General features: G+C 43.5%; 3 protein-coding genes across 4 annotated transcripts in view; 1 reads left to right on the forward strand and 2 right to left on the reverse strand.

The window, feature by feature from the left end:
* Positions 1-28,599: 28,599 nt before the first annotated feature.
* Positions 28,600-37,869, reverse strand: cUnh3orf38 (chromosome Un C3orf38 homolog). 2 transcript variants are annotated; one of them, XM_083638377.1, is made up of 4 exons: positions 37,708-37,869; positions 35,986-36,161; positions 34,338-34,558; positions 28,600-30,793 (listed from the first exon to the last, which is right to left on the reverse strand). In XM_083638377.1, the coding sequence occupies exons 1-4, from the start codon at positions 37,832-37,834 to the stop codon at positions 30,439-30,441; spliced, it is 879 nt and encodes a 292-aa protein (XP_083494503.1). In that variant the 5' UTR covers positions 37,835-37,869; the 3' UTR covers positions 28,600-30,438. The 2 variants fall into 2 exon arrangements, with proteins under 2 accessions (XP_083494503.1, XP_083494502.1); XM_083638376.1 differs by having other exon boundaries at positions 28,600-30,796.
* Positions 37,870-40,193: 2,324 nt separating this feature from the next.
* Positions 40,194-60,431, forward strand: LOC310778243 (uncharacterized protein). Its single transcript, XM_083638618.1, has 11 exons — positions 40,194-40,331; positions 42,500-42,747; positions 45,683-45,797; positions 48,349-48,501; positions 51,262-51,450; positions 52,143-52,216; positions 54,923-55,120; positions 57,559-57,696; positions 57,791-57,880; positions 59,138-59,281; positions 60,263-60,431. Exons 2-11 carry the CDS (start codon positions 42,508-42,510, stop codon positions 60,389-60,391), a joined length of 1,470 nt encoding a protein of 489 aa, XP_083494744.1. The 5' UTR covers positions 40,194-40,331; positions 42,500-42,507; the 3' UTR covers positions 60,392-60,431.
* Positions 60,432-70,573: 10,142 nt separating this feature from the next.
* The window catches only part of dgkh (diacylglycerol kinase, eta), a gene marked incomplete at its 5' end in the record, with an annotated part of 43,197 nt that continues 41,681 nt past the window's right edge, over positions 70,574-72,089 (reverse strand). The window contains one exon of the mRNA XM_083639136.1: positions 70,574-70,718. Coding sequence (XP_083495262.1) covers positions 70,666-70,718 — 53 coding nt within the window. The 3' untranslated portion in view covers positions 70,574-70,665. The remainder of the gene's footprint in view (positions 70,719-72,089) is intronic.

Here is a 72,089-nt window from a genome sequence, read left to right on the forward strand (position 1 = left end):
CATGCCTAAACTCAACCCAAGAAGAAGACACCGGTGCCACCTTGAACTGTTGTTTAGAAAGAATCGACCCCGGTCGACCCGTTTTAGCTAGACTTCTCATTACATCACTTCAATCAGGAAAGAATTATTTTATTGACAACCTGTATAATAGAGATGGGAGATGTGAAAAGTCTAGGAGGTGTCCAAAGCAAATTCTGTGATCGCCTGTGATTAGGGACACCTATGGGGGACAATGATGCAAGCTGAAACTGCAAAAAGAGGATAGTTGTGTGTTGAGATGCAGCCCTTTCAGTAGCCCTTAATAACACAGAGAGAACTGCGTGTCCCAGAAGCCCTCAGATCCCTATCACTGAACCACATCCTGCTCCCCTAATCACTGACGATGTGATAACCCAATTATCCGTCTCTTCTGATCTTCCCATCTGATAGAAACTACGCTTCCCTCTCTCCAGGGCACCGTTCAACTTCACTGACCTGCCACCGTTTCCCATGAGCCTCATGTCTGTCTGAACCCCTCCGTCCAGTTCTGATGGTATCTCGGGCAGTTGGTCAGGAAGCAGAGGGGAGATCACACAGAGTTAATTGCCCGTCACGAGATATTGGCTAAGAGGCAGTCGCGAAGAGCGGCACGCGGCGATCATGTCTTTCACAGTTCATGAGCGGCACACATCTGAATCAGAGCGCAGCAACAGTACAGGGTCAGCAGCAGTGAAGAAGAAAGGCATAAACATCCTGTAAAGCAACAACAGTACAGTGTCAGCAGCAGTGAACAAGCTGAATAATCGCTGGGTCCGGGGTCCTAAATTAATAAATTTTACTCAACATAATGTGCTGGTTTTCTTTCCATGGTCACGTTTCAATAAACAGTGTTAAACGCATTGCACGGACCTGCTGCCTGGTGCTCTCGCATCTGCTGTTCTCAGAGCAGGGAAGCGAACACCCATATCGCTATGTTAAAATAGTCGCAAATAACCAACTCAAAAGTAACTTACAAACGTGTGAATATCTTCTAGATAGAAAGAATCCATGGATCAGAGAAACACGCATTTCACAACTCGCTATTTTGCAAAGATCGCTATGTGTTTCTACCTGGGTTCCCCGGTCGCGCTGCACCAGGACAGCCACAACCAGACAGCCAGCCTCGGCTAGTCACGCCGGGACCGGGGAGATCCTCTGGATGTCTCCGGCGCAAATAGCAATGCTGTACTGGCCTCGCTAGCAGTCCCTCTGCCTAGCTATCCAGTCAGCTTAGACATCCACTCAAATAGGGGATTTTGGCCTCACGAAAAAACTTTATTTTGTTTTTAGGACTTCCTTTTGGAGCCAGCCTCAAGTGGCCATTCAAGGAACTACATCTTTCAGTATCACTTCAGTGGCTTCCGAGCTAGCCCACTGGTGTGCACACACAACATTAACACTACAACAAGACAATGTACAGTGACTGAGCTCTGAAACTTTCTCCCACCTCTCTCGCTGTCTCTCTCTCTCTGGCTCTCTGTCCCTCTCTCGCTCGCCGTCTCGGCCTCTCTTCTCCCTCCTTTGATCAGGAGTCTAAACGGAGGCAGACTTAACATGACAAGCTGCTCTCTTACTGCACTCTAAGCTCTCTCCCAGCGAGCACAAAACGTTTTTTCAACGTTGATTTTTAGTTGAAATCTGGGTGATATTGGGTTTGAACGTCTAAGACCTAATTTCACCCTCTTTTCAACCGGCTAAAATGCGGTTACAACGTCAACGTGTAAAAAAACACAATTTGGTTCATCATATTGTTAAAACATTTGTTGTAGCTTGGAATAGAGGCAATATTGATAGTGTGTGGATTGGCATTTGTCCATTTTATTGTGTAACTGAGAGTTGAAATCTGGTCTATACGAAAACTACATTTCAACGCATTTTATGTCACATGAAATATCATAAATATGGGACTATATAGGCTATGTGGTGCCAGCAAAAAGCTTCCAGGACACAACTATGGTTAATAGTTTAGCGCAATACTATAAAATAATGAATTCAGTTCCTGCCGCAACGTGCATGCGCAAGTACTTAATTGCTAGCTATACTAACCGTGACTGACTAGACTAGACCAAAGGAGGTCTGCACCGGTCTGCACCAAGTGCGGAAGGAGGTGCTCTATACGAGGCTCTGTGTACCTCCTCAGTCTCTGGTGTTAAATGAAGTAACCTCTGAAGCCATAGGCTACAGCCTATAGACAACACACACACAACATAATTTTAGTCTGTTACATTAATATAATAGTCTCGTACACATCACATAAAATAACTTAACTCCCGATCGTCACAATCATGTAGTCTACAAGTTGTGTGCGAGATAGAGTATATATGTGCCCAGCTCTCTAAAGAGTATAAGAAAATGTATAGCTCAGCGGTTAAGCGGACTGGCTTGAATGTGGGAAAGCGGGGTTCGAATCCCGTGTGCGCTGCTGAATTTTTAATTTAAGAACCTGGTGAAATATGGTCTAAATCTGAACGTTCAATAAACGTCTGCAAATAGTGGGTGAAAAAACTTTCACTTTCAAACCTTCCTTGCACGTTTTTTCAACGTTGACCCTAAACGTTTTTTAAACGTCTTTTCAACCGAAAAATGCTCGCTGGGCTCTATCAGCAGAGCTTTAGGCATGCAGCATTCAGGAGCATGACATCAGCTGGACTGACTGTCTCAGAGAGCAGCAGGATCCTCAGCTGCTCCTTATCTTATTTACATTAATATAACAGCTTTTTATTCGTTTTGATGGTACAGTCAGTGACTTGGATTGGCGGCTCGGTCATTCACACACCGCCCTCTGAAGGCCTGTTCCTGCACTATGGATTTTTGGCGTCTGCGTCCTGCAGCGGCTTGACAGTGTCTAGTTGCCTGGAACTTTCAAGTCAATTTCCTGCACAGCTCCTTCAAATTAAAAGTTTTCCACTGACAAACTAACGGAATGCGTTTATTGTGAAGTACGTATAGGAAGTGAAACGTGTTTCGCTTGCTAGGATGATTAGCGGTGTGATTTGCTACTTCTCTCACTGAAACAAGTCGAGACAAAAACATTTGGAGAAATTTGGAGCTATTTCTTTCAGCGAACCAGTGATAAGCACTGCAGATGGGGTAAGCAAAGTAGGGACAAGTAGAAATAAGGCTGATATCTGAACGTACAGGGAAGTGTGTCAGTTAGGCGGGGTACAGTTTCCCCAAATAGAAAAACTGTGTCTCTGTCCAGAGTATCTGTACGTTAGTATTTATTTTTAGGTCAACTTTCACTTTTACACCACTACATTTCCCCTAAGCATCTTAGTTACTCAGATCAGAAGAAATTTGGTAGCCTGCAAGCAAGCAGGTGACATTATGTCCTGCAGGATGTTCAAATCCATGTGAAGAGCAGGTGCAAGGTTTAGACTGAGTATGTAAAACAGAATTGTAATGAAGGGAATAAGCCCCCTAAAAATCGCCCCAAAACGTTGAGAAATTTCATGGAGAGAAAAAAAAAGATCAGGATCAGCTGATGATTGAGTGTTAAGCTATTGCAATGATTTGAATAATAGCCTCAAAGCACTGTGTGGGCGTGCAGTCCATTGATGTACAGGTGGCAACCAGAGACTTTTGCATAATGGGGGTCGCCTAATACAAATGAACTAGCAGTGCTACACCAGGAACGCTCAGAATGTGTTTTTGAGAGGAGCAGATGGTAGCAATTGTGCCAGCGCTATAGCGCAGAGCCATTATGTGTGATGATATGTTGCTTTCAGTTGAAAGTCTATCATTAGGGCCTTAATTAAAGCAGTAGCCAGGGTGGGTGCCGCTGTCTGCCAGTTTGATAACGGATTTCTTATACCCATGGCTGGTGTGTGTGTGTGTGTGGGTCACAACCATGTGGTTCATGTGTGTGCCACATGCGTCTATTTTTCCTTCCGTGTAAGTAGCAGCAGCAGCAGCACTCATAGACACATACAGTTGACACACACAAGCACGCACACGCACGCATGCACACAAACACACACACACACACAGATGGCAGGTATATGACTGGAGGCAGGCAGTGTCGCGTTGTGTGGTCGAGTGTCTAGACTAAGTGTGGCCCAATGGTGGCACTTACTGTACATAGGGGGGCGTCTGGGGAGAGAGCAATGGAGAGAGATCCTATGAGTTTCACCGTGTTTTGGACACAAGAGCCAGTCAACCTCACGGCCAAACTCACTACTGCGTCTGCATCTGCTCGCCTGAATAACATGACAGTTTAGATAGATAGATAACTTTATTTATCCCAGGAGGGAAATTCTTGCGTTAGAGCAGCAGTAACACCAATGACAGTAACACAACATACTTATATCAAAAACACACAGAGAAAAAACACACAAAGGTAGGTGTCGGTGAAACAAATATAAATATGCATACTATAAATATATAATACGAGATACATACTTAAAAAACAAACAATATAAACAGTACATATTTTACACAACTACTAGTAACTGTCCACTGTGGCTCATATATAATATAATATAATTATTACTATTATTACAAAGTCCAAGTGTGCTATGTGGACAAAAGGTGTACAGTGTGCAATGTGCATAAGCAATGTGAGTCAGAGGCTATTTGCACCCGGGTGTAAATAGACAATGAGACTATTTACGCCCGGGTGTAAATATCTCATGTTACTATTTGTACCCAGGTCTAAATAGCATGTGTGGCTATTTACACCCCAATTCACAGGACCTAAAAATGCAAATTGTGTGTATGCGAATTGTGTGTGGGGGGGATTCCCCCATTATATGCTTAATTCACATGGGGGGTGGGGGGGTGTTAGACTTTGGGGAAAGAGATCAGGGGGTCCAGTCTCTTGTCAGTGTGCAGACAAAAAGTAAGAATTTGAAATATAAAGTTATTGGAGTGCTGTCCTGGAGTAATTCCTTTCTGTGACATTTTTTGGAGGGTTCAGCACAGAAAGTATTGAGGGTTGAGTGCATTTTTCTGGTATTTTGATTGTCCTCAGTGAAAATATATCAATTGATGCACATCTGATCAATGTGCATCAATGTTTCTCATGGGATGATTACCGTTCATCAATTATAAATGTCACGCAGCTCTTTATTTTCTGTGGAGCAGTGCTAGTGGTCAAAAAAAGTGGGTAGCCTAAACTATGAGAACTAAGTAAACTTCAGTCGCCCATATGCAAGACTATATGAGACTAGAACTACTATCATCATTTTATTCTTATTATAATCATTGTTTATTTTGTGGTGTGCTCTTTGTTGTTTATTTGGTGTACTGGTGTGGTCTTATAGAGAAACTTTTGAGTTCCAAATATGTACCAAGCTATTCCAGCAAGCAAAATTACATCATGATGAAGTTCATGTAACAACTTTATAAATAAAATATGTCCAGATTAACAATTATGCAACATTAAAAAAAAAAAGTGAATGGATTAATAAAACATGGCTCCTAGATGGATGTAGTTTAGACCTGATTTAGACCTGATCACACAGGTCCTGATTGGACCTGTGTGGTTGAAGGTTAAGAGCTTCATGGCTACCAGTACCAGCACAAATGTGATGGGGTTAAGGGGTTTTTGTTTTTTGAAAAATGTGTGACAATTTACCCCACATAGTGTGACAACCTGCCCCATGATGGGGTAAATTGTCACAAATGCACATTATGTAGGCTACTTAACCATTTATAACTGTGAGGAGTAAAAATCTAAAGATTGTACATTTGTGAACAATAATTTATTAGTTAATTTAATGTGGAAAATGAGTGACTGTGATGTACTGAGACCAAGAAAGTGAAAGCAAAAGGTGTGACAAGATGCCCTGGTCTGCCCTACAGTAGTAGTTGTATCTGCATACTTTCTCTTGTGAACATGAGGAAGAGAATGTGGCAGCATAACTACCTTACAGCAAAGGTGTGTTTCTCTCCAGCCTCGTGAAGGAGCCAGTATCTCAGATGCATTGCTGTTGAGAAAGTTCTGACCTTCTCTGTGTCTCCTCCGTCTCTCTGTGTGTCTCACGGTCTTCCTTAACAGCCCTTTGAAAGCTCCGGGCATCTGGCAGTAGGCTTATTAAAACAATATACTCATAACACTAAATTGCCAACGCTGTATAAAACGTCCATCAGAAGCTGTTGAGAGGCTGGTCATTGACTGCTGCTGGACCCAACCCATGTGTTCAATAACCCCTCCACTTTGTTAATGTCTCCAGATTTATGGGCGCGGGAAAGACAGTTGACTTTATATCAGACAAATGATTTAGAGCACTAAGAGTAATGGCTGCTCTGCTCAGCGTGCTGTCGTTTGTTTCAGAACACCCACTGCCGGCAAGCTCACCTTGATGCTTTTGTTATCTGTAGCAAACACAGACTCAGACAAAATCCTCAAGAAAAGTTTGACGCCTGTAAAACTAGAATGACCGCAGCGCGGACATATGCCTCCGCCAACAAGTGAGCAGTCGACATGCATCTCTGTCCAGACTTTGACGTTTGAGCCAAATGTGAAGAAATTTCATTAAAGGTGTTACTGATATGGCGTCCGAGCTTGAAAATGGTGTTTGTGAGGTCACAGTGACGTTGACCTTTGACCACCAAAATGTAATCAGTTCATCCTTGAGTCCAAGTGGACGTTTGAGGGGACGTAAACTTGGCTGTGTGGTGTATGATGATCAGATGACGGCTAATGCTCAGCCCGATCGCAACTCTTCTCGTCCCTGGCACCACAATGGTGGAACGAGCTCCCCCCTTCGGTCAAGACGGCCCAATCACTGCCCCTCCTTCGGTGAAGACTAAAAACACACCTTTTCAGGCTCCACCTGGGCCCATCCTAAACTAACATCTCTCTCTTTCTACAAAAAATCTCAATCTACTTTCTACAGGTGCTACTCTATTCCTTCAAAAGTTATAGCTGTCTTAGATTGTGTTGCAAAGTTGATTTGTCTACTGTTGACAAAATGTGATAAGTCGCTTTGGATAAAAGCGTCTGCCAAATGATGTAATGTAATGTAATGTAATGCTTTAGCACGTGATCCTTGTGTGGCTATTAATAACAATATGGCACACCTGAGAACTGATCCAGTCTCGCCTTATTTTTGGATGCAGGTTTCTGCAGTGCCGACATTTCCCTGTTCTTTCTGGATTCATCTGAAACCTCTAAAATATCATTCCCTGAGAGAACTGTCCAAATTTAAAGTGCTCGAAGAATGATCCCAGCTAGCAGCTCCCATGAAGCGATGGCATTGAGAGCCACCTGATCCCTTATTGAAACGATGTTTGACTGATGCACATCCTTTCAGAGAGCTCGGGTGTGTTCACTGTTCAGGCACATCATTTCAGACAGCTCGGGTGTGTTCAGGACACAGCCTGATCTCATGAAATGCGTATATACTGTATGACATGCGGGTGTTTTCTCATGGAATAGATACGCAGAAACGCGATTTGGCGTGCAGTTTAGACGCACGCCGAACAATGGCGGCAAACTATGATAACATACTCGCAACCACTAATCCTAACCCTCATCTCAGGTGTGTTCAGGACAGGCGCATCATTTCAGACAGCTCGGGTATGTTCAGGCACATCATTTCAGACAGCTCGGGTGTGTTCAGGCACAGCCCAGGTGTGTTTGGGAGTGCACTATCTAAACACCTGCACCGCACAGTAACCAGTCTGGGGTAAATGAAGATGGATGACCCTGCCTATGGAAAACATTCCCCGCTCGCTCAAAAGCCTTACAAAAGAAGTCCGATTACATGGAAGTGAATGAGAAAATGACCCTTCTCACTTGATTTATGACCTCAGTAAACACTTTACTAATGAGTTTATGGCCTCAATCGGCAATTGTCTTCTTCAGCATGATGTTCATCCTATAATAAAATTGCCTAGGTGGACGGGCGGGCGGGCAGTGTCTGTTAGGCACGATTTGCGTCGGCCCAATGTCACTTTCGTGACGTTGGCCGGGGCCAACCAATACCACGCCACCTCCACCCCCACAGACAACCCCCCACCCCCCAAATTAAACCCAAATTTAACCCCCTTGTTTCAAGGAAAATAAACCATAAAACTGACTTTGGTGCGTGATTGACAGGTCACCTGTCCAGTGTGTCCAGTGATCGCGCAGCTCGCCGATCACCGGACCAATTAGCAGGCAGTTGCAGCTCTTCTTGTTCAAATTCAAGTCACTTCTGGCTCCCAAGATGGTGACGGTGAAAATGCCAATCTGCAGGCTTTAAATGGGGGTCCAAAAACCAATACATCAGATTGCCAATATGGTCCATAGAAAAAGAACAGAATTAATTTTGTTTGTTATTGACCCAAAGACACCATGACATGACAATATATTACAACTCATCTGGCCATAGGCAAGATACACCGGAAATATTACTTTGACCCATCTAAAATCATGTGACAAAGTTGTAATATATTGTCATGTCATGGTGTCTTTGAGTCATTAATAAACTAGATTAATTCTGTTATTTTTACATATATTTCTTGCTACTGCTATTTTACATTGAAGTCAACGGCTTGTGTTTTCTCCCTAAAAGGGGGCGGGACCATAACGCCTCCTACAAAATGACATATTGCTGATCTAATGTATGGGTGACGTCACGTTCATATATTTTATACATATTCACCGCACCTGTATCTCTATAGCTCCTTCAATGCGCCAAAGAAAAAGGATGAGCTTTATTCATTGCTGTGTCAGGGGAGGCAAACAAAATATCACAAATGATTCAAATCCAATTGTCCGTAATGCAAAACCACCATCATCATCTGTGCCATTACCGCTGTTGTTCATGAAATTAAATCCCACAGTCATTTTGTTCTCTATTAGCTGTGCATTATTTTACAGCCTGAGGAAGGTCAAGGCAACATGTGTGACTGCCTTCCACACACACACACACACACACACACACACACACACACACACACACACACACACACACACACACACACACACACACACACACACACACACACACAATTAATTCATGGCAAGAGCTGCAAAGTTGCAATTTCCTGTCATTTGGTTGGCAGGGACTTGCTGCTGGAGACTAGGGAGTGGGCAGCCTCTGTTCTCTCTCTCTGCTAAATGCAGGAGAGAGGGATTTCCAGTCTCTCAGCTTCCGTTTACTTTTTAGTTTTATTTATTTGCACACATGCAATACAGAAACGGATAAAAAAAATGCAAACAAAAAATAATGTGCAGGTAGAGACAGGAAATCCTGGATGGGCTTATTCTGGTCTATACCCCAGAAAACCAAATAACAACAAACCGTACAAAGCATACAATACCACAGAAACAAGAAGGAAACAAGAAAACAAATAGACCAAGAAAGGAAAGTCAAGTCAACAGTAAAAAAGAAAAAAGAACAGAAAAGGAAAAACAAAAAGCAATCAAAATGAGTGAGCAGACAGTTAAAAATGCAATGTGAGGTGTGTGTGTGTGTGTGTGTGCACATGTGTGTGTGCATGAGCACGCGTGCGTGTGTGTGTGTGTGTGTGTGTGTGTGTGTGTGTGTGTGTGTGCATGAGCACGCGTGCGTGCGTGTGTGTGTGTGTGTGCCCGCGTGCGTGTGTGTGTGTGTGTGTGTGTGTGTGCCCGCGTGCGTGTGTGTTATGTATGAGGGCTATGTGTGACTCATCAGAGAGGTTCTAAGCCCAGCCCAACGATACTTAGACCATAGTCCGGAGCCGTTTCCACCGCTTCTGGACATGGGGGCGTAAACCAGGGAAACGGAAACAGTTTAGCGGATACATGTGCGCCAAAAAAGCTTTTGTATTTTGCAGCAGCACACTGCCACTGCTGAAATTTGCCCGCCACTCCTTCAAAAATAAGAGTTATGTCATGAAAAATGTCATTAAGTTACTGTAAAATAACACGAATCACTCTGCATAAGCTTTTACTTTGAAAATCTATTCTGGACACACACCGGCTCTGCACACCGGTCGTCCGAAGCCAACGCCTACTATGCCTCACTGTCACTGATTGGCTTAGCCTGATAGTCTTATCCAATCAGAACCAGCATTGCTACAAAAGATACGTGTACTGTCCAATCAGTGTAGGAGTCGGAGAAAGGCAATGCGTCGCTGAAAAAAAAACATGCAAGCGGGGCGTATGGCTGTATACAGTGGGATCCATCCGATTCGGGCCACACTTTACCATAACGTTACAGAGAAAACAAACAAAAGAACACAGAGAAGCGAAAAGGAATGACAGGTAGACTAAACTTGGCAAAGTATTAAGACAGATTTTTACATTCCCAACAATGCCTATTTGTTAAAATATCCCTGGTTGCATTTTTAGCGGGTGGAGAAGCTGTTTAACACACAGCCTACCGCACCGTAGCTAACGATAAGCAGCCAAAGTCAGCCGACTTTGTACTTTTCGTTTTAACGAACGTCTTATCCCGGCCTCCAACACTGTATGAGACGAGATTCGGCACTTCTGACACCATGTAACAGGTTACCAAGGTACTGTATGTATCAAACGGGAGACAGGTGTAGCCTTTATCAAGTTTATTTAACAACTGTTTACGTCCGGGAGTCCGCCTGTTCCCCACATCATACTTGCAAACATACTCCTAGTACGTATCTATCATTACACAGTGGACTTAGAATCCCAATATATCACCGATGTGGCATGTCACAGTAAGTTTACATTCTAGGGTTGTGCGATGTCAACCAAATAGCCATCGTGATGGACGATGGCATCATCGTTGAACACAATTAAATAATTAATGATTAATTAATGATTTATGCAGTCGTTGCTTGAACAGCGCAAAACTAATAACGTTAACGTTACAGATTGTGCCAGACCCCACCGCCCGTTACAGATCGTGCCAGACCCCACCGCCACTGCTGGAAAGAATCCTAGCGGAAACACTGCCATAAATGCATGATGCACAAGTAGGATTCTGTTTTCCACACATGATGTGATCTTACTGTGTGTCCCTGGCTCTCAGTCACTGAGTGAATATTGTTGTTGTCAAGATGACATTACTGTTTTGGTTCCTGGACAATTACCGTGCATCGCCAGAGATTAAAAAAAAAAAGAAGAAGAAAACAAAACAAAAAAACATCACCAGCACATTCAGACCATAGTTCAAAGACACATTGTTCTCCGTTTAGAAGCTTTTGGGCTGGGCGTCATTGGCTGCTTAATAGCCAGGCTTTCTTAAAGGCCATGTTCACAAGACTCATGTCCGCACTGCCACAAATCTGATTTTCAAGTTGGATCTGTGTGTCCAGACCAAGCCCCCAGGAATAGTGCTGGGCTGTGAAGCCATTTGAACATGGTGGCGAAGCTCTGTATTGCAAGTCAGGTGATGCCATGCAGCCCAGAAAGGAAAATTCCCATCCACTTGCATGGGGACCCCGGCAGCTGTTAAACCCAGGGGAATTTTTTCCGGGTGTCACTGAAAGTATAAAACGACTCTTAATTATCAACAAATTTTTTATGGGGCATTTTTTCTTCAGAAGCCACTAAGAGCCGTATACGGGGGTATTTTCTTCTTGTAATACAATCCATGGGTGGGAGGCGTGGGAGACGTCATGGAACACGTCATGGCACACATGCGCACTTCGCCTTAGGCTGCATTGGCAGGAAGTAAAACCAGGAAGAAAAAGCCTCCATGATGGCTTCATGCGCCAGTGAGCAACCTCCGTCCGAATGCATGGGTGGGCGTGGCACGTCCCCTATCCAGTTCTTTTAATACATCCATGGTCCAGACCTAAACAGCCTATCTGCATGGGTTGCTATGGTAATGACGTGGTCGTCAGTAAATACGTACGTTGGTGATGTGGTTTTCCTGCGCAGAAGCATTTGATGATGAGTTGCGAGTGACGTTCAAATCAGATTTGGTGGATCTGTGCGTCCGCACTGAAGACACATCAGTCAAAAGCACATTTGAAGCAGATTGGAAACTACCTTCTATGTGGTTTGGGACAAGTGACACAAATCAGACTTGGAGCATCCAGACTCATAAAACCAATCTGGATTAAGTCATTAATAGGTTACTAAAGTTCACAAATCTGATTTGACCTCCTAGCCTGAAAGTATCTTCTTTCGGAAGCCAGCGCAGAGCCCAAGCCCCACCCACATTCTCCCCTTGTAGCCCCACCCACATTCTCCCGTGTAGCTCCACACACAAAGACCCAGCTAAATAATTCATACCCTACATTTGTATTGAAGCTGTGTGATCCGACAAGTCTCTCCGAGCTGGCTGAAATAGTGTTGTCAGCACAGGACCAGAAGTGCTTAGGTCTGCAGTACCATGCGACTCCACCCAGCTAGTCCGACAGCCCCCCCCCAACACAAAACAAATGCTCCCCTACATGTCTGTTCGTTATCCCAAAACACCCCTCCATCACCGGAATGGGAGTCGCATCATGGGCTGCTTCAGTTATGACCATGCGAAGACGGGGAAGACTCTGTGTCCTGGAGTGGCTGTTCAGTGGGGGGAAACATAACAATAATCAAACTAAAGTCATTTTGCTGACACATCTGCAGCGGGCGTCCCTGCTGCCAACTGGCAGATATGACCATGATGACATATTGACTCCAGCTCCGCGGGGACGCTCCCGGCTCCGTGGCTTTGCATGGCCCAAGGCGAGGGGGGTTGGTCGGGGGAAATCTAGATGCCCACGGGCCTCCTGGATGAGGATGGATGAGGACGTTTTGGCTGTCAGCAGCCAGGAGATCTATCTGGCTCTGTCAGAGGTCCACAGGGGAGGGGTCAGCAGCCAGGAGACCTATCTGGCTGTTAGAGGTCCCCAGTGGAGGGGGGTCTCAACCAGAGATGGGGACATGGACTTGAGACCTGGACTCAAGTCGCACTTAAAGGGAGGCTTTTCTGATTTTCAACCCGCTTTGTATCATTACAATGTGAATAATTATGCAGATGGGCAGTCTTTACCTTGTCTTCATGTTTTCCTACACCGAGAAATTGAACAAGATGTTACCTTTCTGAAACACAAGACGACAGTATTTGTGCTGTGTCAAAACAGCAACAGTTAAGCCAGGCTAGCAACAGAAATACCACGATTTACTTTCAGAATAAAAGGCTTCTCACCTTTGGAGAAAAAAATTAAGTATTTCAACGAATTAAATGGAAAATCTAAATACTTCTTGTTGTACTCAGAGTTGTTGAGTCAGTCCTTGGTGAAGCATTAAAGCCGATGGCACGACTCAGAGTTGTTGAGTCACTCCTTGGTGAGGCATTAAAGTCAAATGGATTTAATAAATGGATACGGTCCTCTCGGGAAATCGACTCCGGAACGTTTTCATTTTCTCTGTCTGAGGACTTGTCCACTAATTGGGCTACGTGGGCTCGGCCAGGAAGTTGTCAGGCTTCAGGTGTTTTTATTTGTGCCTTGCAGGCTGGGCCGGTGACCCCCGGGTGGCGCCCCCGAGAGGCCCTTTATTAAGGTGCAGCTGCCTGATGAATCAGTCCAGAAGCCTGCTTTTCCCAGGAAGCCACGGGTTGGGAGGTGATAGGGTGAGAGGAGGCAAAAGGCCACACAGCTATGGATGAGGGGAGACTTTTACGGCACCTGTCGGTTTAGACTGTGACACACACACGTATGTATGTCACTCCTTTAACTCTTAACTAGTCTCGCTGGCCAGCCTCCCCTCCCTTCCGTGAGGAGTCTGGCAGCGCAGGTCTCCATTGTGGAATTGCGATGGGCGGCGCTTAGCGCCAGTGCCCTTGGAAAATAGTTTCCAACAATCCAACTTGCCATTTTCAGCGTGTAGCAACGAGCTAGCGTGTAGGTTTGTGCCGTTAGCTTGGTAGCTAGTTAGCGTTGTTGTTTTCACTGAGGCGGCAGGGCACTATTTACAGCGACACACAGGGAGGAGGGAGTGGAAGCCGCTCTGAGTGACATGGTCGGAGCCAATGACAGAGCTTGTAATAAGCCGGGAGCGGACATCCGGCAGCGACTGAAACAGTCGCTCCAATGGGGAGCAGCTGTAGAGCAAGGGAGGGTTTATCCCAGTTGCCTGTTTCCGTGCAGCCAGACGACTCTCACGGAAGGGTGGGGAGGCTGGCCAGCGAGGCTAACTCTTAACTTGAAAGGAGCAAAGAACACAGTTTGTGGGAACGAAAACTGATGACAGTGCTGCTGCAGATGTTATATAGTGCAAAGATACATGGGCGTGCATGTACACACACACACACACACACACACACACTGGGGGGGGGGGGGTTGAGGTTGCATTGTGCACCAGCTCGACTCCAGAACATCTCAATGTGATGGGCGTTTCCACTCTCTCCATGTTGTCTTGATTGAAACAGCCTTGGCTGCATAGCATTAACATGTTTCTCCAAGCACACACTGCTCTGCCGTAAATAAACACGCAACATGCCACGCAACACCCCCCCCCCCCCCCACACCCCATCCTACTCAGAGTTTTCTTTAATTGACGCTAAATGAGGGTGTCATCGCCTGGGCTCTTTTCACTCAGCCCTGGTCCGCTGATCCCGGGTGGGTCGGTCCCCCGGCAGGTCTGGCATTTATGTGAAATAATGATGCAGTGTGTGTGTGTGTGTGTGTGTGTGTGTGTGTGTGTGTGCGCGCGCGTGTGTGTGATAATGATGACAGCACCTCGACCTGTGACGGCCGACTCGGCGCGCCAAACCAATTTGTGTTGAAATGGAACTATGATGTCAGCTCCGCCTGTTGGGGATAAAAGGCTCAGAGATGCTGAACGGTGCGATCCACCATCCACACAGACAAGAACAGGAGCAGCCTGCCCCCATCTCCCCGCAGAAAGTCGGAGAATTGCGGATTGCGGCTTTAAAGAGCATAGTGCAGGTACATTTTTTTGATGAATTTATATTTTGGGCTCATGATTAGTATGAAAATAGCCCAAAAAGAAAAATATATTTTTTATAGCCCCCCAGGGCAGAAATATGGAGAAAAAGGTGGCATTCTAAATTGGCATTCTCCTCTTGTGACGCCCTCTTGAACTCTCTCTTCAATGAATGAAGTCTGACATCACAGGAACAATGCGTGACTCAGTAGCCAATGAATAGCCAGGTAGGGGGCTCGTGCTATGTTTGAATTCTAAAATAAAGCTGATAATTTACAAATTGATTCTTTAAATGTCTGACCCTTTCAAAGTACATCACAAATGGTCCATTTTGCGGCAACTCAACAACGCTGCTTAATCCAGAATCTTACTTTACGGGAACTCGAGAGTAAAAAGAATTGTCCATTGGAGTGAATAGAGATGTCGCAACTGTTCTATATACACGGCTCTGGTAATGGTAAAATGGACTGCATTTATATAGCGCTTTTATCCAAAGCACTTTACAATGTGCCTACATTCACCCATTCACACACCGAAGGCGGCAAGCTGCCACGCAGGGTGCTGGTACAGCCATCGGGAGCAATTTGGGGTTCAGTGTCTTGCCCAAGGACACTTCGACATGCGGACTGGAGGAGCCGGGGATCGAACCGCCAACCTATTGATTAGTGGACGACGTCCTGCTCTAGTGTATGGGATTTTAGTATGGGGATTTCGATTAAATGCATGAAATAAGGTCTGTGTTTACACAAGTTTATGAAACAGCGAGGTTTGTGTTCAAGATAATCTTTATGAGTTTTGAACATGATTTTCAGAAAACGCTTCAAAAGTCATAAAAGTAGTCCTCCTTTGTGAAGATTATTTTGCTGAACACAAACTTTGCTGTTTCATAAACTTTTGTTAACCACAGACCATGCATTTAACTGAAATCTCCATACTAAAATCTCATTCACTTTTCTGCTTAGGAACCAGCATGGCGGCGATTTCTGGCTAAGCCTACAAAAATACGTCATGATCCCTTACTCTATTATATACAAAAATGGGGGGGAGCAAACAGACACTCAACATAAAACGTCTCATAAACAGCTGTGTCAAAGTATGCAAACCACATTTTGAAAATAAGAGAGTGATACATTGAAATCACAATAAATAACTGTATCATGCTGGCAGCATTGTGGCCTTGTGTATTAGGATTTGCATGGACCAAAACTAAAAGGAAAGAAAAAACAATTTAGATTGTTTTTTAAGTTTTGGTCTCAGTGAAATGTTCTTTGGTCTCTCCTGATTCTCAATATAGCTAAATTGCATGGTTTGACCAAGTACACCTATTTGTATAAGCATTTGATGAAACGTCTGTGGAAAAATGAAAAATGAATGAAGAGGGCTATGAAGTATCTTTGCTAAAGCATAAGGGTTAGGGTAGAGAATGGTGGATTGTGGCTTTAACATCAAATGTCCTCCCTCCCTCCTCTGGTTATGATGAGGTTGTTTCTGTGTGGAGTCACATAGGCTGCTTTATGAAACACTGCTGGGTCTGAGGGCAAGTCAACTCAAACTTTGATTGATTTCTCCTCCGACATATGTTGTCATCAGGAGAAATATCATCGCCTATTGATTGATTCTCCTCCCATTCATAAATCACCCTTTTCTTCTGGTCTGACTGCAGAGAGTATAGCCTTAAAACTGTCTGACACCGTCACAGGCATCTGTAAATTACTGCCACTTCAATAAGTCCTGAAATACGTGCTGTTGCTCCTATGAAAGGCAACAGTTTAATGCGTCTCTCTTTTAGAACCCTATTACTTTAATGGACTGCAATTCAAACTCTACAATTTACTGTTTTGTTCATGGCCGGCAAGAAACTGCCCGGTAACATCAACTCACTCAGGTTGTACTTAGAAATTGATGAGTTTCCTCATGTAATAGTGTTAGCCTAAATGTTTTATTTCTTTATTTTTTTGGCCAAGCATGACAGTGTGTCTTCTCTGGTGAAGCTCGTCTGCCCTCTGCTGGTGTCTTGACAGAAGCAACATAATCACTGACTAAAGTCATGCTGAGTATTACTGTCAGAAAAATAAAAACTAAATCATTCATCAATTCATTCATCATCAATTAACTTTATTGACACATTATAGCATCTTATTTTGTATAAATATGTAATTTGTTGCAGTTGGTATCGGTCTGTGTATGTGTGTGTATATACTGAGCATATGGAGTGTGTGTGTGTGTGTGTGTGTGTGTGTGTGTGTGTGTGTGTGTGTGTGTGTGTGTGTGTGTGTGTGTGTGTGTGTGTGTGTGTGTGTGTGTGTCTGTCTGTCTGTCTATGTGCATAATCTGTTTCTGTGTATGGTGATATGGTGTGTATTATAATGGTATAGATAGACATGCAGTATTTTACACAGAGTAGCCAGAAATGTATGCATGTATATGTATTACATATATATATATATATATATATATATATATATATATATATATATATATATATATATATATATATAGACTTAGACTTATTTTTATTTGTCCCGGAAGGGAAATTCATTTTCACTGTCCTGTACATTACAAGGAAAAAATTCTTACGCCAGTGTGCAGAGAGGACATAACAAAAACAGCAACATACATGACTTCAACAGAGACAATAACAATGTGGCAAGACAGACACTACATCAGCGGGGCCTGCTGTTCAGAGCAGCTATGGCTGCCGGGATCAGGCTTTTCCCGAGGCGAGCTCTTCTAAATTTGTAATTTGATTGTCCTGTACCTGCGCCCTGAGGGCAGTGGGATGAGGTGTTGGTTGAGTGGGTGTGTGATGTCCTGTTCTATTGAGTGTGCGAAGCGTGTGATGGACCGGTTATTTAACTCTGTGAGGTTGGGTGTGGGGAGACCAATGATCTTGGAAGCTGTGTTTGTGATGCGTGTTAGTTTGGTCCGGTTGGTGACAGAAAGCATGGTGTAGAAACATGTGGAACAGTACAGAATGATTGGTTGGATAATACACTGTATAGGAAAATTCAACTATTCCTCATTTTGCTGGGACCCCTGGAAAGCCCCCCAGGGACGGCTGCGTGTCCCCCAGACCCCGGGGGACACTCAAGCGGTTTGCTGCTATAAACCGCTTGAAAAATATATTCTGGCATCAATAGAACAGATCTGTAAAGAGAGTGTGAAACAGCTAATAGTGTTCCATGAAGTCATCTTTGACAACGAGGCTGATCCATTCCATCTCTGTCTCATTCAAATGAAATGACAACGGGGGGGGGGGGGGGGGGGGGGCAGTTATGACAATCAAAGCATCACTTTCCACAGTTCACCACCCGGAGGTTATTTCTAAGAGGCATAGATCCAAGGCTTAGCATGTTCCTTTATGGGAAACACACTACCCTATTAGATGAGTACGTCGGGGAAGGATTGAAGACCAGACGCCACTGCAGCACTGGCGTTGTGGAAGCCGTGCATCAGACGCCACTGCAGCCGTGGCGTTGTGGAAGGCGTGCGTCAGCACTGCGCCCGCGGCCAAACCGCTTATTAAAAAGGCAGAGAAGCTGAATGCCATAAAGACATGGGGCCAGCTGCTTGTTATTCTGCTTTGTGAGAGGTGAACACGCTTAGATCAATGGCTGCAGTGGTTTCCCCTCACCACAACTATGGCCCAGTAAAGCGCAAAGACCGACCCCTTCAGGCAGAGATATTAACTCCAGGGGCCCTGGCAGTTTGAAGGCCTGCCAAGAATAATTTCCCACATGTAACATTTCCCACCAAAGCCACAGAGTGATTGTAGCGTATTGAGTGGCCCCGCCACAGCCTATGGCCTGACTAACAGAGGAGCACCGAGTCGAATCAATATGGAAAAACAGCCTTCATGAGAAGTCACTTTGGAGCTTGTGAAATGTAAGATTGTTGTGGATGCTTAGAACCTGTTGGGAGATGGTATAGCATGAAATGTATGTGACACAGGGACTGGTGTTTTGGGCAACAAGTAACCTACCTAGGTCTCTTTTTTTTTACAGATTATGAAAGTGCAGATTGTAAGCTTTCAAATGATGTGTCATACATTGTGATAGGGAAAGTTTAAATCACATTAGACTTTATTTTGACAATCAGTTAATGTATTCATATTAGGGATGCACATTTTCCACAAATTCCAAAATCGATCATTGGTAACGTTAATGAGCAATCAATCGAGTAATTGTAATTAAAAATACGAAATTTTCCAAACCATACCAAATGCGTTTTTTCCTCAATAAAACCTTTATTTATACACCAGCAACTTACTGTATATTTCTCACAGCATTGCATAGCATAGCCTAAGATATGAAACACATAGAAACGTAGACTAGAGGCATAACTTTTAGACATGTCAACATTTGCCCAGAATCCCCGCCGTGGCCGCTGCCTAGGTCCAACAGGGGCTCACTTACCGCAGATTGTTTATTTTTTCTGCTCGCAGTGCGTCGCAGCTAATGCTGATGCCAAGTTGCTCAGCTCCAGTCCAGGTGAGACGAGGATCTGAATGAGCATTGTTCAAGTAATTGTTGTTGTACGTGCGTCGCAACTCTTCCTCTTCCTCGCTGATGGTGGGTTGTTCCAGGTTTGAGGAGCCAGCCAATTTATCCGAATGAACACTGTTCAAGTAGAGCATCTTATGACTTGTCTGAAAAGGACTATAGTGATGTAGCCGAGTGTCCGGGTCCGCCTATTACTTACACTTTGTTAATAAAACAATAAACGAGAGTTCCAGGCTGTAACGTTATAACACATTTCCACATTTAGACAGCTAGGGCCTAGCGTTAGCACACTCGTCAACACCGGCTCTCGTCAACAACATAAGTCCCCACACTTCCCGTTCTACGGTAACTCTGAGGGGACATCCACAGAGCCTCGCATACACACTGAACAGTATGTTACAGTGATATCATTGCACCCTCTGGAGGATCATTCAAAAATGATTTGAAAACACTGTTCTACTGACAGAATGCACGTTGCTTTTTGTTTTGTTTTGATCAAGTACATTTTCACATGCTCGAGTAAGTCCTTAACGAGCGAGTAATCGAGCTTCGATTAATTGTGTGTATCCCTAATTCATATACATTTTAATTAAAGTTACATAGTTAATACAATAATGCATAGACAGACAGATGCCATATTCAGATTAATTGCATATCACATACAGTAGTTATTGTAAATGCATAGACAGACAGATGCCATATTCCTATCTCACACGGTGCCCTGTCGCAGTGCCCTTTACAGGGCCAGAATAACAGATACGTGTAGGTTGTCTGCAGAATGCCAATGCCTGTCAATGTCAATGTCATGTCTGCAGAATGCCTTCAAAATATGTGTCAAGGCAGATGTAATCTGATGTGCTTTGCATTTCTGTTCATTGCATGTAAGCCTGTGTATCCATGGATGTACAAGAGTCAAATCTCTTGGCCAAGATATATGTTAATACATCATTTAAGATGACTTCTAATGACTTTTTGATCTCAAGTGGTTTTCTTCAAGTGGTTCACTATTTACCTTTTGGCTGTTAAATTCCAATTTACAACACATTGTAATCTGTAAATAGTTGAAGGAGATATGCTTATTTGAATGTGGGTGGCCTAAAAGCAACCTGAACATCACTTTACAAGCTTAGTTTGCCAACAAATAGAGCACCGCAGGAAAGTCCGGAATTAGCATGTTGGATCTTACGGAAAAAGTCAATAGACCCTTTTCACTGAGGCCCTTTTGTGTCGAAAAGGCAAACACAGGTGCAAGCAAAACAGTAAATGAGGGTTTCCAACTTCCAATCAAGGAATCAGTAGGTGACTAGGCGTACCTCACCTGGGTGAGGTCCGTCCTCTGCTGGACTGGTATAATTAACACACTGAGCTCTGGAGTTTGAGGTGATACAAAGTAACAATGTTGTCGGTCAAAACAGTTAATTAATTTGAATCGGCTACATTCTTAATGGCAGTTAATCGACTAACGGTTAATTGTTAACATCCCTAATACAAACAGCAATTAATAACCAATGAAAGTGCACTCAAGTCTAAATCTTTGTGTTTACTGTACCAGGTCACATATTTAGAAGACAATGTCAAGAACATACAGTATATGAATTGTCATTTCAAAGATACAAATTTCAAAAACATTACCCACCTATCTTACATAATGCACAGGCCAGCAAACGGTGACATATTTCACACCAATATAATTTAGCTAAATATCATTGCAAATTAAATTGATGATTTCCGATAAAGAAATTACCTTTTTTGCCCATGCTGCTTTTACATTACATAAATAATGTATCAACTTAGTGTGTGTAACTATGAATGTGAAGTAGCACGTTGCTGGAAAAGGGAGAGTAGCTCAGGACCGTCTTGGGGTATATCTCCCCATGCCTTCAGTGCCTGGTGCCCAGGTGGGCTATCTTGTCAAAGGGGCCTTTTTGTGTGGAGTTTGCATGTTCTCCCCGTGCTCCCCTGTAGGGATGCAGCGGTTTCCGGTTTGAAGCCACCGCGGTTTGAATAAGTCATGGTATCAAAACCACTAAGATTTGCCGTCATACCTTCCGCACGGTATCAGCTGTTTCCCCCGAGAGAAAAATGCCCAGGTCACTTGCAGAGTGCAGCTTACACGCCCCCCCCCCCCCCCCCCCCCGGCTGCATGCCTACCTACAGTAGGGGAGCCAGCTCAGCTATCCCTGTGTTTACAACCATGAGTGTGATAATGGCTGGAGGAGAACACAAGAAGCCCCCCTGAACTTTAGGGTAGGCCTATTTTCATACTACAGTAATCAGCACAGTTCAGTTATGTTTAAAGCCCCTTATCACACAAGCATGTCTCAGAGGGTTTTACATAGAGTAGCATCTTTTATATGATTTTTTAAATTAATTTAATGAATTTTGGACTCACAGCAAGAAGGTGGTGGGTTCGACTCTCCACCCCGGTCCTTTCTGTGTGGAGTTTGCATGTTTTTCCCGTGTTCACGTGGGTTTCCTCCCACAGTCCAAAAGATATGACTTTTGATTATGCTCTCAGATTTTCCACAAACCCTAGGCCTAGTAGCTTGATTTAATAGCTGTTTTAGACCAAATGAGTTACATAGGTTTTCCAACGTTTTGTAGCTAGAGAGTGGTCAGTTTTGGAGACGTTGGTGTTAAAATCCCCTATCAAAATTAGCTCTGAGGTCATAGCATCGCTAATGGTGGAAAGAACAGCCTCCAAATTTGCATAACACAATAATTGATTAGGTGGTCTATAGCATGCCCCCAAAAGAATGGGCTTGGATTTGGTGAAGCATAGGTCTAGCCATATGATCTCCAGCTCATTCAATAAATCCTCTCTAATATTAAAAGCAATGTCAGAGCACACAAAGACACAAACTCCGCCCCCCTTTCTGTTGTGGTCCCTCCTTACAATGTTATAGTTATTAATCGCTATTTCAGAGTCTGGTGGAGTATCCAGCTCTTTGTAAAACAGAGGACACCAACTTCAGAATGGAGCATGAGCTAAAGTTAATCAATTTAGAAAGAAGGCTCCTATCGTTCAGGTGGATAAAATGTAGACCTTTCTTGTTGAATATTGATTTGAATTGGTAATAGGTAACATACACAGCAATAATAGTTCACAGTCCAGTCCACAATAAAGAAGACAATCACACAGATTGACACATGGCGGCCAATTAATAAGCAATGTGTGTACTGTGCTATAGGCACTACAGCACCAGCAGTATTTCTCAACATACTGTAACGTATCGGTGATACGCCAAGGAACGGAGAGTTGTAGTTGGTACAGGGTCTTTATTCACAGGCTTCTTTAGCTCCTAGCAGCTAGCTTCACACCGCTAGCTCTAGACACCACAACCGGTCTCGCTCACTCCATAGCTAGACTCCCCCCGGCACCCCGGCCGCTGGTCCTATATACCCCGTTTCCCCTAGGAACACACCCACACACATTAGTTCCTAGCTACAATCCAGACACTTATGTTGCACATCACATTACAGGTAATACCTGGATTACCTGGACACGTTACATACTCCTCACCCAACATTAGCTCAATGCCCACATTGACACCCACAACCCACACATATCCCCCTGTACCAAAACACACCACCCCACAACATTTTGTATTCCCCCAATTTGTCTCTTATTTTTCAGCACACTTTTCAATTTCCGTTCCACCACCACCATTTGCATTTCTTCCTCTTTCCCCATTCCTCTAAATTCAACCCACATTTCAATTCTCTTTTTTTATACACATTTCAATTTACCAATAACCCCCACATTTACCTTATTTCGTTTTCCCTCTTTTCTTTACACTCATCTTCAATTCAACCCACATATAATTTCAGTTCGACAACAACCCCAACATTTACATCATTCTTTTTCCATTACCTTCATTTAAACCTTTTTTCTTACTCACATTATCCCACTTCAACCACTATTTCCATCCCCCCTTTTAAAGCTTCTGTCCCATCTGAAGCACATTAGTCCTGCTCAAACCCCAGTGGGGTTAGCCCTCCGCAGGGTGACTCTCCTCGGTCTTCCCCCCGTGTTCCACAGTCAACACATGCACTGCAGTATCTCCGCACGTCCTCCTTTTGTTTGCCCCAGTAGAAATGTCTACGGAGGAGGCTGAGTGTCTCTTCGGGCCCACGATCACCGTATGGGCCATCGTGCACCCCCTTCAGTGCCAATTCTCGCAGGCAACCGGGTACAACCCACTGGGTCCCGCTTTTCCCGTGCCCCTTTCTCTCTAAAACCCCATCTCCACCCAGATGCAGGTCCGAAAACATGTTCCACAGTCCCCTCGTGGCCCCGGAACATGTGTGAATCTCCTCCACAGGAGGCCGGCGTCCGGCCGCTACCCACGCATACACCGGACCGATATCCGCATCCTCCATCTGTCTGCGTCTCCACTCACCCCCGTTGACATGCGTGATGTGCCTCTCCTCGTCTGTCGGCTCCACCGCTTGCACTCGCTTGTCCTCCCGTCCCGCTCCCCCAGGGGGCGGCGTGTTGAGGACAGCAGGGCGAACACCATCGGCGTCGATCTCCACCTCGGCTTTCTGCAGTGCAGCCGTGGGGGCTGTGCAGCGGCTTGGCTGGGCCGGCTCCTCCAGCGTTGACCCCTCTCGCTCCCCCGGGGACACGAGCGCCGCTCCCCCGACTGTAACAGCTCTGCAGATGATGTCGCTCACCTCCCTCTGGCTGTTCAAAACGATTCCCATTATCCTGATGGTCTCGTCGCTGATGGCGATCTCCCCCACCACTGGCTGGCATGCAGAGCAGCTAGCCTGGGCCGGCTCAACAGTCACTCTCCTGCCCAGAACAATCGGCTCTGTACTGCTCCGCTGCTCCGCCGCTTGTTGCTCAGGCTGCTCCACTGCTTGTTGCTCGGGCTGCTCCCCCGGCTGTGTGTCTCTTCCAGCGTTCACACTCTTAGTGCAGTCTCTAGCTAAATGTTCAGGCGACTGGCAAGCCCAACAAAGCCTCACCTGTCTCTCCTCTCTCGCTGTCCTCCTATCCCCGACAGCTTCTTGACATTCTCTGGCTAAATGTCCGATCGCGCCGCATGCCCAGCAGGCTCCCTGCTGTCCATGTCGTTGTCCCGCATACCCGGTCCGTCTCCCGGGCTCGCCTCGGCACCACCTCGCCACGTGGCCCGGTTCTCCACAGCTCCAGCACAGTCTATTTTGTGGCTCCTCCGTCCGCTTCTCTCCGTGCTGCGCGAGCTCTCGTAGCAGCTCCATAAGCCCCTCTGCCCAGGCTGGTATCGTCTCCAACAGCCGTCTGACTTCTTTCAACACACGGGCTTCCATGGCCGCCAGCGCCGAGCTGATCTCTGTCGTCAGCTCTTCTTTTCTCCCGTTCGCCGACAGGCATTCTTCTAATCGCACCATCACACGTGGCGCTCGTAGCAGCTAGCTCACACAGCTAGCTCGCTACTGCTAGGTCGCTCGAGCCTTTGATCTCCAACTTTTCCTCCGCCGTTCCTCCTCACTCTCTCCCCTCTCGACCGAAATCAGGCGTTACCGCTTCACTTCTGACACCAATGTAACGTATCGGTGATACGCCAAGGAACGGAGAGTTGTAGTTGGTACAGGGTCTTTATTCACAGGCTTCTTTAGCTCCTAGCAGCTAGCTTCACACCGCTAGCTCTAGACACCACAACCGGTCTCGCTCACTCCATAGCTAGACTCCCCCCGGCACCCCGGCCGCTGGTCCTATATACCCCGTTTCCCCTAGGAACACACCCACACACATTAGTTCCTAGCTACAATCCAGACACTTATGTTGCACATCACATTACAGGTAATACCTGGATTACCTGGACACGTTACAATACACACAATATTGCACAGTTCACAATGAAGAAAATACTCTAAAACTAAGCTAATTAGGAAAGCTTGGCATGGCGGCCAATTAATAATCGATGTGTGCACTACCACACACACACACACACACACACACACACACACACACACACACACAGCAAGACAATAATATTGCACAATTCACTATGAAGAAGATCATCTAAAACCAAGCTAATTTGGAAAGATTGACACGGCGGCCAAATAATAATCAAATGTGTGCTTACCATCTAGTTGTTCAAAACGCCCCACACTACCTCCAAATCTTGATTGTCCTCCTCTGTTACGCGTTGGTCGGGGGGGGCGCAACAAGACTCAGAAAGAGCAGGTGTGATAGGTGGACGCATACAGAGATGCACAGTGCAATTTACAAATCAAGTTGATTTGAGAAAATCCGCTCACACTCATCACTTGATATAGGATGGTATGATGGCAGCGTGGCAATAAAGAGCTCTTTCATCAATCGGTAATGTATTTTCCACTCGAGTCCCTGTAGTGTAGCCCTGTACCCACGAATGACTGTGCGTGGGCTGTCAATGGCAATGTGATTCAACTTGCCTCTCCATACAGCACACCTGAGACTTGCATCCCCCTCCATAAAGCCAGGAGAGACCCCAGGCCTCGAGAGGTCACCTGTAGCCCGGATTTTAAGCACTGAGATAGCACGCGGTCCCTCAAGTTATTTGCCAAACAAAGGAAAAAATGTCTCTGGTCAAGTGTTTTGTCACTAGGCTTTCCTGCGTTCAGTGTGACACCCTGGAAACTGCTCTCCTCAACTCCTCTCTGGCTGAGTTGAGTGTAGCGCCTTGGACGCTCCGACACAAGCCTAAACACGTTCTGTGGTAGGCCTATCACGCATTGCTCATCGCTTCTAGTCTGGGCACCTTTCACCCCGCTTTGCTTTTTGTCATGGGGCCGGAGCGTAAACCACGGAACCAGAATGAACACCGGAAGGAAGTGCGCCAAAAAACGTCTTTGTTGCCGTTAGCTTGACGTCTCTTTCCTCGATTAATTGTCTGATGCAAAGCTTCTGTATTGGCTTAAAAGATGTGAGATTGTGAATCCGAAATGTTTCTACAAGAACTTCTTCAAAAACTTCGTTCGGTACGTCCATCTTTGGTTTTGTTGTTTGCCGTTCTGACGTTGTGTCTAATTGTCAAGTTAACGTAAAAGTTGACGAGCTATATCCGCTGTAACTTCCTGTCTAGGGCGGGCTCTAGGCCGGTGTTATGCCGAGAAATGCCCCCCCGGCTGCAAATGCCCCCCCTGTTCAATTTCCTTTCAGAGAAATTGATCACTCCTTTATGTCTGTCTTTACTTTTTTTTTTATGAATTTTTTACAGATTATTAATTAAGTTATGAAAATTATTTGTATAACTTAGCTGTAGCATGTATTCTGAACCTACAATCCTGGCTCCCCCTGGCCAGTGACACTTAGGAATAGACTAGGTGACAACCAAGTAGGCTATAGTTTGGTGACAAGCTGGAGAGACAGTTGACGGTCGGAGAGACGGCATCCGGTACGGGATGGGTTTTAGCACCCCAGCCTGGCTCTCTCGTGAGGGAGAAATCCACAAACGCTACGGATCAGCCTCCTGAAAATCTGCGTAAACATCGGCGCGGCCTGGGGTCCTTCAGGCTAGAGCGAGGTGCTCGGCGCAGGTGAATGACGTGCAGCGCACAGGCCTCCTTGAGGCATCCTCCCTGCCCATGGTACGGCCATGGTAGGATTGCCTTTTTCCGCGGGAGGTTCTGGTGAGACGAAGGAGGTGCCCGGCCTGGAATCACCCCACAGGGCCTTAGACCTCCATGCACCGAAGGTCTCTCAATACTGCGGTGTAGCACTAAACTCTATTGCAGCGGATTGGGCGTGATCAACCCTTCCGCGGGCAACGTTGCAGACAGAGTAGGAAGGCTGATCCGTGAGCGGCTGCTTCTGGGACGCGGGTCGGGGTCGTAATCGGCCTCGGTCGGGTCTACTGGGCGAGGGTGTATGATGTTGTCAGACCCGAAACACCCCACGACCCCAGTCAACATCACTGATGACGCGTCCCAGCGCATGCTGTAGCATGTATTCTGAAGCCAAGGTGACGCGAGGTTACTTCTGGCTAGCTGCTGCGGTCTGCGGTGGAAGCCTCCAAGCTACTCCCTCCCCGCTACTATCCTCCAACTCCAAGTCCAACTCACGGCCACATTCCACTGAGTCTGTGTTCGGTCTGTCTGCGCTACGGTACGGCTTCGGAGCCGATACGTTTCCACTCTAATCATTGTGTCAACTCCCACCTACTCCGCTGCGTTGCGTGTCTACTCCGCCCCAGCTCCGACGATCCGGAGCTTTCCGAAGCAGATAGGCAGCTCCGACTGGCTAGCCGCCTGGATCGCAGACCTGCACCCGCCTTCCTCGTCTGTTGTTGATGCCGCCCTGGCTTGTTTAGAAGCATCCTGCTGGTTTGAAAAACGACAGCAAATTTGACTGCCTTTTTTACATTATTTCGCTGCGGTTATAACAATGCTCCTCCTTCAGTGGTCTGTCTCAAGAGTCACTCGCGCTTGTCACTCACATGTCACACATGACAACACCAACACACCTGACAGATCTTCATCTTTAGACTTTTATGGCGGTTGGCAAACAGTTTATAGTGCATTACCGCCACCTACTGAAGTCTAGTAGTTTCACAATGCAGATTTAAAGTGAAAAGAAAATAAGTTTCCACCCAAAATGCTCCCATTCATTGTCCTCCATACTATCACTCAGACGCAATTGTCTGAGTTTGCGCAAATGCGTCCATCAGTATTTTATCTATAGTCTGTTCCCGATACTAAAATGAGACATTCCTGTAAATATGGCAAAAACACAAAAAATAATAATTTGACTCCCTTCCTTGCAGCACCCCCTACTTCAAAAGAGTTCCAGCGTCCCTGGTTGCATGCACTCTGTCAGAAAGGTGTCTTTCCCTTTAAATAAGTTTGCCTTTTTCCCCAATCAACTCCTATATAAAATGTAATACATTTTAGTGTAATGTACTTTCACATAGTATAATGCATATATACACATCAACATAATTTTTTTGGCCCAGGGCCTCCATCCAGATTCATTTTCGGCCCTTCATAGGAAAGATTTCGGGCACCTCTGAAGCAGAAATGCAGCCTCTATTTTGCATCAAGTTCTGAGACGGTCAATTTCCATGTGGTTTGCATCCTGGGGAACAGACCTAAGGATTATTTCTAAATCACCCATGGCTCTAGAATAATGTATGGTTACAAATCAAAGAGTAAGGGACTGTTGTGGGCAAACTTGTGGCCAAAAAATATTAATTTCCTTCTGATCATCTAGTAGATTGTGGCATGTGTTTACTAACATGCTGTGAGTGGATTGCATTACAGTTAGCCTACATTAGCATTTGTTTGTTTTCAAGTGGGTCAGACAAAGAAAATCAACAATGACCTATAAATGATAAAACCTCCAAATTCTCCAGTTTATTTTTTGTGTAAAAAATTACAGGTACATTTTAAGAGCACATTTTCATGTAGGGTTATCTCAGCTAGCATAAACAAATTATCAAATATAGCTTTTACTTTTTTTTTTAATAATCGGTGATAGACAGATAAAAACACATTTTAGTAGCATGAGAGCATGTACATTGATCTGTGGCAGATCGCCTTTTTTTCTTCCGTTATACATAAATTATATCAAACATAATGAAAAACAAAACAAATTAACTAAACATAAGACAACACCAAATGAAAGGGGGGGGGGGGGAGACTAGTCAGGGACTTAAAAATTAATTAGGAGTAATAAGTTATGAGTATACCAGCGTATCCACCCGTTGAGATTATGTTATACATGTATACCGGGGGACAAATTATCAAATCTACTGTTTGCAAACTGTGCATTACAATTGACGGCAATTGTGCAATCCTCTATATTTAAGGGTAATGAAAATAGTTATAGTGATGAACAGAGAAAACATGAATAGGCTACTTAAAGAGCATGGTGCAGGTAAAAAATAATAATCTGAATTTACATTTTGGGTTCATTATTACAGTGAAAATAATACAAAGATCCCCCCATCCCCCCACAGGGTATAAATATGGAGGAAAAGGTGGCATTTTATAAATGGGTGAGTGACATCACAAGAGGAGAATGTTCTGCTGGGGCTGACAAAGGGATGCAGTCATGGAGAGTGAAAAAAGGTGACAGATACCAGGGCAGACATAAAACCACAATTTATTTTCCCCAAATCCCATTGCTATATACCCTTTCCACATATTAATGCAATGTGGTCTCCAACCTGCACCATGCTCTTTCATATTTAACTTGCTCCTGAAACCTGGTACCTCTTAGCCTTCACAAGTGCATCACATTGGATTGATGGACTTCTCAGTGCAATTTTCACACTTTGCAAAGTCATGCTGTGGGCTGGATTGGACCCTTTGGGAGGCCGGTTCTGGGCCCCGGGCCGTATGTTTGACACCCCTGCAACAGAGCAACTGCGTAACAACGGCTTTTACAACAATTAGTTTTCACTTCACTTTTTACAGGGTGGGGGGAGGGGTTTAACCGAAGAGATCAACCGCTTAATTGTTTTTACAACAAAACAATACTTTCTGAGCAGCCAATAGAGAGCAAAAGTGAACGTCACTTCCTGCCTTTCTCCCTGTACCAGCATCTGAAAAAATATGAATGGTGGTGAACGGATACATTACTTTATTGGTCCCGTTTGAATTGTGCCATGGGGTGCAAAGGTACATTTTGCCAATTTAAAAGATAACTATGTATGTCAAGAAGGTTGCAGTTTGTGGTAAAACTGTGGCACTATAAGTTATAAATCAGAAAGACTATGTACAACCAGTCGCATAAGTGACATCTCTCCCGCCAGTCCATGTTGTTGATGGTGTGACGTACTGTATATTGTGCGACACGAGGATGTAGTCGATTGACAAAACTAAACTTTACATCCCAGTTTCAGGACAAACTGCGACTTTCTTGACATGCATAGTTATCTTTTAAATTGACCAAATTTACCTTTGCACCCCGTGGCACAATTCAAATGGGATAAAAAAAGTAACGTCTCTCTCCGTTCACCACCATTCATATTTTTTCAGATGCTGCCTGGTACAGGGAGAAAGGCAGGAAGTGATGTTCCCTTTGGCTCTCTATACTTCCGTTGAAAAAGAGTTGGGAACATTGTGGGCCAGCTCGGCTGAATTTCAGTCACTCACTCACGAACATTGGGAAACGTAGCGCTGCGTCACTATCGTGGCTCAGCTAAAGAAAATCACTGATTATCACCTGCAGAGAAGCTGCAGCTCAGTGGAGTCACAGGTGAGGGCGGGCGCGGCCCCACCCACAGCATCCTGCCCTCTGATCTTCAGCTCCACAGACTTAATCTTCCAGCTGAGGTCCAGAGGGGAGCGGATCAGGCGGAAGAGCTGCTCGTAGACCCCCATGCAGGCTGCGTCCCTGTGGATGGTCCCGGCCACGGCTACCACCACCAGGCCATGGGGGGAGGCCAGTGCCAGCAGGCCGCCGCCAGACAGGTTGGGGCTGAGCAGCAGGTGCTCATCCCGGGCCATGGCCAGGAGACGCAGGCTGACCAGCTCTGAGCCATGGAACTCCTCCACCTGCTGGCTGCTGTCAGCACTGCTGAGAGAGAGATGTACAGCTATTAGGGCTGATACCGTTTCACACCACAAGGTGGCTGCACCGCTGCAATGCAGGTTAGAGATATAGTCTAGGGAAAATAGGGTTTGACCTTAAACTAATTGCAACAGAATTTATTTTCACATTTTTATGTTTATATTGATGCCCGAAACACTATATTAAAAATCCCAGAAAATCCCATTAGTGGAAATATGTTAAAATTACATTTTTTCAAAATGGCTGCCATTATTAAAATGTTGGCCATATCTTGACTCCAACTAGACCTAGAATTAGGTGTCTATTTCCACATTTTTGGGGGCAAGGAATCCACAGAAATGGTTGTTGAGTCTCTAAGTAGAACAGATTTTTATTTTCTCATGTACCGGTAAGTATGTAGTCGTAATACAACATGTCATTTCTCACAATGTTAGCTACAACTTCGTATTTGTTAATCATACACATTTTGGGTGATACCCATTACCCTTGAGCATATTGAAGTGCTTGCCATTGAAAAAAAAAGTTTGTTGTTTCATATTTCCAATTAAAAATGTGTCACAGTAATGAATTTATTCCCAGTGTCTCTAAAAGTGTCTGGAAATACATAAAAAATGAGCACATCTATCTATCTAAGGGAGCTAGGGCTCTGTTTGTTTGTCTGTTTGTCTGTCCGTCCCACTGATGACATCATCTCGAGCAATTGTGTTGTCATCAGTGATGTCACTCGAGCAATTGTGATGTCATCAGTGATGTCATAAATCCTTCCTGGCTCACCCTATATAAGTGGAAGCAGTGTGTCTTTTTACACGCAAGCAGCCAGTCCCATAAAACACCACCAGCAAGCATCCAGTCTGTCCATAAGAGGAAAAAGCAGCTCCTGCTGGTACATCAGTTGTGTGACCCCACAGACCTGCAGCGTAGGACCGAAGAGATACAAACTCCCCAGGTGGCTATTAATTGCTCAGCCTCCCTCTCCATCTAACATCAACTCCACCAGTACCTCATCCACGCTACAACAGTGAGGCAACAGGCAAGTAACTACTACTTTTGTTTGTGAATATACTGATTCCTACTTGTATTGTTGTGAGATGCCTCGCAACAAAAAACGGAATCAGATGATGAAAAAGCTACATGCTGCAAAGAAACCTGAACCTGCTTTGAATCCCTTAGTTTTAGCTATGCAATGTTCTAAGCAGACTGGATGGCATGCAGCAGAAGCAGATGATAGAACGCTCATCCATAAGAGACTTGAGACTTGACTTGGACTTGTGACCAAAGACGTGAGACTTGACTTGGAGTATAGATAAAAGACTTCAGCCTTGACTTGGGGACTCTAGCTCAAAGCCTTGAGACTTGCCCGGCCACGACCCATTGCTGTGCAGCAGCTATAATTGTTTATTTATGTTTGTTTATTGTTTATTTGCACAAAGAAATTGAATAACAACAGATAGTACCTTAGAAAGTATCTTAATTAGCTATTATTAAGCTATACCTATTAGTAAGCTATTAGCTAACTAGTAAGTGCTTATTAAGCTAGCCTACTTTGAATGGTAACAGACAATGACTGTCATTGGTAACAGACAATAAATGGCGGTCAACTTACCCATAACCTTCGGATATGGAGACTTAGCCTACCTGTCCACTCATCTGCATGTTTGAGCTACAACTTGCACTGTGCCTTGCATCAAATTGCCTCCAATGCGAGACTCGTGAATGACATGACTATGAAGTTATGGTTTGCGATGGCTGTCTGAGGGAACAAGATGTGCATGAAAACTCACCCTTTTCCACTAACTGTAACATTAGAACATATTAGCCACACTTACATTTTTTATGTTTTGTTTTGTTATGTTACAGTATGTTTGGTAGAGCTTTTCCCTAGCCCCACCCCTTTCCTGACCACACCCCCTCCCACCTCCCACATACACTCCCCCCCGATACACCTGTCCATGCCCCCTACCCACCTCTCGAATCCAGACTCTCTACGACCTTCCTATCCCTAGCAACAGACTATTTTCCCTAGCCCCGCCCCCTCCATTGAGCCGACCCGGATCAGATCCGCTCCAAAATGTAATGGGTTCTTCCTTGGCCCATGCTACACCCTTCCACCAAGTTTCATGAAAATCGGCCCAGTAGTTTTGCCGTAATCCTCCTGCTAACAGACAAACGGTCAGACAAACAGCACCGAAAACATCACCTCCTTTGTGGAGACAATGCCAAATTTGAGAATGTTCCACTACTGGGATTTTCAGTATGTTAAATTGGAAGGTTTCAAGAGCTGAATACAACACAAATAATTTCTGTTGCAATTTGTTTAAGGTTGGGTCATTTTTTCTCACAGATTCCCTAGACTAATATTTACAACAGAACAGGAGAGGCAAACACCAGCGGGCTTGAATACTACAGCACAGAGGCAGGCGACTAAAGTAGTAACACTACCAATATTGAATGGTGCAAACAAGTAACGTTACAGATCCTGTCCCACAGCATGTGCGTTGAATTCAACTAGCTGCAGAATTACTGAGGGATAGATTTGTGTCCACTGGGCTGTTTTGGAACATACTGTACGTTAACAGAGCAGTGGAGAGATAGATTCAATACTTTATTGCCATGTCAACATAGTTGATAGGAATTAGCCTCAGTGCAGCTCTTAAAAATAGACAGAAAACACAAGTTATAAAAACAAAGAAATAAGAATAGCAAAAACAGTTATCCCATCTCTACATAACATACATATGGTGAGAACCTACTGTAAAGCTGTAAAGTGCATTGCGCGGTTACATTCATTTCAAATGCATGTTGCTTTGTGCTGCAGCCTTCTACTTTCAAAGTGCATGTTAAAAGTGCTTACAGTGATATGTGCTGTTCCTGAGGCCAGATGGCCTGCACTTAAAGGATGCTTTACCGCTAATCAACCCACTTTGTATGTCATCATTTGCTCCAAAGAACTTGAATGTATAAGAACAGAAGGTAATGGGGCGTCTGGTCATCCGCTCTGGTCGGTCGGGGCGCCTGTTCAGTGCGGAATGGAACTGGTGGGAATAGCATGATCCTCCCATGTGCTACGCCCTGCCGGTGAAGCTCCCGCTGTCGGCTGAAAAGAAACGGCTGGCTACTGCGCATGTCTCGGAGGAAGCATGGTGCTAGTCTTGGCTCTCCCTAGAGCTTCATGGTAGTGGAAATTTGTGTTGAGCAGGATAATCTTCACAAACTTGAATCACTTTTATGCCTCCTGAAGCGTTTTCTAAAAATCACGTTAAAAAAGGCATTTAAGTCTCAAAAGTCATCAAAGTGATTCACATTTGTGAAGATTATCCTGCTGAACTCAGATTAAGGCTCCCATCAACTTTTGTTAACCACAGAGCTTATTTTATGCATTTAAGTGAAATTCCCATTCTAAAACTCGATTGACTTTCCCCCGGAAGATCCAGGAAGTCCGGGACTTCCGCCTTCCGACTACAAAAATACGTCGTCCCTGCGGTACTCTTATTTGGCTGACATGGCCCAACCCTAGTCTCCATCAAACTGGTAGCGACATCATCATTACCTGGAGAGGAGGCGCAGCTTGGCGTCAGGCCAGAAGTGCTGCGGTCCCCAGTCCTGAGGCGGCTGGCCCAACATGGGGTTCTGGCTGTTCAGCTGCTGGAAGAACCACTGGCAGAAGTGCTGGCCCAGGGCTAATGGGTCAAAGCCAGCCTCAACTGCCACCGCTGTGGGCTGTCCACTGCTCTCACCACTCTCCCTCACCAGGCTTTGGTCAGCCCATACCTGAAAGGAAGGAGAGATTATTGCAAGAGTTGTATTTCTCAGTAGCATGTTGCTTCACTGCCTCACCGTTTTGGCTGACACCTGATGCCCTGATACATTTTCTCTTCTAACGCCTCTGAAATGCTGTTAAATGCCAGAGATTTAGTTTTATGTGCATTAAAGACTAACTTCAACTGGAGAAGTGGAGATTCAAGTGTCTGAAAAGCAATTTGGAGGCTTCTAGCAGCTTGATTAAGGGAGGAAGCAACTGTGTTGATCAGTGGTTCCCAACCCTTTCCCACTCATGGCTCACTATAGCCTGAAAGTGACCCTACTACTGTACTTCGTGTATATACATTATATATTCAGTACAGTGCAGTATTAGGGTCACATAGCGTTCCATAAGGCAATGGGGGGGGGGGAACGGCTGTTCAAAGCGCTCTCCTACCCGTCTCCGACGTCCGATTGCAGATTCGAAGATATAGTCCTCCTATGGAAGCCAGTAATTTAGCCGGGGTGGTTAAAATGATAATGCTACATGAAACAACCATTTAAAAGCAGTCTTTCCACAGCCTGTGCCGTATTAGGAGAGGATAAGCGACATGTTTTGCTTCCCAGGTGCGCTGGATTTGATGATTTGATCACTGAGCCGCCGGTCTCCGTGTGACTGCATTGTTTGCTCGCCACGTGCAAGCGGTGCACCATGATTGTCAAAAGGCTCATGGGAATCACCTGCAAGCAATCAGTGAATCAGTGAGATCAAACACACCCTGCTGTAAATTCAGCACAGGCTTTTAAATGGTTGTTTCATGCAGCAGTATCATTTTAACCGCCCTGGCTAAATTACTGGCTTACGTAGGAGGACTTTCATCTTCGGATCTGCAATCGGACGTCGGAGACGGGTAGGAGAGCGTATTGAATAGCCGTTCCCCCCCTATTGCCTTATGGAACGCTATGTGACCCTAATACTGCACGAGTGTGTATATATAATATATATACACGAAGTACAGTATAGTAGGGTCACTTTGGGGCTAGGCTCACTAACAAATCATAATGTTTGCGGCCCACATCCGACCGTGAAAAGGCAAAAAGCAAAGGTAACGTCTGGACATTGTTGTTTAGTTTGTGTGCTGCACAGCTGATGCCTGCCTGTACACAAGCGTCAATTAATTTCACCAACATGCATCAATGTAGTGACTCACTGAGGCTTCAGAGCATCTTAATATAGGAGTTAGCATTGACTGCATTTTCAGTCAGAAAATGCAGATTTTATTGAAATATGAGCTGCTTGGTGGATCACTTGTATGCCGAATTTCCTGGTGAATTCTTGTTTCATAGAATGTCTTGAGAAGATATGTAATTGGAGAAAAAAAAGGTGTCTGAGATAGTCTTAAAGTGACATTCTCTCCATACAGGCAAGAGGCAACCATATTAGTACATGACCTTACCTTCCCAGTTGACCAAAACTCCAATGTCCTTTTCATCAACTGGTGCTTCTCACTGTTGGGGGGCATCACCACCCGCTCTTGGGCCAGGTACTTGAATATGATGTCCCGCTGCACCTTCTTCCTCTTCAGGAGCTCCTCAGCATCTTTGCTGTAGGAGAGAATTGCCTCCATGGCTTCTATAATAACAGATCAATAACATGTCTGTCAAAAGGCTCATGAGAATCACCTGCAAGTAATCAACGAATCAGTGATTGCACACCTGAGGAGGATTTAGAGAGCTGTGTGTGAGGTCCTCTGATGATCACTCTGACTGAACCAGCCTGCCTACCACATCTGAACGCTCCTACAACTCCTCTGAGACCATGTGCGTCCGGGGATACAACCACACATCACTTCAGTAAAACACCACGTTGTGGTTAAACCTAATCCAAGTCTCCACCTCCTTCCCGTGGCTCTTACCTGTTCACCCATTCATATAACCTGAACCATATAGAGCTCAACAGTCATGTGACATTTCTTGCCCCAGAAGTGAATTCCCCATATTTTCTCCATAGACATTTCGAAAAATCCTTATTTTTATTTATTTATATATATAATTCTCTCTCCTCTGGCATTTGGACCATCAGAACCTCAATTGAGTTCATGGCAGGGGAGGACAGAACAACAACACTGGAGCGGTACCAAGTCAGTGACTCAGTTCTATCTGTCAGCCACATCGTCTCATGTCTTGATGCGGAGTCGAATGCACTTAAAGTCGAAGTGAACCGGAGGCGAATGCAATAGCACGAGCAATGCTGTTAAAGTCTAGACATGGACAACAGACTTGTGTGTGTGTGTGTGTGCGCGGGGTGTCTCACTAGGCAAACAATACCCGATTCCTATTCTCTGTAGCTGTTGACATAATGTAGCTCTAGTATGTGTCTGCATTACAGCAAAATGATGTCATTTTGCGTGTGATTGCATAGTGTCCCTTGAAGGCGTTGAGGGCCCATATATATATATATATATATATATATATATATATATATATATATATATATATATATATATATATATATATATATATATATATATATATATATATTATATATATATATATAGAGTTTTAAGGCTTGAACCAAGCCAGCCAGTCTTCCAGAGAATTGTGAGTGACCATAAAACATTTATCTTTCAGCAAAAACAACCCTGAATGCAGGAAAAAAGATCAAAGTGTTAAAACCGGAGGAGAGAAGAACCAACAAACAGGTTACCGTATCTTACTTGGCGAGAAAGTCACGTCAAACTATTTAAATAAATGCCAATGAAAACTTGCTTTTCGAAAGCGTTATATACCTGGCAGGCATGTAGTGTGTAGTGGTGCTTGGAGAAGTAGTGGGTACTCTTACTTAATGTTAATTACTCTTAATTTCAACAATAATAGCTAACTAGCTACATATTCACTCACTCGTCTTGCCCCCTGCTAGGTAGCTAGACCATCGACATGTCGATGGCTTAGACGTACAGATAGGGGCTAACTGCCGACAACACTGCTGCTGGGTGACGCAGGAGATAACAGCGAACTGAACAACGCTTCCTGAAAGCTTTTAGGTCATGTTCTACCAGGACTGTATGTTTGCTGACAACATCAACTTTACCATTTGTATTTACTTATCGTGATGTCTCTCCTCCATACTGTACGAGAGCACGATATTGTTTGCTAGCTGCTAAGGTTGGTTAGCATACCTGTGATATTCTCCACTGCTATCAGTTTATTGGTGACCGTGTCGCTAAGTGACAGCAAGTCGCTGTTTGGCAGGAGGCATAGCATCTTTCTACATCCAGTGCGCTCTGTCTCCGACATCCCTGCCATCTCCAGCACCAGTAAACTTCAGCATTACAGCTCAACTTCTTCCATTCGTGTCCTGCGGGAAGAACCGCCGGGCAGGAACAAATACCCGGCGTACATGGTTCCGCGCAATGCCAACGGACGCACCGGAAATGCTGCCTTCAAGTGCTGTGGGAAACATTCAAGTTAAAGCTTGAGCTGCACTTGAACCCGAGCGACATTAGTTTCTAACTGCATGTTTCTGCTCATCTTGAGGAAAGGGATATTATGTTACCATTACATTACCATTCTCTATATTTGGGTGTAGATATAAGTAAATTCTGAACACTCACACCTATGTCTACAACGTGCAGAGTTATTTCAACTGAAATATACTCTAATAATAATAATATTAGTAGTGTGTGTGTGTGTGTGTGTGCACACGTGTCTTTCTGTGTATGCGTGTCAAATTGACATGAAATGTGTGGGCATATTGTTGTATACCCAATGATTTTTTTTCTTGCATTTTCTTGATAGAAAATAAGCCAGGGCCATGGAGTTTCAAGTTTAAAAAATATCTCCTTGTGTAATTTTCTGTCAAGTAAAATTTTAAACCCGATAAATTTGACCCGAGCACCACACAAGGATGTATCGGTACATTCAAGCAGTTGTTCAGTTCCAGTGTAGTCTAGTCTTCCAGTGTAGTTTATGTATCTGTATCTGTACTCGCTCTGGTGGCAAACGGATGTTTCCCCTCGAGGATTAAGAATAAACACCATACCATAGTCTTCAGTCCAGACTCTCTGCTCAATGTTCCCTCTCTTCAGGGCCGATGGGTAAGTGGGGACCAACAGTGTTGTGGTCTGACAAACCCAGAGGAGCCATCGTGTGAGATTTATAAGCTCCCTTAATAGAGTACTGCAGGGTAGGGATGAGGTATTTTTGTAGGCTTACCCAGAAGTGAAAAAACAAGGAACGCCAGCAGTGAAAAAACAAGGAACCCCAGCTTACCCAGATGTCCCTGCACATCCTGGTTCCTACGTGTAAAAGTCGACTTTTGATGCATTTACACTTTGAAAATCATAAAAGTGGACCTCATTTGTGAAGATTGTCTTGCTGAACACAAAGTTCGCCATTTCATAAACTTTTGTTAAGCCCAGACCTTATTTCAGGCATTTAACCGAAACCCCCATACAAAAATCCCATTGCCTTTTATACATATGGAACTGGAAGTGCTAACATCCAGCTCTTCTGGACTCATTCCTCCTGTACTCTATTGTGCCACATGAATTCCCCTGCATGCAAGTACATTTTTTTGAGTAATTGCTTTGGTTACAACAGACAGTGATATCTCATTTCATCTCAATTTAGGTTCATTCTCAGGAAGAAGCAATAGAATATTTGTGCTTCACTCCACGAGCCAGCCCCCCCCCCCCCCACACACACACACACACAACACACTTTTTTTTGCACGTGTAGAATTCTCTGGCAGGTGGCAGCAAATACGGCAAGAAAACTACAATAGAGATGAGAATATTTCTTGATAAAAGTAGACAAAATTGATGATGATGATGATGATGATGATGATGATATAAAGGCCTCTTGTAACATGTTAATTTTACAATTGATAATAATTGAGTGATAAACTCCCACACACTGCAGGAGTTTATTATGTATTATTTATGTAATTTTCATTTTTAACATGGATTTTTTTTGCAAGAAAGATTATTGTTGAGTTAACAATTTTTTCATTTTCATTGCACATTAATAAACATTTCTGCAAATGTGTCAGTTTAGCCAGCTTGGCTAGTTTTCAACCATAGTCCCTGGGCAGGTATTATGGTGATAACTGCAAAGAGATAAAATACATTAAAACAGGAACAGCATAAAACCACATCAAATAACAGGGATAACAATACAAAAACCTCAAAGGATAAATCAAATTGCGTAAGCAAGGGCAAAAATGATATTATTTCGCTGTAACCCACCTCACCTGTCTTGTGGTTACCTGTCACAAGGTCATCCAGTACTAATTTTACAACTGATAGACAACTGATAATGATTCATTGCCACATCATATACTTTTATCACAATCTCATACTTCCCCGTATGATGGAGGAGGAGGAGGAGGAGGAGGAGGAGGAGGAGGAGGAGGAGGAGGAGGAGGAGGAGGAGGAGGAGGAGGAGGAGGAGGAGGAGGAGGAGGAGGAGGAGGAGGAGGAGGAGGAGGAGGAGGAGGAGGAGGAGGAGGAGGAGGAGGAGGACTAATGATGAGAAAGAAAAGTATAGAGTTTACGAGGAGCACTTGAAGGCATCTTGAGTTTACGAGGAGCACTTGAAGGCATCATGAGAGCTAGCAGACAGTGGTGTGTGCAGTGCCAGTGCAGCTATCTGCAGGATGGAGCATTGAGTCTGAGCACAACACACATCGTAATCAAACATCAATTATCCAACATGTTTTAATTAACTTTGAGGGCATTCAGAGGACTGCCTCTTGGATTGGATTGTGCGCCCGAGTCTAGCAAGGGAGTCTGGATTAAAGGTAACGTTAATGTTATGACGTCTCTATGGTCGTTATTAACGTTAGCAGCGATCGCTCCATGCCTGACGGACGGTGCTTCATTTATATCTAAATAGTGTTGTTATGCCGCTATACTGTGATCATGTGTTACTTTTCATCGTTATTGTCGAGTTTGTATCTTATATTGCGGTCCAGTTTGAGTTTCAATTAATGTAAACAATAACCACAGCCTGGCAGAGAACGGGTCGCCAAACTCCATTCACAAATCAGACACGTCAGTTTCCTTGCTTAAAGTAACTGTACATACCTCCTAAAACATATTCGTGGCTTAATCGACAGGAACCTTTCTTAAATTCGGCTTGTATACAGCACACCAAGCAGCAATTTATTTGAGTAAAATGTCAACTTTTGGAACTGCTTGAACTGCAGAAGGACTCCTAAAGAATCAGAAAATGATCTGTAACGTTCATTATAAGCCATGGCATGTTAAATTGGCAGACTTTTGAATGAATTTTGACCTATTTATACAGTCTTTGGTTTTGACATGTAACTAAACTTAGCCTCCGCCATCTACAGTACAATAACTACTACTAATAATGATTAGTTATTGTAATACTGTATCAATTGATTGAGAATTGATCATTATTTTAGGGCTGCAATGAACGATTATTTTCATAATCGATTAATCCTTCGATTATTTTCTCGATTAATCGATTAGTTGTTTGGTCTATGAAATGACAGAAAATGGTAGCAAATGATGATCATTGTTTCCCAAAGCCCAAGATGACCCTCTCAAATGTCTTGTTTTGTCCACAACTCAAAGATAATATCAGTTTACTGTCATACAGGAGTAAACCAGAAAATATTCACATTAAGAAGCTGGAATCACAGAATTTAGACCTTTTCTCTTAAAATTGTACTCAAAATGATTAATCGATATCAAAATACTTGTAATGTCGATTAATCAATTAATCGTTGCAGCTCTAAATTATTTTAACACAGTTCCAATGACCTGTGTGTGTGTGTGAGTGAGAGAGTGTGTGTGAGAGAGAGAGAGACTAATGTGTGTGTGTGAGAGAGACTAATATTGACTGTCCACTAGCACAAAGCTGTGTCAAGATGAATGAGGAACTAGGTAGGCAATTGGCTAACTTCCCAAGAAATCAACCACTAACCGAACAGAGCACTATTGGTAACAGTGTTGGGGAAGTTACTCAGGAAATGCAATCGGTTACGTATTACTCCTTTAAAAAGCAATAAAATTACTTTACTTATTACTTGGTATCAATCAAGTCATTAGTTATGTTGCTTGTTACTTTACTATTACTTTCGCTACCCCACCCCCTTAGTCAGCTCCTTTTAGAACTGAATCCACTTTATTGGAACAATAATTAACATTACAGGAGGGGTCAACAATCAGCCAAACTGCAGACCTTTTTATTGATTTCCCTATGGGACAAAAAAAAGACTCTCGTTCTGGCAAGGCAGTAGTCTCACATTAGCCTGGGTAAACCCAGCCTCCACGTGACCTCTATCTAGCGCATAGATGGAGGTCATGTGGAGGCTGGGTTTACCCAGGCTAGTCTCACATAGCCAGACCTATCTCCACACTTTGTTTTAGTGCTGTGCCAGTGCTGGAGAAAGTAATGCAGTAACTTGAAGTTACTTGGATTAGTAATCCCTTACATTAGTAGTCACTGGGAAAGTAACAAAATTATAGTAACCCCTCACTTTACTGGCCAACACTGTTGGTAACTAACTGTTTAGTCTGACTCACTGGAAGCAGGCTGTGGGGATAAGCTCTGCCATTGGCTCGGACCATTTCAGTCAGAGCGAGTCCCTTTCCGCTCCCTGCATGTCGCGCTCAAATGCCTCCACCGCTGTGAAACAACAACACTAGCTAGCAACCTACAAGCTGAAAATGGCAAAATTTGCAGAAGATTTGGATTGTGCAATAAAGCAGGCCTGCTTGGTACTTTCGGTGGATGGTTTTAAAGATAATGGAGATAACGGAGGATTATTTTCCCTTCGTTATACCAGAATGAGAGTGAGTTGAGCTAGACTCTCTCATGCGCTGGTACAGCGTGAAACGAAGTGTGGCGATAGTCTGGCAAGTGAGACTACTAACTGACTTTGCTGGGCAAGAGCTTGGAGCTCAGTCAACTTTCTTCACCCTCTTGTCTTTGCAGAGCTCTAAATGGGGGAGTTTGAGAGCAGTGGTCTGGGCCGGGTAACAGTGTACTCCATCCAGGGGTGCCCCCACTGCATGCAGGCTAAAGCCACCCTGAGGGGTCTGGGCCTAGGAGTGTGTGAGGTGGATGTGGGCAGGCACCCGGAGCTCAGGGCCAGGGTGAAGGAGCTGACGGGGCGCAGCACGGTTCCTCAGATCTTCTTCAACGCCCTTCACATCGGGGGGAACGACGACCTGCAGAAACTGGTGAGGAGGGGACACACTAACAGGCAATGTACACCAAATATGTTACGGCTGCGTTGCGGACAGTGTGCGAACTATACTGTGGCTTTCGGGGGAGCCAACTTTTTTCACGGGGGGGGGGCACTACAGCCGCCGTCCGAAGGGCGGCGGCCGAAATTTGAGGCAATTTGAAGGCCAATTTAGGGGTATAACTCATTTTAAATAAGCACACTCAAAGACATGGATACAGCTTGTCGTGTTCCACTTTTCTCTCCAAGAGAGAAAAGCGCTCTGCGCACACAGAGAGGGAGGGAGGATGAGAGAGCACAGAAAGGCGAAACGGGCGCACTGCTCTCCATATACACTGCAGCTACAAGAACATGATATCTCTGCCCAACACTTTTAACCACTCCATAACGCACATGTCCCACTCACTGTGAAGTTCCTGACGCATTCCATCTCACAAACAGTCCTCCATATGCGGGAGGACTCAGAGGTATTCCAGCTTCACGTCGTCACTTTTTCCACATCTGCGTTTGAAGTAGAAGCGACTTGTTGCTGTTCAACTGACGGCTGCTTCCATTTCTTCGTGAATGTAAAGTTTGTCAAACTGCCTTGTTTTCTTTTTTACATCTTGCTGTTGGTTTAAATCTGACCTGACCGCGTGAGTGACGTTTGATTTGCACCTGCGCCGCCACGCTTCGATGTGGTGATGATAAGAATAACATGCATGTCGGTATAGGGGCTTACAGTGAATTTGACAGTGATTGAGCACACTCTGAATCATACGATTAAAATAGCGTAATTTTACGCATTATTCACTATGAAGGTACAGAAAAAGAAATAGAAAATACATGGGGTAATATATATTACCGGTAGTCAATAATTTAGAGACCCCCCCAAATTTCACAAGTCATGCTTTCAGGGGGTCTACTATTTCTTTAAGGGGAGCCAAAGCCCCCCCAGCTCCCCCGTAGTTCGCACCCTGGTTGCGGATCCGGCAAAACTGCAGGATCTCGACTCTTGTCCATGTTAATTGATGGGCGATACATGCGGTACGGAAAAATCACGCACCTGTTCTATTTTTGTCTGATCCCACATACGTCTGACAGATGACATGTGTGTGGGTCTGTTCGCAGCTCTACCTGAGCCTTACATGTGTGTGGGTCTGTTCGCAGCTCTACCTGAGCCGTACCGCATCTGTTCCGGAGGCGGTGTACATTAGCCCTAAGGGCAATTCACCCAAAATGTATCGAAACCGACATTTGAACTTAATCTTGTTCATTTAATTTCATTTATTTATTTGTGTAGGGACAGATACACGTACATACTGTATGTTTACCAAAACATCTGATATCCTGTACCACGGCATTTATAGCCCAAGGCTAATTTGCAATGCCCCTCCCTAGATGTAATTATTGTTCATGTCAATTCGTTATATTAATTTAATTAATTAAACAATTCACAACTTCCACAAGGCCTGCATTCATGAACTGTCACCTTTAAAAAATACTATGTCGTGTTCAGTCACGTGCCTCTGCCCCGTCCCACTAACGTTAGTCTGTGTTCACTCAGCATGGAGGATGCCACGAGCGAAAACACTGAGCCAAAAAACAGTAGAGTACAGACCTGTCAGAGGACTATGACGGCAGTATAAAAAACAACAATGTATAAAATAAATAAGAGTTCATGAATCATAATAAAAGTAAACATTTGAAATAATCATGATATTGATTTGAAGTCATATCGTCTAGTCCTATTAGGACACACCTACATGCCCTCAAGTCAAACAAGTGTTATTTTGTGTTAGGGCTGTTTAGTGATATATATATATATATATATATATATATGTATATACGGACACTGCAGCACCGCGCCATATGATGCGGTGATGCCGCAGCGCCGGTGTGTGGTACTCAAACTATTTCCCCAAGGGAATTATTATCTACAAATATTGCACATGATCCAGAGTTTAAAGGCATCACTATATTTAACAAGCAAATACAAATTTCACAACTTGCTGATGACACAACTATTTTCTTACAAAATAAAGATCAGTTGCTGAAAGCTATTAATCTAGTTGAGCAGTTTTCATTAGCTTCAGGTCTGAGGCTCAATCTATCTAAATGTGAGTTGTTGCCCTTACATGATTGTGAAGATACATTGATAGAAAATATTCCTGTAAAGAACACAGTTATGTACTTGGGCATCTATATGATTAAAAACCTTGTAGCGAGACAGCAACTGAACTTTAATGGAAGGATTAAGAAAACCAAGAATGTTCAATGTTGTGTCTGAGCTGCCATGCTCTTGTTTTTGAAAAAACCAAATAAAATATTATAAAAAAAAAAGAAAACCAAGAATGTCTTTAACCTCTGGCTTCAAAGGGACTTAACATTATATGGCAGGGTTCTTTTATCTAAGGCCGAGGGCCTTTCTCGCTTTATTTACCCCTCTCTCTTTTTGTTAACGAGCCCACAGCTACGGAAATCAATGTTATTTCTTAACTTCATCTGGAAAAACAAAACTCACAAGCTTAAAAAGGCAGCACTTTCTAACAGCAGGGCAGATGGAGGTCTAGAGGTCTTAAATTTTCATGACACTGTAAAGACTTTTAAAATTAATTGGCTTAAAAGATGCCTGGGAAACCAAGATTCTTTGTGGTTCTTCATCCCCAACCATATATTTGAGAAAATTAGTGGTCTTCCCTTTGTTTTAACATGTAATTAATAACATGTTTCTTTGTCTAAGTTTCATCAGCAATCTCTTCTTGCGTGGAGGTTATGCTTCGTCCACAACCTTTCCGAATATAAAAAAATCCGAAATTTTGGCCATCGGTGCATCTCTAAAGAGAACTGGTATGAAGAATTTGGTCACTTAACTGTCCGTGTGTGTGTGTGTGTGTGTGTGTGTGTGTGTGTGCGTGCGACGTGTGTGTATGTGTGCTTGACCTCCTCAGGCCCCTGAGGAGCTGCAGAGGTTGGTGCGTGTGGTGAAGGAGGAGCCTCTCCCAGCAGATGCTCCTCCCCTGCCGGAGAAGAACCAGATGGAAGAGCCCGGGGAGGCTGATGGAGGTGAGAGGGTTAGGGCTCTTTAGACCACAGAGAGGCTGACGGAGGTGAGAGGGTTAGGGCTCTTTAGACCCTGACGGAGGTGAGAGGGTTAGGGCTTTTTAGACCACAGAGAGGCTGACGGTGGTGAGAGGGTTAGGGCTTTTTAGACCACAGAGAGGCTGACGGAGGTGAGAGGGTTAGGGCTTTTTAGACCACAGAGAGGCTGACGGTGGTGAGAGGGTTAGGGCTTTTAGACCACAGAGAGGCTGACGGAGGTGAGAGGGTTAGGGCTTTTTAGACCACAGAGAGGCTGATGGAGGTGAGAGGGTTAGGGCTCTTTAGACCACAGAGAGGCTGACGGAGGTGAGAGGGTTAGGGCTTTTTAGACCACAGAGAGGCTGACGGAGGTGAGAGGGTTAGGGCTCTTTAGACCACAGAGAGGCTGACGGTGGTGAGAGGGTTAGGGCTTTTTAGAGCACAGAGAGGCTGACGGAGGTGAGAGGGTTAGGGCTCTTTAGACCACAGAGAGGCTGACGGAGGTGAGAGGGTTAGGGCTTTTTAGACCACAGAGAGGCTGATGGAGGTGAGAGGGTTAGGGCTCTTTAGACCACAGAGAGGCTGACGGTGGTGAGAGGGTTAGGGCTTTTTAGACCACAGAGAGGCTGACGGAGGTGAGAGGGTTAGGGCTCTTTAGACCACAGAGAGGCTGATGGAGGTGAGAGGGTTAGGGCTCTTTAGACCACAGAGAGGCTGACGGAGGTGAGAGGGTTAGGGCTCTTTAGACCACAGAGAGGCTGACGGAGGTGAGAGGGTTAGGGCTCTTTAGACCACAGAGAGGCTGACGGAGGTGAGAGGGTTAGGGCTCTTTAGACCACAGAGAGGCTGACGGAGGTGAGAGGGTTAGGGCTCTTTAGACCACAGAGAGGATGACGGAGGTGAGAGGGTTAGGGCTCTTTAGACCACAGAGAGGCTGACGGAGGTGAGAGGGTTAGGGCTTTTTAGACCACAGAGAGGCTGACGGAGGTGAGAGGGTTAGGGCTCTTTAGACCACAGAGAGGCTGACGGAGGTGAGAGGGTTAGGGCTCTTTAGACCACAGAGAGGCTGACGGAGGTGAGAGGGTTAGGGCTCTTTAGACCACAGAGAGGCTGACGGTGGTGAGAGGGTTAGGGCTTTTTAGACCACAGAGAGGCTGACGGAGGTGAGAGGGTTAGGGCTTTTTAGACCACAGAGAGGCTGACGGAGGTGAGAGGGTTAGGGCTCTTTAGACCACAGAGAGGCTGACGGAGGTGAGGGTTAGGGCTCTTTAGACCACAGAGAGGCTGACGGAGGTGAGAGGGTTAGGGCTCTTTAGACCACAGAGGCTGACGGAGGTGAGAGGGTTAGGGCTCTTTAGACCACAGAGAGGATGACGGAGGTGAGAGGGTTAGGGCTCTTTAGACCACAGAGAGGATGACGGAGGTGAGAGGGTTAGGGCTCTACTGTGTGTGTGTGTGTATGTGTGTGTGTGTTCATGCGTGTGTTTTGTGTGTATGTGTGTGTGTGTGCGCGCTAATCTGGACACCATTGCCAGTGCAGACAGTTGATACAGGACACTTGACACTGCGGATGAGCCCAGCAGCACAGGCCTCTACTTCACTTGTTATTCAGCTGCTCCCTGCTGCAGAAGCAAACTTTGTCAGAAGGGACTTCACACAGGCTAGCCGCTAGCTGTTTGAAGAAAAGAAGAAAACCACTGACAGCTCTATTGAGAGCCAAAGTCACACTCTCTTCCGGGTTCGGCATGGGGCCTAAGGGATTTCATTCCCCATTCATTTTTCCATAGACGTTTGGTCAAATGCTTCTAAAACGAGTCTGACTTAATCCTATTCTATGGTAACATGGTTAACTATCCTGATCATGTGAACTCACATTCTGTCTGGCCTCCAGCTTGCCGCCCAGCAATTTCCAGAAATTACAAACTGCACGGGCCACTCAGGGACCTGCCACGTAGTTGACAGCATAACCAGCCAATCAGGCACGCCGGTGGCTCCCGAACCAATGAGCAGTAATGTTGTTTGTAGAGTAAACACAGCCATAAGTGCAGTTATTGCAGAAATAGACTCAATAACAACAATTCACCTATTGCTAAGCCACACCCCCTTAGCTCACTCGGACACACAAACAAAATCACGCTGACACTAGAGTAACAATGGCAGCCGTCACTGTGAACGCTATACCTCAAGAGGCTCTAGTTAGAAAAGTTACCTCTTAGCATTAATCCTGATTTGGTTTACAGATTCCGATCATTCTGACACCAAAAGCCAATAAACGACTTGACAGCTCGCGAAATAAGACCAACCGAGGAGCACATGAATGAATGCAGCATAATTCCATGGGTCACCTGTCAGAAATCTGCAGTTAGAAAGAGAGGGTTTCTGCAATATTCTGTGGCAAGCTACTTACAATGAAACGCAGACACAATATCTTCATTTATCGACCAAGTACATGCACATATTCTGTCTGTACATGTGACTCTGTACATGTGTGTTTCTGTTTGTGTGTGTTTGTTTCGGCATATCCCTGCCCTCGCAGAGTTGATGTGTGAGAGGGACGAGATGGCGGGCCTGGTAGAGGACCTCAAAGAGGCCAGTGTGATTGGCTCTCATAGGAGGGGGCTGAGTTTGTACAAAAAGAGCTTCTCAGGCGCTCAGCTGGTTGGCTGGTTGCAGAAAGAGAAGGGCATGGGTAAGTAAGTGGCTGAACACACCAGACGCCAATCCTATGCTGAAGCGACACAGCGCAGCGGGCGGTTTCATTTCAGCGTCCTTGTTAACAGGGGAGAGCGATCACACCAGCCGCAGCGCTTGGCCTCGCCACGCCACGCTGAAGCCACACTGCACACGTGCTGCAGCGATCGTTTCAGCGTACGGTCTATTTTTCAAGCATACAGAGTGCTGCACACTTTCGAAAGCCAAGAGCCTGCTCTTTCCAACGATGTATGGCTCGTCACTGAGAGATGAAAACTCACCTTGGTAGGCTGTCAAAGAACCGCAAAAAAGTTTTACAGATAAAACTATAAGTTATGTCTTACCTTTGCTGTTTTCCAATCAAAAGCTGTGTTCGACTCCCTAAAAACGCTACTAATTGCTACGCCTCTTCATCATCTTGAAGCGTTTTTTTAACAGTCATGGTGTTTACAAAGCCATATGGAGGGTTTTACATGGAGTGGTCACCTTCACACAATAAATTATCTTTTTGTTCGGTTCCACGTCATTTCCTGGAAAACTGTCTGACGTACATTCTTTCAGTCCACGTTGATTCTATTGCCTCTGACGGTTCCATAGAGCGTTGGTTCTCAAATGGGGGTCCGGGGACCCCCAGGGGTCCGTGGCACTTTGCAAGGGGGTCCGCGAAAGGTTTTCAGGGAAATGAAAATAAAAACTTTTTTGTTGTTGCAAAAGCTTCATAGTTCAACGGAAATATGTTATCTTTTAGATCTAAAATGGTTCATGGATTCCATTCTAATCTAACAAACCTAGCCATTTAAAAGTCAAGCACGTTACCGTGGAAACTATTAAGCTTAGCCCAAAATCACAAATCAGAATGAGGGGGTCCCCGGTATATTTTCTATCTTGTAAGGGGTCCTTGGCTGAAAAACATTTGAGAACCTCTGCCATAGAGGTGTCAATCATCCAAATCGACCAATGGGTTCCCGAGATATCCCTCTGCGTAACGCCCCAGGCTTTGCCTGCATATTGAAGAAACCTTTTTGATGCATTGCATGCAGTAAAAATACAGATAACGCTTGAGGGTTACTCAAACTATAATGCATTTTAACTGAGTACCTATAGTGATATGTAAATGAGAAAAAAGGTATTTCACTCTTCTACCATAGAAAAGTCAAATGGCACATAGGATGGCCAAAATGTGCCCAGATCAGGTCCGCCTGGGCCTACCTGTAGTAAAACATCTGTAAAATTGCTCTGGTTCACTTTCCAAGGATTTGCTTTGATACAAGCACTCGGAGCTTGGCGGAGCTTGAATTTTTAATTTTTTGCCATGTTCTAACTGATTTTACTCTGATACAGTAAATTTTTGAATTGATTCTGACACTTCTACAGCAATCTCACAGGTGTTGGCTAGCTGTTGAAAAAAATAATTTTCAGAAAATCCCCTGTAGTTGTGGAGATATACTCTATTCAATTCGCCGGGCATGTCATTTTCGGCAGGTGAACTGAAAAATAGGTTTAGGGATTAACAGGTTAAGTATATTGTGTGACCTAATCTAAAGTGAGGACTATCTATACCTTACGAATCATTTATAAATTAGATTAAATACAATAGTTAATACGTTATAAATTAGCTTATTAATCAGTAATAAAACATTGATAACTGTGTTCATGAATTACTTACAAATGATTAGTAATGTATGAACAATGCTTTATAAATAATGACCTAAGTATTTACTAATACTTAAAGCAGAACGGCATGCTGCTTGATTTGAAAACTCTGTAGGCAAGGTGGCCGCCTATACTCCCTTCTTTAGCTGGCAGAATTCCTCCCCCATAAACTAACATAACTTGGCCAATAAGTATGTAACATACAAAATAAAACAACCTGTAATATCTTCATTTGATGTAGAATGCAGAGGACATGTAACTGTTTAGTTAAACTTGCAGTCCAGGAATATTGCTCTAAAGATAACGTAAATGGCTCGAGATACTGTGTCGTCCTGAAACCCACTCGCTTTGCGCCAGAACACAATTTGGGGGTGGTTTTGGCGTAACCTATGTGGGATTCGAAATAACGCATCCGAGATAGATATCATAGAAAACGTTATGAATATAGCCACGTTATAAACAACAAACTAACGCTGGTGATCCGTATGGAAACGGTGTTACTCGAAATGGTTAAAAGTTCTATCAATTTGGTCATTCAGTGGCGTTTTACTGCCCTGTAACATAACTAACTAGCGGCTAATATTAGCCACAGTAGGCGATTTCCCATGGATGCATTGCTCTTAAAGGGCTCGCGCCGCGTCAACTACAGTAATCACATGGGGGGAAAAAAAACAATTTTTCACATGAGTGGGGCACGCGCTAACCCTACCGTGACGTCACGATGTACCAAATCTCCCATTCATTTGAGGGCACAAAAAAAGCAGGTTTGAACCCATAGAGGGAACTTATGCTGCTGAAAATTATACAAATGGTACAATGGTAACAGTTTGGTCTCAAATGTGGAAATTTTGACCAGAATTCGTCACACACCACCCCCAAAGTCATATATATTGGTTAAAAGCTGAAAAAAGTGTTTTGGGGTTTAGTCCTGCTTTAACTAATGCTTAATAGTGATTATAAAGTGTTACCGAAACGGATTATTGTTTGTTCTAGCTTTATCTCGACATTATTGAAAACTGGCAGCATCCTCCTTCCTACTGTACAAAGTTCAGATAAACAAACAAGTGTGTCTTTGTGTGGCTTTGTGTGGCTTTGTGTGTGCCAGCCACGGCCCAGGCCAATGAGACCGGCCAGGCCCTGCTGCAGAAGAAGTACATGGTGAGTGTGCACGGCGCTGGGCAGCAGCACAGCCAGTTTGGAGAAGAGACTGGGAACACTCTGTACAGGCTGCTGGAGCATGACCCTCACTCTGCCCTCAACGCAGGCCAGACGGCAGCCTGCACCCCCCTGCAGGGTAGGTCAGCCCCAGGACACTGAGCTGGGAGACTCCCCTCCCCCGGCCGCCTCCCAGGTTCCCCTCTTCTGGTGTTGGTGTCGCTCAAAACATTCTAAGATTTTCGATTTTGGTTTGTTTCACGAGGAGAAGCTATTGCACATTTCAATAATTTAACTCACTCTCCCTTAGGGATGTGGATGGAGATCATGTATCGATAAGGAGCCGGATCCAAGATTCTCAAAACCCGAAAATCAATAAGGTCGTCTGAGCTCATCGATACTGCTATCGAGACTAGTGGGTCCTATAACGTAAAGTTATGTCTTAAGAGACCAGAGTGATGTCATCTACATCAAATCACAGGTGCACAAACACACGGCATTGAAGTTTTTTTAATTCAATTGAATTGTCTGCCAACTGCCATCAACTAAACAAAGAAGAATTGAATTGGCTCACCAGGCTAGGCAAATTTCATTGTTCAGAAATCAAACATTCACAGACTCACAGTTAAGCAATAAAAGCAATACTAGTTATGTTAAGAATTTGTTGTCGTATTTCCACCAAATAATAGAAAGGTATCGATAGTGGTATCGATGAAGCCTCGGATCGTTACGCAGTCTCGAAACTGGTATCATTATCAATAAAAATTAACGGCCCCATCCCGGCCTACTCCCCCCTCTCCCTCTCTCCCTATCCCCCCCCCCCTCTCTCAGCTGCTGAGCTGTCTTCAGTTTTGAGGGAGATGATTCTGAAGTTGTTCTCTGAGCATCTCTCTGATGATGGCAAGGTAATGTCCTCCATGACTCACTGTGTGTGTGTGCGTGTGTGTGCGTGTGTGTGTGTGTGTGTGTGTGTGTGTGTGTGTGTGTGTGTGTGTGTGTGTGTGTGTGTGTGTGTGTGTGTATTAGGTATATGTGTGTCATGTACAGTATATGCATACTGTAGATAAATGGAAAATAACATGGACACAGGACACCACTGCTCCTGTGTCCTGCAGAGAGGATTGGTTCCCCTGAAGTTTATGGACTTGTGTCCTTCGAAAAAGTACAAATCTGAACACACAGGTTTGCCTCAGCTTTCATTTACTTTCCCCAATGTTCTTTTCTTTTCGAATATCTTAATATTGTGATATGGCATAAGGGTTGTCTTTTTCTGGTTTTAAAGAGTACATTACAGTAAAGTGATGTAATTTCCAGGTTGTTCTAGCTGTTCTCTTATTTGCCTTTACCAACTTACTGTATATTAGTCATTATAACCACATTACTAATGATTATTTATCAAAAATGTCAATGTGTCAATATTTTGTGAAAGCACAAATAGTCATCCTTCATACAATGTTGTTCCAATATCGATATCAAGGTAAGGGGTAAAAAATATTGTGATATTTGATTTTGTCCATATCGCCCAGGCTTAGTTTAAGTCATAAGAGCTTTCTGAAGACATGAGATGCATTTGCCCAGACATCTCAAGACCTTACAATATCTTATCACTGATCAATCAATCAATCAATCAATTCTTATTTAAAGTGCAAAATCACCATGAAACATGGTCCCAATACACTTTACAATTAAAAGAAAGCATAGGACAAGTATAACAAACAATGCTCTAAAAATTCATGTTAAAAGGAACAAACACAGTTGAGGGCCACATTAAAAAACATCAAGTTGAAAGGGGTGTTCGAATACAAATCAAATAAATAAATAAATAAAAACTAGTAAAACAGCCACATTAAAAAAACATCCCAAATAAAAGGGGTGTTTTAAAATGTGACAAACCCAACCATAGTTCTAGAGAAGGCCGTAGTGCAGAGAAAAAAGGTGTGTTTTCAGTCTTGATTTAAAAATGTCAACTGAACTGGATTCCCTAACATATAGTGGAAGTTTGTTCCACAGATGGGGGACGCGGTAGGCAAAAGCTCTGGAAACAACCATTTTCTTAACCACAGGAATGGCTAGAAGACCAGCATGGAGAGAGCGAAGGGGGCGTGCCGGTACATAGTGTAAAAAGTTCTAATAAATACGGTCGTACAAAGCCATGCAAGGCCTTATATGTTAAAAGAAGAACCTTAAAATCAGCTCTAGCATATACTGGTAAACAGTGAAGCGAGGCCAGAATGGGAGTAATATGATTACATTTTGTAGTCTTAGTCAATATTCTAGCTGCAGCATTCTGTACCAGCTGAAGACTTCTCGTAGCACAACTATGGAGGCCAGAGAGAAGGACATTAAAATAATCAAGTCTAGAGGATACTAATGCATGAATTACATTATGAATTGCAGAGATAAAATAGAGCGGATTTTGGCAACATTACAAAGATGCAAAAATTATGTCTTGGTAATAGCTGCAATATGAGACTGTGAGTATGAGTATAAAGGCCCGTTAACCAGCTCCGTCAAGGGAGCAAGCTCTCTTGTAGCACGTGTGCTTTGAAAGAGGGAGGTCGGTCGATCGATTCCCGCTCCACCACTGGGCAAGCCTTTAAAATGGGTTTCAGTGCTGTTAACACAATTCAGATCAGCATAGTGCCTTCAAATGACCGTGGTTGTTGCTCTCTTGTAACCAAACCACTTCCACACTACTGAAGCCATGCCCCTTTTTGGAATTAACTCCTCCCCCATGGAGCCACTTTCAACCATGCTTGTTGTTGCTGTTTATACGTCACACTGTTACTCGGCGTAACGGTGTGACATAATTACGTCAACAACTCAGAATATTGCCATTATCACAATATGAATTTTTGACTATATAAATATGAATTGTACCTGTGTTATTGTGAGCGATACCATATGGCACACCTCTACTGTTTATGTATACTTGGGTAAAATGAGTGTACAGTATGTGCAGAGATGGGAAGTACCTAAGTACAAATAGGTACTTGGTTACTTGGGTATTTATTTATTGTAGTATTTTTTTTTTCTGACAACTTTTTACTTTTACTCCCTACATTTTGACACAGATATCTGTACTTTCTACTGCTTACATTTTCAGAACAGGCTAGTTACTTAGTTTTAGTCGTTTTAATGCATGACAGACCAGAACGATGTAGCGTCGTTTGTCTGTCTCTCTCTCGTCTCGCGCTCTCCCATCTTTCACACATTATGTGCACCTTTTTTGTGGAAAAACCATATCACGCAAATCATTAATCAAAATATATACTAGTCTTTATACATCTTATATTATGTTTTATAACATGTATAATAGTCTTTACACATCTTAAAACATGTTTGGAGGGGATCTTTGAAGTTTAATAGTCTTTGGATTATATTAATACGACTTGACTTAAGGTTAGGTTTGCACAGAAACAACCGGTGGAAATACTTGTTACTTTTATACTTTATTACATTTCAGGGCCTTTTTTTACTTTTACTTGAGTAAACAAGTTGAATCAGTACTTCTACTTACACAAGTAACTGTACTTCTACTTGAGTAGAGACTGTGTGTACTTTTCCCATCTCTGACAGTATGTGTGTGTGCCTTGTCCTTATGTCCACAGTATGTGAACTACCAGAGCATGTGTGTGAGCCCGCTGTTTGAGCGTTACTGCGAGCTGGCCGTGCAGCTGCAGAGGGTGGAGCTCCTGTCCCTGAGCCGCGAGGAGAAACTGGCCTTCTTCATCAACATCTACAACGCCCTGGTCATCCACGGCTCCGTGCGCCTGGGGGCCCCCACCAACATGTGGCAGAGATACCGGGTAGACAGCACTGCTCCACTCAGAGTCCTTACAGTATTACCCAAGGTCCTTACAGGGTTCCCCTGGTGTGTCATGATGAAGTAGCCTTTCTGTCATGCGGTCTGTGTTAGCTGGCTCTGTTAGCCAATGTGTTATTGTAAGTCGCTTTGGATAAAGCGTCTGCCAAATTACGTAATGTAATGTAATGTAAATGTAGCCTGTCAGCATTACTGTCCCCAAATTGTGTTTGTTGTCTCGTGGTCACCGGGCCCCACGTTCACAGCTGCGTTAAGTCCTCAATTTGGCAGGAAATGACGTCACCCGCCAGGAATCATGGGAATTGGAGTCTTTATCTCACAGGCGGCACACATAATAAATTTAATATTACCAAAAGAGAGCTGCTGCCTTATATTATAAATCAGCTCCATAACACTAGGGGTGCACCAATGTATTGGATCTTTTGCTGATATCCGATATCTGATATTTTCCAACTCTTGGCTGTTTGCCAATACGGATTATATGCACTCATCCCCCCCTTCCCCCCAATCTAGTCTCTCCTGTAGTGGAATTAACACATTATTATGCCTATTCTTATGGTGATGGCCCACTGGCAGATGCAGACATAAATACAATGCTTTTCAAAATGTACACATTCACTGGGCAAAAGAGGAAAACTACTTCAACTTCAACTTAGGTTATATATCGAGCATTTGGGCATAATTAAAGCGTCATTGTATTGGCCTGTCATATCGGCAGAAATGTTAGTTTCGGGCCAATGCCGATACTTAATTTTAAAGCCTTGATCAGCCGATGTCATTCTGATATCATTGTGCATGATGCATCCCTTCCTTATAATGTTTCCCAAAGTCCATACAGTCTTATCCAGAGTCATTACGCTGTTCCCCAAAGTCCTTACAGTCTTCTCCAGACTGGTTATGGTGTTCCCCAAAGTCCTTACAGTCTTCTCCAGACTGGTTATGGTGTTCCCCAAAGTCCTTACAGTCTTCTCCAGAGTGATTATGGTGTAGGGATGGGCATCGAATTTCGAATTTTCGAATAATCGTTGTTATTATCAAGGTCGACTTTTATTATTGAAATTCGAAATTCGGGATTTTTTTTTTTTTTTTTTTTAGTGAAATGTTGCATTGTCTCCCCTGATTCTAAGTATAGTCAAATCGCTTGGTTTGAGCAAGTAAAACCATTTTTATAAGCATTTTAAGCAAGGTTTATGGAAAAATGAATGGCGGATGAAATCCCATGAAGAGGGAGAGGGGGTGACTTTGGCACCCCTTTGGCACTCAGACCTGAGCCTACTAAATATTTAATGAACCACTCATGATTGTCAAAACTGTTTTTTATTTTCGAAAATGTCAATGTCATGTAACATGTTCTTTACTTCAGTGGTGCAATGCTTGTTTGAGCTAAAAATCCACAGCAGAAGCTTTTTATATTAATTAATAAAGCCGTAGACTTAGAATCAGGGGAGACAATGCAACATTTCACTCACAAAAAAAAAAAAAAAAAAAAAAAAATTACATTTTTTTTTTTTTTTTCGAATTTCGAATTAAATTCGAATTTGGCCAGCGAATTTCGAATAGTGTTTTTGCTAGAAATGCCCATCCCTATTATGGTGTTCCCCAAAGTCCTTACAGTCTTCTCCAGAGTGGCTATGGTGTTCCCCAAAGTGCTTACAGTCTTCTCCAGAGTGGTTATGGTGTTCCCCAAAGTCCTTACAGTCTTCTCCAGAGTGGCTATGGTGTTCCCCAAAGTGCTTACAGTCTTCTCCAGAGTGGTTATGGTGTTCCCCAAAGTCCTTACAGTCTTCTCCAGAGTGGTTATGGTGTTCCCCAAAGTCCTTACAGTCTTCTCCAGAGTGGTTATGGTGTTCCCCAAAGTCCTTACAGTCTTCTCCAGAGTCGTTACGGTCTTATCCAGAGTCCTTAGTCTTATCAGAGTTATGGTCTTATCCAGACAGAGTTGCTACGGTGTTCCCCAAAGTCCTTACTTACAGTCTTCTCCAGAGTGGTTATGGTGTTCCCCAAAGTCCTTACAGTCTTATCCAGAGTCCTTACGGTCTTATCCAGAGTCTCTACGGTCTTATCCAGAGTTCTTACAGTCTTATCCAGCGTCGCTACGGTGTTCCCCAAAGTTCTCGTGGAGTTTCTCTGAATCCTACCAGTGTTTTAGACCGTTATACAGGGTTCCTGTAAAGCTGCTAGTTCTCATTATAAAAAAAGGTATCAGTGTTGTAACAGTAATTAACGATTATCCGTGTCTCTGACTATGCCGTGTCGGGTGTTGGGTCTAGAAAGTCCTTGAAAAGTCCTTGAAGTTGATGTTTAAGAAGGTGTGGGAACCCTGGTTATAACCTCTGATGCTTATCTAGATGTGCTTGAGCTGGGGTGGACAACACCACACTGACAAATATTTGTTTCTGTCTTGTCTCTCTTATTTTGTAGTTCTTCAACTATGTGAGCTACCTGATTGGGGGAGAGGTGTTCACTCTGCAGGACATTGAGAACGGTATTCTGAGGGGGAACAGAAAAGGCGTCGCACAGCTTTTAAGGCCTTTCTCAAAGACAGACCCACGCCTACAAGTACTGCACATTTCACTCCTTCATTGTATTGCATTTTGTGTAATAACTGATATAATGTTCACTGTAGAAGTTTGATTATCATATTTTCCACTAGGTGGCTCTCCCAGATGCTGAGCCCCTCATTCATTTTGCCCTGAACTGTGGGGCAAAGGGCTGCCCACCAATCAAAACCTACACCCCACAGGTAATTGATTGATTGATTGATTGATTGATTATTTTATTTTATTTTTATTTTGCCCCTCATCTCCCCATCCATGTTTTGGTTTTATTATGTTTAATTAGATTATTAGACTAAAAATAAATGTGAAAATTCATACAATAACTAAACTGTAACCAAATGTATTTTGGCAGAGTTCTCTGTAGTGTTAAAACTTGACAGAGCTGTAGTTTATAATAGACATGACCAAACCAGTTCTCCTCCAACTAGCCCAGTAGGTTTCTATGAAGCCTATGGCTGTACAAAATTGTGAATATTCCATAGACCGTATGAAAATATGGACATAGCCACCTTGATGTCACCCATTGGTTTCTGCACTCCCGTTTTGAAGCCTAGAATTTGGCATTTTGACTGTCGCCATCTTTTCTTTTTGCCAGAGCCGCAGCGCGGCCTGCTATTGGTCCGTGATCAGTGAGCTGTGCGATCACTGGACAGGTGACCTGTCAATTGCACCCCAAAACATAGTCTGCTTTATCGTCTATTTGACTCTAAATGGGACCATAATTTACAAAATGGGACATCATGTTGTATTGAATAAGACTTGAAACTTGCGATTGAGACCATAAACTCATTAGGAAAGTGTTTACTGAGGTCATAAATCAAGTGAGAATTCACATTATTTTCCCATTGACTTCTATACAATCTGACTTTTCTTTGCAGACATAGACTCTATAAACGAGTGAGTTATATAAAAATCCCCTTCCCCCCATACAGTTATTATGAACGGTGAAATTAGCTAGAGAGATCAAAGCCATTTTTTGAGCCAGGCTGTAAAGATGTTTACGTCTGGCATTTTAACATGGGTCTATTGGGAATGACTTGCTTTTGCAGCCGGGCTCAAGTGGCCATTCAAGGAACTGCAGTTTTTGGCACTTCCACGCTTCAATTTTCCAAGACGGAGGTTGCTGCTTGTGGCATGCATGCACAGCAGATCAAGCCGTACTTGCATGGGGGAAGGTGCTCACTTATCATTCTAGAAAATCATCAAGGAAATAACCTGTCAGCCAGGAAACAACTACTTTGTGAATGCAGCGTACCTTTACATAGCTCCTCCCCCCCCCCCCCAGCTGGTCACTTCTGAGAAGACAGCAGTGTACCTTTACATAGCTCCTCCCCCCCAAGCTCCTGAGAAGACTGCTCTACATTAATTACACAATATACATATGTGATAATACTGGGAAGCTTGTATGGGCCTTGAGTCTTGTCTGTTCTCCACCCTGGCAGGACATTGATGGCCAGCTCCGTACAGCAGCTGAGGCCTTCCTGGAGAACGACGACGGCTGCATGGTGGACTCTGGGAAAGGAGAAGTACGACTCAGTCAGATCTTCAAGTGGTACAAGGCTGACTTTGGAGGCACCGACGAGAAGGTAGCTCTGAGCCCAGCTGCTGTCTGTCCCACTCTCTCTCAGTTTTCTGACCTATACTGCATCCAAGGGCTGCCACCTACTGGCAGGAGGCAAATGCTACAGCATTTGGTGTTTATGTCTGTCTGTGTGTCTAAAAGATGGCATTATGACCCATTTCTAACCCTGACTGTTGGAGAAAATATAAGTTCCATGGGCATTTCTTAATCAATAAGCTAATAATTGCCTAATAATTGCATACGCCTAATTAATATAATATAATATAATAATATAATAGGAGTGGGCCAGCTAATGTTAACTCTATACGGTTCAATGCAAACAGTCTAATTAATGTCATTAAATATGATGCATTGAACACTGTACTTGGCTTGTTTCCAAGTCACACTTAAATCTTTTAACCTTTGTAAAAGAAGCTTCTTATATATATGTATATATACTGTATATAATTTTTCCAGTTTCACTTTATTCAAACCTTCCTGTAAAAGGATTCATGTTTTTAAGTAAAATATTTTCAAAGTAGCATACTATTACAACAGGAACATATAATTGACCTTTTATTTTCTCCAACACTGACCCTTGATAAAATGCCATATCCCAGCAGAATGAAAAATGCATATTACATCACACACCCAGGGAGCGCAATAGTGTGGTTCCAGAAGTGAAAATACTGTACTGTACCATCCACATTCTGAATCGAGGAATCTGATTATTAGCCTAATTTTGTAACCATCCAAGGTAGACTTACCACAAGCTATGAGATTGTGAAACAGTGGAATATGGACTTGAGACTTGACTTGGACATGCAAAAAAAAGACTTGTGAGCATCTCTGGCAGTAGCTCAGTCTGTCCTCTCTCTCTCTCTCTCTCTCTCTCTCTCTCTCTCTCTCTCTCTCTCTCTCGCTCTCTCTCTCTCTCTCTCTCTCTCTCTCTCTCTCTCTCTCTCTCTCTCTCTCTCTCTCTCTCTCTCTTCTCTCTCTCTCCCAGCTGCTGTCCTGGGTGTTGGAGCACATGAGTGACTCTCCTAAGAAGACCAGCCTGCAGGGGGTGCTCTCTGCTGGGAAGACTAAAGTCAGCTACCTCCCCTACGACTGGGGCAGCAACAGCAGCCACTGAGACACGTGTACACTTTCTATACCTTTTCAGTCCCTCCAGGATTTCGCATAGTTTTTTTGTGATTGTTGCCATCAAAAATGCTGATTTTGCAGCAGCTTTTCTCAAAATCTTTGAAGTTTTATGTGATTTCTTTTTCTTTTTTTTTGCTGTAAAATTGCGGAAACTGGCAAAAATTGCAAGGTGAGGAACCTGTTTTGCCGTTTTTGCAAATTATTGCGACCGCAATTTCTTGGAGGGATTGTCTTGTCTTTTCCCTTTCTGTCACACAGCATGTAGTTTATAAGCAGGAGGTCGCACCACACCGGCCTTCACCAGGCAAATGCTTTTATGCAAATTCAGCACACCTCTTTGCATCCCGGTGGTGAGAGGGTTGAGCGTTGTGCCATCCAATCAAACCTCTCCTCTGGGCTTGTGATACCTTTAAGGACTCCTTGTAAGTTACTGCTCCTGAGGTCGGAAGTCCGATACAATGCACATTATGCATGTTATGCATTATTTTAAAGAATTCATTAGCCAAATACTATTTTATATGCAACTAAAAGTTAGGCTAAGACTGAAAGTAGAAGCCTACAATTATTACACACACACACACACACACACACACACACACACACACACACACAGAGAGTAAAATAATGTATTATTGAAATAATTTACCGGTACTCTACCCAGTTGGGATGCACTCAGACACTTCTTTGCATGTTTATGATCAGCTTTGAATGCTGTGGGAACACGTTTGTACTTTTTTCAAACAAAGAACAAATAAGTTCACTATTTGTCTATAAGGATAAGATGCACAAGTTAATTCTTCTTGGGTGTCTGTGGGTTCTGAAAATATTTTAAATTATATTACCCAAGCTCAAGCTTATGAGTACAGTTAAATATAGCAGTATAAGTCTTAACTTGCAGACATGCAGACCTATGATACCGGTAGGTCTACTAGTATATTTTTTATTAACTGTCATTAAAGGTCTCAACAATTCTTATTTTAACTTGATGAACCTTGCAGACACTCTGTGTTCAATATATTAATTTGATTGGATTGTTTGTAAGGTTATAAGAGTGCAGTTTAGTGTGTTCTACAACTGTGAAGGTTGCATACTGGACTCTTGGAAAGCTATTTTGAAGGCACATTCCTCTGCGCCCGCAATGCAATTATTTTCTTATCTCAGGTGCAAGGAGAAGTGTGTGGGCAAACTGTACTCTTTCAAAAAAGCTCTTTCATACCATCACTACCTACTGCATCTTGTCTGTAGTCAAAACAACTTTTGCGTTAAAGGTAATACCGATGTCATGCGCATGACTGAGCTTTGGTTTGATCTCCATAAAGCCACAAAGTTGAGCATCACTTTACATGCTTGTGCGTCAAAGCCCTCGCCGAATGCGCCAAGGGGTGCACCACAGCTGGCGAGCCTGCCGGCACAGCTCGCGTGCAGCTCCTTGAAAATATGACTCGACGCAAACAGCGCAAGTATAATATGTCAATGGGGAGATAAGAGGAGAGAGTGAAAGCTATTACCAAGTATATGCATACATTCTCTCCTTGGGCTAACTTCTAGTCATTGAAATCCTAGTGAAATCACACCATTTACTCATTTTGCTGGGGACTCCCTTGCGACCCCTCGTCGAGCTGACGTTCGAGTATATGCAAGTCTCCAATGTCGAGGCTATCGCACAAGCCTGTTTAAGCATGTGTTGTAGATGACTGGAATATGCTGCATGTGATACTGGAGCACCGTCCCATCAGAACACTGTCTGGCCTGTAGCAGGACTGTTGCCAGGGCCTTGTTCTTACCTCTGACCCTGCATCAGTGCATCAACACCTTTTAATACCATAGACTGCCCCAGACCAAATAGACTGCCCCAGGAAGGAGTCCTCAACCATGGAAGTTAGCATCGCCTGTTTCCCTCATCTGGAAATCAATGGGATTTTTGTATGGGGACTTTGGTTAAATGTCTGAAATAAGGTCTGTGGTAAACTAAAGTTTATATAATGACAAACTTTGTGTTCAGCAAGATCATCTTCACAAATGAACACTACTTATGTTGTGTTTTCTGAAAATCGCGATTTACGCTTCAAAAATTCTAAAAGTGGTGTTCATTTGTGAAGACTATCTTGCGATCTTGAGACAAAGGTCTCCGTTTATTTCAGGCATCCAATCAAAATCCTCGTACAAAAATCCCATTGACTTCCCAACGAGGGAACCCAGGGTGATGCTAATTTGGCCTAGAAAAGTAGGTCACCCCTGCGGTACTCTATGCATTTAATATGCACACCCAGCCATAACCTGACGCTGCCGGATGGTTTGTTACACAGAACCATCTGGGACCTCGTCATGGAAACTGGAAAAGGGCAGGCGTGTTCAAAAAATACCTGGCAGGTGATTGGCTGAACCATCTGTCTATCATGAGATCGCTTCTCACTTTTGTCGCACCTAAATCCCACCCGTAGCTGCCTCTGGATGCTGATTGGTCCAGCCCACTGCTAGGACGGAGTTAAACCAATTAGCTTGGAGCGCGACAAGATGGATTTCTCACGCGATTGTGATCTTGTGAATCCAGCTGCCTCGCAAGGTTAGCACACCCCACCCCAGCCATGAGAAAAGGTTGGAACGTGCTTTTGGAAAAGCCATAACTAGTCTCTCACCCAAAGAGTACGAGATCTTTAAATCCACTCTAGATCCACCCAGAATTTGATGGACTTATCTTGATAGGTTTAGCCATATTTGGAGAAGGTGAGGTGTATAGGACGCTTTGCTCCATTGCTAATGATGGATTGAAGTTTAACTGTGCATTCGCACTGGGGCCATTTTCAGATATTCGTGCGATGAGATCACATAAAACGTGCGTAGATAAGAGTTCGCCCCGGGGGGCATGAATGAGGCGAGACATGGTTTTCGCCTCATCGCCCGCGAGCAAACACGTGAGTGAAGCGTTCTTTTCGCCTTGGTGTGAACATATAGTAATGATGTTATATCTGCTTATTGCAAAGATTATTTCACTGTTGACTCAGAATTAGGGATGTACTGATATGAACATTTTGGCTGATACCGATACCAATATTAAGATTGCTGTTATGGCCGAATACCAATGTTTAGCGATGTCGATATATGATATAATCCAACGATGTCAATATATCATAAACCAATTGGGTACATACTGAAAAACACATATGAACAGAGTTTGAAAAAGTGCTGCCTTTATTTCCAAAACATTTGGATAACCCCATAAATCATATATTTGCCACATTGTTTCCTCTCAATATGAACATTTTGGCCGATACGATAACCGATATTAAAGCTGCATTCAGCTATGTTTTTGTGTTAAAATAAGTGTTAAATGGCTCTATGTTCTGACAGCAATCACTGAAATAGAGTGTTTTGTCAGTGACTTGGAACCCCAACCCCCCGCTGTCCTCTATCGCTCTCCTGTAGTCCTGCAGGCAGGGCGGACGTATCTCCGCAACCTCACGGATGGCGGTGTTGGATTCGGGTTAAAAAAATACATAATAGTCCTTTATAGGCATTGCGATCTGACCTTCAGTTTCCCAGAAAATGTCAACTTTTCTCTGATTGGATAGTGGGAGGTCGCCACCAAATTGTATCCAATGCCTGCAGGACTACAGGAGAGAGATGGAGGACAGTGGGGGGTTGGGGGTTCCAAGTTACTTACCACTTTATTTCAGTGATTGTTTTCAGAATATAGAGCCATTTAACACTTATTTTAACACAAAAACATCTCTGAATGAAGCTTTAACATTCCTGTTATTTTGCTCATCGGACGATACGATATATTAAAAAAGACTAACATCGGACGAGACCTACAGTATATGATTGCCGATATATTGTGCATCCCTACTCAGAATTGTTTTACATATCGGTGTATGCTGCAAAACTGACTCTAGTGTTGAGTTTAGTTCAAATTATTTGAGAAAGCAAACTGTGATCTGTTCACTTAAGGCAGGACTCTGCAATACTCGCATATAGAAAAGACCATCTCTGGATAAAGCTGAGTTTAAAGAGAATGATGGAGAGGTTTCTTCACCTCTGAGCCAGAGACTCATATGAACGTGGTTTGGAACAGAAAGCTGTCGAAAGGTTTCATCCATTCTGGTGATCCCTGTACTTTCCCAATATTACCTCATCTGTTTTTGTCGGGAAACTCTGTGATGCAAAACTTCTGCCTGAAATCGCTGTTTGCCTCTTACCTGAATCTGACAATGATGAAGCAATACTTTTGTGAATGGAAAATAATTATGCAATGATTAACTCAAAATAAAGCATATATTGTGGCCTGTCTGCTGACCTCCTTTCATGGTATCATCTCACTGCCATCTAACTCCTCTACACTGAAGAGAAACAAGCCTGCAAATTCAAAACTGCATAATGTCTGGTAGAATCCCTGCCTACCAAAACGAGGGCCACAGGTTCGAGCCCCCATGTTACCTCCGGATTGGTATGGCACAATTAGCCATGACTGTGGGAGGGGTATGAGTCCTGGTCGCAGCACTAGCGCCTCTGGTCAGTCGGGCCGCCTGTTCGGGGGGGAGGGGAACTGATGGGAATAGCGTAATCCTCCCACGCGGCTAAGTCCTGCCGAAGAAACTCCTCGCTGTCAGGTGAAAAGAAGTACAATTTATGAGAAAACGGGGGGAAGGGGATTAGAAAAAAACAACGCAAAACTGCACAATGACCATGTATGCAAGTGAATGGTGTGCAACTGAAAACTTAACACGTTGAAGCAAGGCAAACTGCCAGTGACATTATGACTATCATCCATGACAGCAGACATCATCAGATTCATCACTTGTTTATCAAAACTAAATTGACTTTTTCCTTTAAGAGAAATAGAAAGATTAGAAGCATGTGTTTAATTGCAGTCTCATAAAAACATTACATCAAAAACATTTTGACCATCTTGAATGTATGTACATAACATAGACACATACATGATAATGTCAAATATTCCAGGTAGGGAAACACGTGTTCCTACTACAAACAGAGAGAGTAAAAAAAAAGGACATTTGAAATTCAAAGCGGATGTAGTGAATTCATGGTAGGAGTACTTTTGAAATACTGTAGCAGTTTAAGTGCATTTCAATCATGAGAGACTAGATCATGACATTGGTGGTGTTCAGGGGAGGAGGAGGGGCGAAGCAGCAGCAACGCAGGAACAGCAGCTATATGGGTGAACAAACAGGGTGAGTTACAACTTGCAAGAGTCTTAAATAGAACTTCATTTAGGTGATTGGCAACAGCCGAAGAGAGGGAAAGCGTGGGAGACATTGATTGGACAGGGATAAAGAGGGCGTGCATATTTATGAATGGCTGATGTAACCTGAGGGCGTTGCTGCAGGGGAGAGAGAGATGAATGGAAAGGAACCATGGATTAGTGAATGGGATGGATAAACAATCATTGACTAGTGAAGTAGTCTTCATTATTGAAAACAGTCTAAGACATTATTTCTTCATCTAGTCTAAAGTCTAACACTTTGTGACTGACTTTTGGCAATAATGGAAAGTGTCTGAATAGTCTGTATACCATATATGGAGTCCCAAAATGAAGAATAGTAGAGGGTAAACGCAAGTAAATGCAGTTTATCCACCCATTTGAAATGAGGCAAATAGCTTACTCATTTATTTTCAGATCAACTGTATAAGTAAACAAGGTGGATCAACTACTCACCTTGGATAGTTTACCCACCTCTGTATTTACCACTACACCCCTGCCGCCCACCCACCTAGGTACCATTGTGCAACTGCACCATCGGCTCATACTACATCACAGTTGCTCGAGTGACATCACTGATGACATCACAACTGCCTGAGTGACATCACAGTTGCTTGACTGACAACTGAGATTGTGATTTGATAACTTTTGATAGCTAATGTAATGTAAATAAATCGAAATTATTTTAATTATTTTTTGCTTAGAACATGTTCCATCCTTGATTTGCCTCCAATGAAGATAAAGCGGAATGATGCAAAAACACATTGTATATGCATTTGGTTTTATTGAAGAAGGAAGATATGAATAGGTAGCCTTTTTTAAGGCACCTCAAAAATGTACAACAAAAGCTGAACCATTTATTTATTCAGAATACAAAAATACACATCTCAGTGACTCCAAATTGTAATAAATAGTTAACCATGCATTCTAACCATAAAAAGGCACAGAAAACAGTCACTTAGTAGTCATAAAAATTACCAACTACTTTACCAAAATCATCCAGATAGTAATACAGGTGACAACTGTAACATTATATTCCAAATGTGGAAACACAATACACATCATATCATTTAACCTTAGGCAATAAATATGCAAATATTGTTTATACCTATATATATTCTTAAAAATTAAAACTGTGCCATTGTAAACATAATGTAAACAAATGAAACTCACTTCTCTCCCATCGTGTTAGGAACCATGTCAAAGACTATATGTTATCCTGTCCTAAGAGATGTGTGGGTTTTGTTGGTTTTTGAAAACCAGGCAGTTTGCAGCATTATTTACAGACCACTGAAAAACTCAGCAAGGGAGAAACCTGCCAACTTCCACTTTGTATGGATAAGTCAAGCATTCTCTTGCTTGGAGACTGGGGCCAGTACACTTCAAATTGACAGAACCCGGCAGACACTTTGGACATAGAGATACCATAATAACCATAGACACACACAGCTCAGGAACTGGACCAGTGTCAAACAGGAATTGAATTGAGTTCAGTGAAGGAATAATGGAGCTGAAATGGAAGCCAAGCCAAACCTGATGAGCACTGCAGGAAGAAGGCAGCTTGCAGCAGAATGACTACTGCTCTGATTATTAAAGCACATGCTAACAGGAAGGCCTCGACACAACAGCTTAGACAAAGCCTACATCTGGACCACAGGAAGGCCTCGACACAACAGCTTAGACAAAGCCTACATCTGGACCACAGGAAGGCCTCGACACAACAGCTTAGACAAAGCCTACATCTGGACCAAAGTGCACTTCAATCCACACTTTTGAAATAGAATTTGGCGAGGCATAGGCCCACTGTGTCATCCACTGAATCTGCATGAGAAGACTACAAGGCATAGTTCTGCCCATGAGACCAGGATTTGATAAAAGCCACTTCATTATATTATCTTTAGTCAGGCGGAGGTGCAATTAAATGGGCAGGAATCTCTAGGTGGGCATGATTAAGAGCATGCATGCTAAAAGCATAGCTTGTCCTTTAAGCCTGAAATGAATTCAGCACCACTGTGCAACAATGCACTGAATACGGTAGTCTGACCACTGATTGTGGGCATAAGCTGTTAAAACCCATAGAATAAACAATAAAAACCATGTTGTTTAATGTCACTCAGGAATTAGAATAATTAGATGAGATGTGATATGGCGCCTTCTGCTGGTAGAACAAGGACCAAAATTAACTGCAACCCAAACCGTGAATCACTCCAATTCTGATACAATTTGATTAAAGTGAAGGGGTTTTACAGTAAGACTTATGTGCTGTGCTGTTTCAGTAATGGCAATCATTAACAAATTCAACTCATGTAATTCTTATTCTTATTTCTCATGTGGGAACTAAGCACTGTCAGGCAATATGGTCATAGATATCACCAGTCAACTGTAAACTAAACCAGAATGAAGAGCATCAGATGAACTACAAATCATTCTGGAAGAGGAGGAGAAACTCAACTATCGGAGTTGAAATTACATGATAACATTAGTTGGCAATGGTAAGCATTAATTGCTGATATGTACAGTATGCCACTGTTGGAAGTACACACACATGTACACACACACACACACACACACACACACACACACACACACACACACACACACACACACACACACAATACATTGTACGTCATAGCACAACACTCATGTCTGCCCATTGTAGTCATTCGCTGACACAGTCCTACTGAAGAGAATCATCTTGGAAGCCCAGAGGAACAAGACTACAAACTAGTGAACTGCTGGAAGAATTTTGGAGTCAGTAAGAAAAAGCAGTCTGTCTAAGATATCAATCCAACCCTCAGACCTTGAGGAGTACATGTACAAAAAACTATTTTTCCCTCGTCCGTCCGTCCCCGCCCCCCCCCCCCCCCCCCCCCATTGAGAAACACCGCGTCAGAAAGCTGCAGAGCGCCGATACTGTGTCAAAACAAGAGATAAAATATTGCACCGCCATTAGAATACAACAGCATTATCATGTACAAGAGATTAGAACAAAATCAAAAATCGACAATTTGTGTTATGGTGCAATATACATGATCAAATGTGTAAGCTGTTGACAATGCATACCATGTCAGCAATCTACAAAGGCATGAGACTACAACACTTACAAACATTGTTTGCATACACTGGTATACTGTATATACAGTGCATATATATATAAACTTAGCATCACATATACAAATATACCCTGTAATGCCATTGCCACCAATCTTACAGAAACGAACAAGAAAAGTAGTGTTCTATCAACATCTCACTTGTAGTTTGAAAGAAAAAGTAAACTGCACTTGAGCAAGTCTTATGCAGGCTGCAGATCAACTGCTCTATTATATATTCAAAACCAATATCTAATTCCTATTCCCATTAAACTTGTGGTAGGCCTATTGTGTGAAATACTGAGTGATAAATTGCTACTGTAAAAGTTAAAAAGTTGAGGTGAACTGTTAATTCTATGTAATGATATGAGGGTTTGCGCTTGCATAAAGCAAGAAGTAAAAAGTGCCTTTAAAGTATTCCTTAAAAAAACTACAGTATATGTGGTTGCTTCAGCCCACACATTTACTTCCTTCCTCACTAATACTAATCTCCCTCTTTCACTAGAATTCATAAGACCTATGAGCCTCATGGTGTAAATGTGTTCTCTCTACTTAACAAAGCGTTGCTTTCTGCACAAAGTCTTCAGATGGTTGGGTTTGGAAGTTTCCTGGACATTCACTTTGGTACTGATTTTCACATCAACAGAGAATATGTCAACTTACACATATTAATTCCTAATCAATGCTTTTTAAAGTTATTATGATGTTTACCAATAAAGCACATTTTACACTAAATGACTGTAAATATGGCACTTGACACAGGTCTTTGACACATAATTATCATGCAAACAAAATAAATAAAAGCTAGAAAAAAAGCTTGAATCAGACCAAAGAGGATGCTTTCAGTAGTAACAAATGGCATCTTAATACTTAAGTCGTATAAAACTTGTTCAAGTGTTATTTTTGTACAGACACACAAAAAAAAGAGAGAGACACTAATCATGCACTTAAACATCTAAAGTTGAGTGAGTACAGCATGCAACAGCATCTCACTCTTTCCTTACAGGTTGACCACAGCTCTCTCATCTGTCTCCACTGGACAGCAGCTGTGATGTTACATATCTCTTATCTGTCTCCACTGGACAGCAGCTGTGATGTTACAGATCTCTTATCTGTCTCCACTGGACAGCAGCTGTGATGTTACAGATCTCTTATCTGTCTCCACTGGACAGCAGCTGTGATGTTACAGATCTCATCTGTCTCCACTGGACAGTAGCTGTGATGTTACAGATCTCTTATCTGTCTCCACTGGACAGTAGCTGTGATGTTACAGATCTCCTATCTGTCTCCACTGGACAGCAGCTGTGATGTTACAGATCTCCTATCTGTCTCCACTGGACAGTAGCTGTGATGTTACAGATCTCCTATCTGTCTCCACTGGACAGCAGCTGTGATGTTACAGATCTCCTATCTGTCTCCACTGGACAGCAGCTGTTGAGACCATATGGGTGCTAAATGCATCTGCAGCGCACTAATGTGAGGCAGAGATCCAGTAAGCATCACAGATCCACATGCCACTGAACTGAACTGGGATACACTAAATCCCAGTGGGAGCACTCATGGAAGTCCTGGTTTTGCTACTAAGCCTTTGTCATAACAAGTCAGTTGTCAACAATATGGTAAGTTGCATACCTGATTGTGTGCCATGAATGGAAATTAAGTTAAAAAATTGCTTTTTGTGAAGATCCATGACTTCCTTTTGCACTTCCATCAACTTTCTCAACTGTCATTTTGGCACCAAAGCACAAACAAACATGCTACTGTAACACAACATTTCAAAGGCTTTCTTCACAGACAGAAGGATAAAACCCAGCCATCTTTGAATACCAATCGCTTCCTTCACTGCCTATGATGCTCTGGAACTGTTCCACTGTCGCAAGGGGAATGTTTGCTTCCCTGCTCCCGTAGCTTCTGCTTCCGGTTTAGAGGTCAGGCATGGTGGTCTTGGCCAGGTCCTTAGTTCCCTGGAGAATTCTCTTCATATGACCCACTTTCGATATCCCCAGATCCTGAGGGCAAGAAGACAGACACAGTCAAGCCTTAATTCAGCCACAGGTTCTGCAGAGTCAAGCATTAAAACCAAACGTTTTGATTACAGTCTGCTACATCGCAATGGCATGTGTTCCATCACAGTGTATTCACGCCTAGCTTCATATTGCTGCTGCTGTCATTCACTTTCATTCATATTTTTATATATACTGTATATGTACTAATGTATTTTTTATGTGAAAATATATATCTCTGGTTTGGAAGACTGTTTTTGCATTTCTTTTTACATGTAAAAACACCACACTTGTTTGTAATTCTGGTTCTTCAGAATGTTAAAGGACTGCACTTCCAGACAGCTAAAGTTTTTGTGCTGTCAATTTGTTATTTTCATACTTGCTTATCACCTATGATTAGGCTACTTAACATTCTGTACCTATGATTAGGCTACTTAATACAGTAGTTCTCAAACTGTTTCACGTCCAGGACCCCTAAACTGACACAAAAGACCATGGACCCCCATTTGATAAGACTTTGTCCCAGGGTGACCATCTGATACGGTTTTTGCTTTTAGATGTTTTATTACAGAAAGTGTATGAAACCTGCCAAAATAGTCATCATTCTGTCATTGTGTTACTATGGATGAAATTATAATGAAAATAAATGATCCCCCCTTTGCTGGGGACCCCCTGTAACCCCTTCAAGGACCCCTGGGGGTCCCTGTACCCCACTTTGAGAACCACTGACTTAACATACTGTACCTATGATTAGGCTAATTAACATACTGTACCTATGATTATGCTATTTAACATACTGTACCTATGATTAGGCTAATTAACATACTGTACCTATGATTAGGCTAATTAACATACTGTACCTATGATTATGCTATTTAACATACTGTACCTATGATTAGGCTACTTAACATACTGTACCTATGATTATGCTATTTAACATACTGTACCTATGATTAGGCTAATTAACATACTGTACCTATGATTAGGCTAATTAACATACTGTACCTATGATTAGGCTAATTAACATACTGTACCTATGATTAGGCTATTTAACATACTGTACCTATGATTAGGCTATTTAACATACTGTACCTATGATTATGCTATTTAACATACTGTACCTATGATTAGGCTAATTAACATACTGTACCTATGATTAGGCTAATTAACATACTGTACCTATGCTTAAGTGTTAGCCTGCACTTTGGGCAGGAATAACTAGACAGAGATGATTGTGGTGTCAATCCTCTCATCAGATAACGGGTCATGTGACCAATGGGACAACTCCCCCAAAAGTGGGGGCTTGCTCCCAAAGGCTTGCTCGGACCACACCCATTTCCAAACTCTGCCTTCATTGTGATCTCAACTACTGCACAC

Source organism: Poromitra crassiceps (genome assembly GCF_964638095.1).
Source record: "Poromitra crassiceps genome assembly, chromosome: 6".
Taxonomy (NCBI): Eukaryota; Metazoa; Chordata; class Actinopteri; order Beryciformes; family Melamphaidae; genus Poromitra; species Poromitra crassiceps.

Excerpts from the sequence above, each read along its gene's own strand:
- cUnh3orf38 (XM_083638376.1), bottom strand. The coding sequence starts at position 37,834 with ATGGCAGGGATGTCGGAGACAGAGCGCACTGGATGTAGAAAGATGCTA. Across the intron at positions 36,162-37,707 it reads AGCAGTGGAGAATATCACAG|AAGCCATGGAGGCAATTCTC; the intron begins GTATGCTAACCA and ends CTGTTATTATAG. Across the intron at positions 30,797-34,337 it reads AAGCTGCGCCTCCTCTCCAG|CAGTGCTGACAGCAGCCAGC; the intron begins GTAATGATGATG and ends TCTCTCTCTCAG.
- LOC310778243 (XM_083638618.1), top strand. The coding sequence starts at position 42,508 with ATGGGGGAGTTTGAGAGCAGTGGTCTGGGCCGGGTAACAGTGTACTCC. Across the intron at positions 42,748-45,682 it reads ACGACGACCTGCAGAAACTG|GCCCCTGAGGAGCTGCAGAG; the intron begins GTGAGGAGGGGA and ends TGACCTCCTCAG. Across the intron at positions 57,697-57,790 it reads AGACAGACCCACGCCTACAA|GTGGCTCTCCCAGATGCTGA; the intron begins GTACTGCACATT and ends ATTTTCCACTAG.